General features: G+C 43.7%; 2 protein-coding genes across 3 annotated transcripts; one reads left to right on the top strand and one right to left on the bottom strand.

Annotated features, from left to right (window-relative positions):
- Positions 1-16,397: 16,397 nt before the first annotated feature.
- Positions 16,398-35,587, bottom strand: SUPT7L (SPT7 like, STAGA complex subunit gamma). 2 transcript variants are annotated; one of them, XM_051614074.1, is made up of 5 exons: positions 35,559-35,587; positions 34,591-35,244; positions 27,320-27,644; positions 25,223-25,460; positions 16,398-21,583 (listed from the first exon to the last, which is right to left on the bottom strand). In XM_051614074.1, the coding sequence occupies exons 2-5, from the start codon at positions 35,001-35,003 to the stop codon at positions 21,321-21,323; spliced, it is 1,239 nt and encodes a 412-aa protein (XP_051470034.1). In that variant the 5' UTR covers positions 35,004-35,244; positions 35,559-35,587; the 3' UTR covers positions 16,398-21,320. The 2 variants fall into 2 exon arrangements, with proteins under 2 accessions (XP_051470034.1, XP_051470033.1); XM_051614073.1 differs by lacking the exon at positions 35,559-35,587 and having other exon boundaries at positions 34,591-35,353.
- A 231-nt stretch (positions 35,588-35,818) lies between these two features.
- On the top strand, positions 35,819-51,714 carry SLC4A1AP (solute carrier family 4 member 1 adaptor protein). Its single transcript, XM_051614072.1, has 14 exons — positions 35,819-36,360; positions 37,144-37,330; positions 37,855-37,977; positions 38,816-38,876; positions 39,755-39,894; positions 40,031-40,191; positions 41,596-41,665; positions 44,154-44,343; positions 45,170-45,275; positions 45,598-45,838; positions 46,622-46,696; positions 47,746-47,816; positions 50,037-50,109; positions 51,298-51,714. Exons 1-14 carry the CDS (start codon positions 35,851-35,853, stop codon positions 51,345-51,347), a joined length of 2,058 nt encoding a protein of 685 aa, XP_051470032.1. The 5' UTR covers positions 35,819-35,850; the 3' UTR covers positions 51,348-51,714.
- The last annotated feature ends 19,673 nt before the right edge of the window (positions 51,715-71,387 follow it).

The raw sequence follows: 71,387 nt of genomic DNA, 5'->3' as shown, positions 1-71,387 counted from the left end.
TATTATTTTTCTTCTACATCTTCTGTTTCAACCTATCTGCATTACAGACAGATATTGCTTTTGGTTCTGTGGAGATCAATACATTTGCAATTGGAAACCTTAAGAAATTTTTCTTTGCTTAGCCTTCCTGAGGAACAGCTGACAATAGAAAATTTGATATCTAATTGTCATTCAGATTATGGGAAAGGAGATCCAGCTATGAAAACAACCTAGAATGTTCTCCCCTTCTCTCTCTTCCTTCAAGTACAGTTAACAGATAAAGATGTTGTATTAAAAAGCCCTGAGTAACTGGGACCAGGGTGAGCACATGGTAAGTATGGACAGATGTTCTCATTGTGTCTGATGCAATTTTAAATCCAGATTACTCTTATATGCAGCTGTTTTTCTCTTCCAGTCCATTACAGGTCAATTCTGCTCCAGGTTACAGCTCAGAAGGAGAAATGTCCTTCCATAGGGGAGCCTCTCCTTTCTGCCACCCCGAAACCACACCTGCCATATCTGCTTTATCATGCCACCCCTCTGAGTCATACCACATAGTATAATATGAGATTGTCTTTGCATCTGGGAGCAATACCTGCCATTTTATCCTGTGTGTCTGCAAAGCTTGGCCAAAGTGACCTTGGCCACAGTGAGGGTCTCCTGGTTGCTCATGCTTTGCCAACTGCTGTATTTCATCATCCTGAGAAATAGCAGCAACCATTAATAATAGCAATAGATACTTGATATTCCTTGTTTTATTGGTTTTGTCACCTTGTGCTAAAAGCCTCTGAGGCTGTGAGCAGAAAAACAGGGCAAGAGCAGAGCCTGGAATGGATTCTAATAGAAAGGTCGGCCCAAAGGGAGGGATGGCATAGAAATTTTCCTTAAAAAAAAGAAGGAAAAGACAAAATGGAAACAAAAGTACAGGAAAGGTTTCCACTTCTATGAAAAAAAATATTAAATTAGGGCTTAAACACCTTGTTGTATGCAAACACTGTCAAAAACTGAGGAAAAAAGAGCTTTCTATCTAGCTGTGGTGGAAATACTTAGACCTTTTTTTCTGGTTAGCTGAAATATAGCATATGGACTGCAAATGTGAAGAATTTTCTAATGGGGAAAAAAAAAAAAAAAAACACAACAAAACAAAAACCAAAACCAAACCAAACAAAAAGCCCAACAGCAACAAAAACCCAACATCAAATAGACAAACAAAGAACCAAAACAAAACAAAATACAAGAGTTCCTTCAGGAAACAAGAGAGGAGAAGTGAGGAAATCTCCCTGCATCACCAGCCAGCTTAGAAAACTTATGCAGTACCTTCTGAAGAAGGATGGAGCCAGATTTCAAGATCTCATACTTGGACAGAAGGTGACAGAGGCTAAGAGAAGAACAACATTTTCCTATTTAGGTTTAAGGCTCATTTTACACTCAGGCCAATTCTCATTGCTTTGGCAAAGTAAAGAGCACTTCACATAGTAAAAAATGTAATTTGTTAGTATTTTATGGCTCCCTTACATTTTCAAGATAGCAAAAAGAACCTTTCTATAACTAAAAATCAATCTCCAATGTACAGATCTGTTCAGAGTAAACAACTCTGCAGAAATGTGTCCCCAGAAGGATGCTAAAAGCGGAAAGGGAAATGCTACCATACATCCAATGTTCCCACACGCCTCTGGCTTTTTCTGCCTTCAGATGTGCCCGGGGCAGACTTTCTAGCTGTTTAGCTGGGGTTTCTGCTTTGTTGGCAAACCAGAGACATGCCCTCTCTTCTCAGTATCTATGCTGTATGTTATTCTCTCTGTGATCAGCTCAGGGAGAGCTCAAGCCACAGGCAGGGGAATGATCTGCGTTACGCAAGCAACCTGCTGTGGGTTATGACATCCCAGGTAGCCAATAAACTCACTATGAGGCCAAATGCACCCTAACATGAGCACACGTGATGAGGTCTACCTGTACACCCTGGAGACAAGCAGTCCGTCAGCTCTGGGCAGCACCTGGAGCCACCTGGAGGAGGCAGAGCCTCATCTCTGGCTTCTGGGAAGTCTACACAGAGCCTGTTCATTGTCCCATGAAAAAAATTGGGAGAACACTTCTCTGTCCAATTATCCATGCAGATCTGGTGATCAGGACTCAGCCTTTTCCACAGGTGACAACCTTGGACGTCACAGGCTGTTCTTTGTAACTCCAGTCTCTCCAGACTCCTTCCCCCAGACCTTGCTCTATCCATCCCAGACCCAGACACACCATGGCCATGTAGCCAAGCCAAGTTCTACCCCTGCAAATATGGCCCTTGCCTCATGGCTCAGCAAGCTGTGCAGGGCCAGGTTCATCACTGATTCATGAGGCTGTCATGCTGTGGCTCAGATTCCCATTATCCAGTTTGTAAATCTGTGTAAACCAGCCTTATCAGAGCATTTTTCCAGCATATTCTGCTGTAGAAGATGTGGTTGTCAGCACAGGATCCTTAACAAGAAGCAACAGATTTTGTACTGGGTTCTCTAATGCAGTGGTTAGTCTTCTTTTCAAATTTCATCTATTATTAATTGTTATTAGGATTTTTATAATTTTTAAGCGCTTGCAGCATATTTCTCCATGCGTGAAACTGAATTATGGTCCCGATCTCAGAAAGGCTGTATTCTAAGTAGACAGATTTTTCTCACAAACTGTTGTAAGCTCATCATAATTTCTACAATATTTGCAGTATATCTTAAAGGCCTGCCACTTAGATCTTCTCCTGTTTGCATGGAGATAAAAAAGATGTAGAAACTTAACAGTTCTTAAAAAAACAAAAACAACAACAACAAACTAACAAAAAAACACAACCCACCAAAAAAAACCTTTATTATTTTCTTATTAATAATATAATTTCCCAGTCAATCTCATGAATTTTCAACAACTAACTAGATTCATGAGAAAACCTAGTGAAAGCTGATGGTGGTAAAATTACATTCTTCAAGCACAGCAAAAAGAAATATACGGTGTTTTACACACATAATTGTGTTTCCTATACCATGGCTTGTGCTACATAAGGGTATGCAGAATAAATGCTCTTAGATCTCTTCTGGACTACATGCATGGTTCACATGTGTGCTGGGTAGTCTCTGATCTGGAAGTCTGGGCTTGGTGTGGTTCCTGCCCACCCTCACAATCTGACCACGGTATCTCAGGGCACAATGTAGTCCCTGGGCACTATGAAGCAAAAAATGACCCAAGGTATCACTTACTAGGAGACTTTTTTTACTTACACCAAGCACTGGAGTTTCTGGCTCAGAGCCTTCTTTTAGACATAATGACTAGAGGAAATAAATTTCCACAGCCATGGACTGGGGCAGTGGGCTCTGGGACCTGCTATGCTAAAATGGGGAGAGCAGGAAAAGCAGCTTGCGACAAGGAGTGATGATGGATGAGAAAGCTCAGGTCAAAGCTGCTCTGTGTGTCCCCTTTCAGAAGCAGGATCTCTTTCCAGTGCCTGGAGGCAGAAAAAGAGTTCAGAGAGAGCTGTAGTGCCTGATTCTGCTGGCGAAACAGCCCAGCACAGCAACTTTTGCCCTCCCATCCAAGAGCAATACTATAAATATGTAGTAACCTGGTTATTTATCGTTTTAAAATGAACTGGGCATATTGATTATTTTTCTCCTTTTCTTTCTGAAATGCAATTGAGTTGGCATAACAAACAGCACCACTAATGGACTGTGACAGTAACTGATGTCCATCCTGAGCTGCAACAAAGTGCATCCTTCTCTGCTTGGCTCACCCTGGTGTTCCCTGCTCTGGTAGAGGTCCACATTCTGACTTGTAACATCTTTCCAGACCCACCATACAGGGCTCTCTCTCCTCTCAAAGAAAGCACAATCATTTTTTTCCCCTAATGTGGTAAGTGCAATGAGCAGATGCAGCTCCTTCACCTCGCACTGACTCCTTATCCCGTTTGAATAGTGTGGGGCAGCCATCACCAGCCAGAGTCCCAGGAGTGTTTCACATCCATTGGGAGGCTTTCCCAGACTAGGGGAGAGGAGGAAGGTGACAGCCCTCTCTTGCTGCCTCTCCCACACCCACACAGAAAACGTTGGGAGTAGAAGAGGCCTCTCACAAAGGTATAACAGAAAGAGGACCTGGCAGTTTGAGAGAGGTGATTCTTCCCTCCTACTCTGCTCTTGTAACATCCTACCTGGAGTACTGTGTCCAGCTCTGGTACCCCAACCCAAGAAGGATATGGAGCTGTTGGAGCAAGTCCTGAGGAGGCCACAGAGATCATCTGAGGGCTGGAGCACCTATCCTATGAAGACACACTGGAAGAGCTGGGGTTGTTCAACCTGCAGAAGAGAAGGCTCTGGGTGAGACACTGGAGCAGGTTGCCCAGAGGAGGTGTGAATGCCCCCCCCGAAAGTGTTCAAGGCCATATTGGATGGGGCTTTGATCAGCCTGGTCTACTGGGAGGTGTCCCTGCCAATGTCAGGGGATTGAAACTAGATGATCTTTAAGGTGCCTTCCAACCCAAACAATTCTATGATTCTATGAATATAACTGAGGATATCCAGCCACACAGCCAATGCCACAGAAACTTTACATCCCAGAAAGCAGCCCTGTTTCTTGACACCAGAGATGGGACTAAATCAAGTAGAAATATCCAATAAAACTCCTGCAGCCAAGGAGGGGCACTCTCCTTTCCTCCCTGCTCTCAGAGCCTTCCAGGAGCACATCCCCAGGTTCTCAACACCAAAGCATCACGGTGCCACAATTTCAAGCCAACCTTGTGGGGCAGTGGCTCTCAGGGTCATGGCACAGCAACTTACAGCCAGAGGGTCTGAGCCGTGCTCACACAACATCAGCACCAGCAGGAACTGGCTCTGCTCTGGGTCACACACACTGGTTGCCCAAAGGTCTTCTGTCCTATGATGAGAGTTCTATGGGAACAGCCACATCCATAAACTAAACTGCAAACTGGTGGGGCTGCTCACACACCTAAAATTCAACACATGATTCAAAATGCCATTGAACCAAGGGCCTGTCAGGCATGGGGAGTGCCCCAGCTGAAAGCACTCCCACCCCACAAAGCTTTGGGGATCAGAAGTGCCCTGTGCAGAGAAACGAGCACCCAGCTGAGCTGGCAGGGCTGAGGAAGCCGGTCCTACCTCTCTCTGAAAGGATTACAGAGAGTGGCCTTGCATATAAATAACAGAAATGCACAGCTCAGGACTTTCTGTCTCTGTCAGACAACCCTCGATAAGCAGTTGTGAGAAATGAAGCAGGCAGACAATAATAAAAAACAGGCTTACATTTGTCATTTCATTGAATCCAAAACAGCAAGTATAACATATGATACATCTTTCTTCAGGAGACAATGTCTTTTGTATCACCCACAGGCCAGGTTCAGACCCACGGAGTCCCCTGAAGGAAGGTATAAATTACAGGCACATGTATGCACTGGGGTACTTCCACAATCACCAAACACGATGAATTCAACACCTGCCTGTAGGGAAACTCATGCACAAGGATTAAATAGCCTGTCCCACCCCATCTCTGCCTAGTTCTTTCTACTGCCTTTGGTGGGGGCTGTGAACATATACTCGAAGGAAGAGGTTGGTCTGTAAGCCTCAGCCCTGCCTGCCTAACTAAGCAAATACCTGTATGTCCAAACAAGCTGACTGTCACACACTAGCAGCTCAGATACTAGCAGAGCTACTGGTGTGAATAAAACTACACAGTGACTTGGCCAGAAAAGCCATTCAGTATTTCTACATGGACAAATTACTGCCAGGGAAGATGCACTTGTTGCTTTTCCAGGTATTTTTCTACCAAATTATATCAGCAAATGGGCAGTTCTTCCAGAACCGCAGTGAGGCTGCAGAGCTGTGAGAGCACAGCTCAATACCCCCACAACTCTGATCACTGTCTCCACACAAGCAAAACCCTACAAATGCAAACATTTGTCAGGGAAGGCACAGTTTAGGTCTCAAAAGCTCAGGACCCAGAAAGCCTGGATTCTTACTCCAGCTCACCAAAAGCACAATTCTCCTGGATATCCTCAGGTCTGGAAAAAATGAATGTTTGCAGTCATGCTTACTGGATTGAGTTACATGGCTAGTTGATCTTCTTCATATCAAGGCAGTATGTCTCCCTCAGGGGACTGATCATCTCTGAATTTATACTTCAGAACTTCCTGTGTATGTCTAAGGTTGGTTTCATACAAGCAGTGTTTCATGCTGTTATCTCAGTCCAATGCTACGGTTCCCCTCAAAGACACACCATGGAGATGTGAACATGGTTTGCAGGGGACTGGGTTGCACTGCCTCCTTTGTAGGTGGGTAACAGGGTTCCAAAATCTTGAGCTGCAGTCTTTGAATCCTGCCAAAACAACTGTTACAGTATGCAATTGGGGCTTTCCTCTTTTGTTACCCTTGTTTTCCTGTTTCAAAGGCAAAAAGAAGTTGGAAAGAAAAAGCTGAATGAAACCAAACCTTCTCACTTTCATCACATTTTTCATAGAAAGAGTTTGAATTTATCAACCATCTCTGTTAACTAGGTAGTTGCAAATGCAGTGAAATATATGAATTGGGTAGGGCTTAAAATTTTCTTTTGACAAAAATCCAAAGCTGCCCAAGAGCACCCTGAAACTGATAGACTGCTTCCATGGACACCTATTTCCCACACCACCAAGACCCTGAAAGTTCCCAGTGCTGACACACCCTATGATGGGGAGGCAAGCATCCTCTGAAGGGCCTGCTGGGGACCAAGAAAAAAGCAGTGCTCTCTAGAAGAGTGACATCAGTACAGGTCAACTCCAGGGAGGCAGGCAGTCCCAGGCAGCTATTCCTAGAAATTGTTCTGAAAGTCCAGCCTCTAGTTTGAGCAAACATTTGTGTTGGGACCTAATCACAGCTGCCTTTCCCAAGTGCTCCCTGGTAAGGCCTTCATTCATATTCCCCCACACTGTTCTGTGCTTGTGGTTAAGAGCATCCACAGGCTCCTCTGCACTTACCACGGAAATGGGGTTAGCTCATGCTCTGGCAGACAGAGGAGACTGTACTGTGTATATTTACATTTTTTAAAAATATATTGCTAATGCATTTCAGTAATGATGATTTAAAAAAAAATAAAAATCTTTCTAGCCATTACAATAATGGCTTTGAGCTAATTGCTTGCATTTGCACTCAAATATGGTTCTCTCCTCTCTGACTCATTTCCATTTTTATGGAAATCAGCTTTCTTGCTAGACTTTTAACTCAGAGCTCTTGAGGCCCAGCTGTTGCCTGACTTCCTCACTCAGGTAGCAACTTACTCAACCAACCACAGTAGGACCACTTACGGAGGAAGATACTACTTAGCACAGGTAAAACTGCCAGAACCGGGCTTACAGTCCATAGGCTGTGTGGGAGGATGCTGTGCACTTTCAGTGCCTGAGGAGGTACTCCTTGAGGGATGCAGGCAGCCAGAGCCATCTCCCCTGGGAACTGGCTTTCCTGCAGCTCTGCCTATTGCCCACTGGCATTAGAAAATAACTAGGGGAGCTTTTAGCAACTTTTTCATGTCATGGGCTGACCACACAGCTGCTACAGAAAGACATCCTAGTGTGGCAGTCCCTGTCCCCTTAGCCTCCTGACTGATCATGGGCACAAGATGCCTGGGCTATCTAATTTCCATATTAACAGGCCATAGTTCTCCACAAGGCTATGCTTGGCACAAGTCAAAACGTGGGACCGAGGTTGCTCAAAATTCCTTTTAGTCTCTCGTTTGACAAGTTATTGAAGCCTCAGGGAAAGACAAAGTATTTTGAACCTCAAAATTTGCTTTGGTCAACCTACAGATAAAGACAACCCATTCCGCAATGATTAAACTGAGGCCACAGTCAGGCAGGATTCACAGTCCTGCTGCAGTGAAATGGGATGATTTATTTTCTCTTGAGCACCACAGCAAGAAAAATATCACTAAGACATGCATTTTGGAGTCACCTTCAAGCATTTACCAGTGAACAGAGTGACTGACTCTGGTCAAGGATTGTTGCACTGTTTACAGGGAGCACAAAACCTATCACAAAGTGTCTGCTGCCTAAATGGTGCAAAGTTGCCTCTTCTCAGAGCACACCCTAACTAGCTCAGAAAAAAGAGAACCACAAGGAATAGACCCTGAGATTGTGGGAGAAGAACTCCAGCACTGAAACAAGTGTTGGACTCTAACCTGCAAAGAAGGGGAAGATATTCCACTGCCTCCCAATGCTTAGATGCTCTTTTTCCACATGCAATCTGATCACACAGAACCAAAAGGCAGAAAGGAAGAGCTGCCTGAAAGAGTGATGTATCTGTGCCAGTGTCTTTTCTTCTCCAGGGTGACTGAGAGATTTCTTCACTCCTGCTGAGCATCTATGTTGCATCTCTGCTTGACCAGTGTGAAGTCCTTGTAACTAGCATAGGGAGGGGAGCTGTTCCTGAATTACCTGTTTGTGTTGCTGTCAGACTGATGTTTGGGCTTGAGTTCTCAGAGCTAAATGACTATACTCAGGTGTAACTCAAGCATGACTTTGGTCATGTTGGGTGAATTTCCTTGGGTTCCTCTGCCAGAAGAACAGGGTCATTTCTAGTCATCTTCCCTTTCCATTCAGCAGCTCAGCTGGTTCGAGTTCCACCAATATATTTCCTACATCCCACTTTCCATAGATCCATGTACTCAACATTCTCTCCATCTCTTTGCATGTTATTTACCAGCTTTTCCTCTTTTTATTCATTCAAGATGTTAAAATAAGCCTTCCAGTCTCACTTCAGGCAAAGCACCTATAGGTGTCTCCAGGAACTTTGTCTAAAGGTTGCTGTGTTCACTTCAATGTTGGACATAAATTAAGTGAATGTATCCCTGAAAACAAAATTGTTACTTTATTACTGTGTCCTACTGCATAGATGTGACCCTTTTCTCCCACTTGTGAATGACCAGGGGGAGAAACTAAATTAGTATCTCATAGATCTACATTCCCAATACAGAGTTTGTAGCTCTTTGTACCTAAATATGTCTGTCAGCTTCTATCACACATCAGGGCCCTTGTTGGAACAACGGCCACACCATTCTTAAATTAGATTCTCTTGCTGGTGCTTAAATGAAAAGAGACATCTAATTTGTGAGTGAAAACGTTTGTCATTTCTTAGGGGGATCCAGCACACAAGATACAATTAACATCTTTAAAGAATGTTTCACAGAGGTTCAGCAGCAGCTGACAAGGAAAATTAAATGAAAACAAATAAAATCAGTTGTTCTAATACCATAACTCGAATGGCAAGTGTAATCTTCTCCTTTTATCTGAGGTCGAAATTGCTTTCCTGCAACAGCTTTCATTATGAAAATGCGGCACTTCTCAGCACCAGAATATTAAGACAACACATGCCCACAGGGGCCCTGATCATTTTAACGAGGAACAAACAATCCAGAATGCAGCTTTTAAGTTTTTTCTGAGCTAACACCTGCTTTGCTGCAAATGAACAATGGTAATGATAAGCGTGACAGCTCACACATATCTAGGCTGAGATGTGCATCACTGGAATCTTTTTCTTCCTACCAGCTAAAGAAGGGCCCAGTGGCCAGTGTTGCTTTTAAGATTGCCAAAACCCTTGGCCACAGGCTGGGGACAAGGTCTGTGTCTCGTGGAGCTGTCGAGTTTGCACAATGATGCTGAAATCCTCAGAAAATTCTAAAAGCAACCAGGCTAGTGAAGGTTCCCCATTCTCACAAGTAGTTTATTGAGGGCTGGACGGATCTTTACTGCTATTTCACTACTGCGGCTCAAGACTCAAAAGAGATTTGCTTATAGTCTGAGTGAATTAATGACCCAGGCAGAGGAGAAAACAAAAGGTGTGACCCCTGCTTTGTGGCATCTCCCCGCGTGATCCCAGCTGCATATTTTTCACCCTCAAGTTGGGAGCATGAAGAGAGGGATAAAGGAGGATGCCACATGTCTACCTGTAGTTTTCTACAAGCATTTATTTCAGATACCTTTCTTAAGGCACAAGTGAATGACTTCAGCACCAAGGGGAAAAACAAACAAATAAACAAACAAAAATAATCCAAACAGTTCCTTGGGAATATACTAATTCTTAAATCCAGCTTTATTTATTCTCTGAGGAGGTATCAGCAATGGCTGCAAAACTTACGTGCCAGAGATCCTCAAAGTGGACTCTCCTGTCCAGATCAGATTTGAGATCTTGGGGCTGAACTCTGCCAAGGTTTCCACCATGGCATGTTTCCCACCTTCCTGGGAAGACATTGTGCCACTGTCTCGATCTCTCAAAGAGCTTCCGTCTGCTGTTCTAGTTCTGCCTGGTGAAGGCAGAAGGACACCTGGCTGGTGCAGCTGACCTGGAGCCAGTGCAGTGCCTGCCACGGGGGCACACTTCAGGGAGAGATAAGCCACCTAGATGGAAGTGACTCAAGGGTTGATCCAGGCTATGAGTGGAGCCATGCTGTCCCACACCATAATTTAAGAATAGTGAAATGTAATCCAGGGATTGAGATGCAAATGACACGACAGCGAGTACTGTTAATAAAAAAATATCTTTAATTCAAACAAGGATTTCACAGATAAAGACATCCTGGTAGTTACTGAAAAAATATAAAAAGTATTAGCTTTGAGAATCATATTACCTGCCTTGAGTTATTTGCCACTGTCGTTTTTCAAAAACTGTTTGGTATGTCTTGTCCTTGGTTTGCCTCTATCCATTTTTTTCAATAAAGATTGGATGATGGAAGATAGATAGATTATGCTTTTTAATTTTTTCGAGCACTAAGCTGCAAGGGACTGTATGTATAATGGAGGATAGGGTCAGGATTCAGAATGACCCCAACAGGCATAGAAATGGTCTGGGGAAGGAAGAGGTTAGAGAAGGGTTATGTGTGAGATTTTACACTGTTGAATAACCAGCAGCACAAAAACAGGATGGAAAGGTATGGGTTGGATAGGAGTTTTCCAGAAAATCAGCAACAGACCCTACAGTACCTTAACTTGCAGTAAGAAACATACAGGCTACTTATTAGAAAACACTTTCTTAAAAAGTAAGGAAAGCAGCTTGATCACACAGATTGCCTGGGAAGCTGTGGACTCATCCATCACTCAAGAGCTTCAAAGAGAGACCTGGAAAAATGTCAGTCATAAATTATTTGTGTATCAGTGTTCCTGGATGACACAAGGCACAGGACTCTACAGCTCTTCCAGCTCTATATTTTTATGAACTTATGAGCAAGACCTGTTGCAGAATGGCTCCACTGATGCACAGGGGATTCCAGCCAGGGCACTGGAGAAGGACTACCCAGTTCATCCAAGGCCTGGAAATGGCCAAGAGGCTTGAGATCTAGGACAGCTGATAAGCATGATAGAATCATTACTGTAGAACAAGCCCAGTGAATTTGCCAGTAGTATCTACAGAGAATCTAGGAGTAACTTGACCTAAGGGTTATTTTTCCTCTAGTTTAGGACTGAATCACAATTTCTGGTATGGCCAATAAATGGCTGTCATCTTGTAGGTAGTGACTTGCACAGGATTTGCAAAGCTTTGAAGCCCAGACATTTGGAAAAAGTTCATTTTCAGAGGAAACTCATGTAAGTGAGCAGCCAGTCTGTCAGCTAGCTCTTCTCTGCATGGCCAGTCCCTAGAGCTTAACAGCCAACATCCATCTGTGTTCTTGCTCCACTAGCATTCTCATTTTTCACCTCTTGTTTACCAGGGCCTGGAGCCTGCCCAGAACACCAGATTGCACACACAGGTATCCACTAGCAGAAAAATATGGCTGAAAGCAAACAATGACTTGCAGCTAGTATGCTTTGTATTAACTTCTGTGTGAGCAAATTCAGTCCTGATGGAAAACGGTGAGAGTAACAGCCTTGGTTTTTGAAAGCCTCTCTGTAGTGAGACCAGAGAGCACAATGTGAAAGCAGAATTTGTTATACATTCACAGGTTGTCCCCATGCTGTTGAGTGGGGAGACAGGCCTTCAGCTTCCATTCAGATTTGTCATGCACTTCTGAAGGTCCGGCAAGGGAGCCAATTAGCACTAATGATGGCAGAGGTGATTTAGTGATATGGACACGTGTGTGTAAGAAAATGATGGGTGCTGTCAGATCAGTGGAATAAAAAATCATTGCAGGAGTAGGCCAGGCATGCTGCTTAGCTAGAGGCATCAGGTGTTCCAAGAGATGAACTGCAGACCCTGACCTAAATTTAGCCTGATGAGCTTTTTTTTTTTTTTTAATATTCTGCTCATTACTCTGCTGTACTGCTCTTACCCAGCAAATCATTGAGGTATAACCACAATTCAAAGCACATCCACACCCTGTTGTTCTTAAAATTACAGACATTTTTATCTGAATTGCTAGATGAGAAACTAGGAGCATTACACGGTTATTGCAAGCACCTGAAGCTCTTCTGGTCACACAACTCATGAAGCCAAGATGCTGACAGAAGCAGCATGGGAACCACTCACAATCCTTCGGGAACTGTAAGTTATATGATGGTAACTACATACCCATGTATATAACTGTCCTGTACTTCTCTGCATATAGAAATGCAAATGCAATTACTAACTACATCAGTATTTCTCAAATATGTACCTACCTAGATTGCCCTCTCCCTCTCTTCAGCCTTTTCTAGGTCACTTTGAACAACTGAAATCTCACAGATGCAGCAGGATTCAGGGGAGGGGGAGAGAGAGGGATCCAGACTTTAGTTTTTAACTTTTGCAGTTCCTAGAAGAATCTGTCTCATCTTTCTCTTTTCTCTGCTGTTCCTTTCACTTTTAGATCCTTCACTCCTATTTGAATTTTCAGTAGGTGCTCCAAGAGCACACACTTTCCCTCTGAGTGAGGCTGCTCACAGAGTTTCTGTGCAGGTTGTCTTTCTCCCTGCCTTCTCCCTTTCCAAAAAGAAATTTCAGTTCTTTCACAGTTCCATACTGACACTCATGGTTAAGCATCTACTTGCAGCATGACTCTGTAAAATTACCTCTGTGCCTCATTAAAGCACCCTAGAAACACCCACAAACAGCACCAGGGTCTGCATTTGTAGATTCTGAAACTGCTTTAGACTCTGGAAGACACCAGACTGATGAAGAATTTATGAAATAGACTAAACAGAGTCTCTGCATAAGGGTCTGTTCCAGGCCAACAAGCAGTCTCCTTTCTGGCCCACAACTGCCAGACTACGCATCTTGAATTTCCACTTGCATCAGGATTACTCAGTAGGACCAGACCATTAGTTACTACCTTTTCAAGGGGTGATTCTGTCTAATTAGATGCTTTGTAAGATCAGTGTCTTGGAGGGTATCTTATCAGATGCTCTATAAGGAAAAGTACGTTCATTCACTATGGAAATACATTTTGTGCCCAACCCAAGAAGAATGCAGCTTATCAAAACTGAGCATACAAACAGAATTGCAAGATAGAGAGAAGAGGAACAGAAGTCACTGCTGAGCTCCCCATGATCAGTTGTGCAAAGCTGATTTTTTTTAGACTGGAAATGAGTGCAGGAAGGCCTCTGAGCTTTAGCCTAGAGGATCTGAATAAATGAAGGAGTGTCCTTTTATTAATTTAATTGCTCTGGTTTCTTTGAAGTTGTGGTAGAAGATTCGGATATACTGAGATGCAACTCAGTGGTTTGCTCAATCTTTTCCACAGAAAAATCCATTCAGGAGACAATTAAGTTTTATTCTACTTCCCTGTTTAAAAATACACTATACTACAGGACACCTGTAGTTAATAGGGCTGTGACATCTCAACCATATCAGACAAGTTTAATTCAGACACCACTATGTATAAATGAAATTTTTGGCTTTCAATGTGACCATCAAAGCAGCTGTGAAGTGGAGGTGTGCCTTTGTTTCTTTAGTGGGTATGAGGAAGTCTGAGAAGATGGGTTTAGATACCACAGCTTTTTTGATTAAAATTATTTCATGCCATTTTTTTTTAATGCCTTGTTACCAGCAACTAGCTTCCTTGCTTCTTTTCTTTACTACAAGAATCCAGCACTGCTGTACAATAGAAGAGTTTGTATCGACTTGAATAATGGGAAAATTATGGTATTACGAGAGTCAAGAGAATTACAATGGGGGAAGATGGAGAATGTTAAGCAGGTCTGGTTACATTCATTTAAGTCCGTTCACGACTGGGCATTGCAGATGAAAAAGAGTGTTTCTGCTAAACGTTCAGCACTGCTGTCTTCAAAGGAGCTGCAGCAGCAGCAACCACATCACATTTACCAAGCACATTAAATTCCCCCCAGCAAGATCAAGAACACCAAAACTAACATTGTGGCTGCTCCATGCTTGGAAAATGTAATTAAAAGAAAAATATAATAAATAAAAATTCTGCTTTTCTTGTTTGTTTGTGTTAATATTGGCAAAAACTCTAATTTTTACAGACTTTCTCAAAATACTCTGAAATTGATACCCAGAAAGGGCGAGATTCTGTAATTCACAACAAATGCCAGTTCTGGCAAAGCAGGGTAACACAGACTTCAGAGCATGCTCTATGCCCAGCCCAAGCTGCCAGTGACCCCCCCCAAACCTAATCACCAAGGCCTGCCTCTCCCCTTCCTTCAGTCCAGAGGCATCAGGGTTGGAGGAGCTTTATGCTACAGCTGGCATTCAGCACTCCTTCCATGCTGGGCCACCAGTTTCTCCAGCAGCAACAAGATGGAGCAGCTGAGAAGAGCCCTCATCAGTCACATCAGAGACAAAAGGTTCATTTCTCACTAACCTCCACAACTTCTCAGAGGAACATTAAAGTCATTAGCACTCACTCTATATTAATAACAGCCCAGATTATCTCAGCACATGATCTGAAAATCCGTAGTTTCCCTACAGTCCAATATCCAACCTCTTCCTTGTCTCTCAGGCAGGTGGACTCCATAGATTAGTTTGGGGGACTGTATAAGAACAAGAACAAGAGGATAGATGGTCACCTCCCTGAAGTCCCATCACAACCAAATTTGGCCTTTTTAGAGATCATCCTTCCTTCAAAGCATAGCCACGTTCCAGCTTCCTTTCCTCCACCAAAAAAAACCCAAACCCCAAACAAGAAAGAACCCCTTTAGCTAAAACTAAGATAAATAATCATATTAGATTTTTTTTTTTTTTTTTTTTTGCAGAAAAAAGTGTTTCCAAAGTCTGCTTTGTAATTCAAGACAAGCAAACATTGTGTCTAAATAAACTGGGTAGTGGGGCATGGAAATGCCAGGAGGAGGACAATGAGCGGGGAGGGGTGGAGGCAAACGTAAGGCGAAGAGCCAGGGGTGGCACCAGGTGAGCGGAGCAGCAGGACACTTGGATGGAGCATGAAACTCAGAGCAAGGCAAAGCTACATGGGCTCACATTGGGTCCAGAGGCAACAGCTGGGATTTGAGAAAAAAGCACGGAGTGGAAGCCAGAGCCCTGACAGAGACCAGAAGCAAAGAAGACCCCTCAAGACACCCAAACCAAGACACCTCAAGACATCACATAGCTCCAGTTGCCCCCCACCCCATGGACCAGCCCCAGGCTCATCTGCAGCAGGGCAGGGGGAAGAGTCTCAGGCAGAAGAGAGGCCAGGAGGCAGCACAGGGACGTGCAGTGGCCCACGGCGATGGTCTCAGAGATCAAGACCCCCAGCAGCCTGTGCAGTCAAGGCTGCCACAGGACAGAACTTCAGGTTGCTGGAGCAGAGGAGGTAAAACTGGAACACAAGAGGGCTTGTGCCTGGTGGGGTCCAATCCAAACTGGTGATTGCTGTCCTCCTCCTGTAGGCCTTGCTATGGAAGTGGAAAGCACAGCCCAGACTCATCCATAGACTGGTAAATTAATTCAGTAGTATAGGCTTCAGAGGACAGCAGTTGTGAGGACAGACTGCTCTCATATACAGAGGCTGTAGAAAGCACTGATTATGAGTCCCTCTCTCCTGGCAAGAAACACAGGCCTCTGTTCATTATGTGCTATTTGCAATTGCTTACCAGGGCTCTCAAGCATCAAACATCCTCCCTCAGTTCTACTGTGACAGAGCAAAGGGGATAATACTGTGCTTCATTCACTGCAGTCTAAAGCAGTCCCTGAGGAAAAACCAGCATGCAGAACAAGCAAAACAGCACATAAGAGAGCAAAGCACGAGGCTTGCAGTTGGGTTCCTAGGTAGTCTGGTAATTTAAGCAGAAGAAGTATATATAAGTCGTTGCTTCAGACATAGCAACTTGCTTATGTTAGATGAATAGCACTGGAAGCCATGGAAGGTAAGACGTCCATTTTCTTTGGCCTGATCTTGGAATAACACCTCTTGTCTCCCTAGTCGTGACATAAATACTGGTATAATCTAAGCACCTTATTTGGGCCTGGGAAAGGTCTACTCCAGATCCCACATAAGGGTAGAAAGAACCTCAAGACCAGCCTTCACGTTCACAGAACCATTCTTCAAAACAAACAAAAAAATCCTCACAACATCTTTAGGATTTTTATTTCTGAATAATTATTTCATATTATTGTATTAGAAATTACAAAGAAACTCTCTCCAGGAGAGCAAGGGGGGATGGGGGGAACCAAACACAAAACAACAATTCTGAAATATTTCCAAGCAATTTTGTTCCATATAAACACACGCAAAATTACATATTTCCACTCACATGCATGTACAAAAACATTTTAAGTAAAACATTCTTCAGAATAACATGTGCATTAGTCTCAGAATTGAGCACATAATCAGATTGGCCTCACCTACCTTACCTAATCTTATTTTCCTGTTTTCTTTTTAAATTGTAAATTTCTATGCAGGGAACATCTCTCTTTCTGCACAGCATTATGCATATTAGCATGGATGGTCTTGGAATTAAATCACTAAGTAGCAGAATCATCTGACACACAGCTGTACACTGAAGTTGTTACACTGTCATTTATATGGGGACCTTTGTTGGATGCCAGGCAAAACTCTTCAAAAGGAATAAAAACTTCTTGCTAGAGGGAAAAAGGAATATGATACTGAGTGCTCTCTTAACTACAATCCTGTAATGATTCCCATGCAAAACACTTCAAAAGCCAAGTCATTCACAGATCTTGCTCTCTAAATTGATATCAAAGGTCCCACCAATTTCAATCATACCAAAACAAATCACTAAAGACATGAGTGCTACTGGATATGGATGTGCTCAATACTCAACATTCCAATTTGCCACCCACTCACCTTTGGAAAGAGAAGGGAGAAAGAAGAAAGAACCAACAAAACTGCAGATTACTGAAGCAGGTGGGTCTGCAGGGCTTTTCACCAGCCAGCAGCAAAAAAATGACAAATGTGAGAGCTGAGCTTCATTCCAACCCACTGCATCATCTACCCATGGCTTTGGGGATTACATGGTCAATGAACTCCTCACTAGTTGCTCACAGATGCATTAACACCTAGCAAAATCTTACATGATTCATCAAAAAGGCATAAGGTCTGTATCTCTCTTTGTGAGCTACATCTGAAATTTCACTATTTCATGCATGATGACCACCACTGTAAATCCAAGGACAGCAAACATTCAGAGGGGAAGGGCTCACCCAGAGGGTCTAGCTTGCACAGGCATAAAAGGCAACATCAAGCACACAAACGTCAAGAAGCTACACTTAGCATAATGGGGGGAATGGGAGGTGCAGATTTTACTCTACTATCATTTTGAAATGTACAAGTAATATTGATGCATTTCTCATTTCTGCATAAACGTGCATCCTAAAGAGAGTCAGTAACCTCTCTTTCTTACACTGCAACAATATAGCTGAGTCAACGGAGGGTGAATTTCTACTGTATTTAAATACACTTGAAGCATTCATGCTCGACTTCTTGCAAAGTGTGTGTTACGGTGTGAAATGGGTATGGGAAAAGGATATGAAATACAAAAACACAGTTAAAAGCAAGACAGGACACCTCTACACGAGCAATATAAAGAAAGCACTTAAGATTGATGCTTAAAAGGTTTAACCAAAGCCCCAGGGAACGGCAGCTCACTTGAAATCTTGCAGATGAGCAAGCAACGCTGGCAGCAGCCACTGAAAATAGTGCAAAGGAATTTATTTAGGTGCTCCAGCTTCAAGAATACTCTGGTACAACAGTCTGGCAAAGCATCTATGGAGAAAAGCATGATGACAGGTCTTCTCACATAGTATTAAAGACACAAGGGCCAAATCAAGCTGAGTCTTGAGGCCCCAGCCTAGCACATTCTGTGCTGTGGAGAGCAGCAGACCTGCTGTTATAGGCAAGATGGGCAGTCTGCTTTTAGCCCTGTACTACCATTTCAACAGCTCTACAAGATGTGTGAAAGAGAAAAAGCATCAGCCCAGCAGGAGTAAGTCTCCTCTGATTCCCAGAGAGGAAGAGCTAAATTCAGGTCTCTTAACTCAGACACTGATGGTGTGGATGTCTTCAGCTGAGGTAGGCAAGTTGAAGTCACTTTATGGGGACACAAAGGAAAAAATAGACATTTCTGAAAACGTCATTCATTTAACCTGCTTTATACTAATTCAGATGCAGACATCTAAGGCTGAGTGAGAAGATACTACCCCAATTGCCTTCCTTATACCTGGGCAGTTGAACAGCACAACTATCATGTATTTCTTCATGATAAACAGTTTTGCTCAAAATGTTTATCATATAGGTCAGTAGCATTTCAGTGACCATCTCAGTATTCTCCAGCCAGCAGCAGCCCTACACAAAGGGAGGAGATCAAAACTCTCACAAAACTCTCTGAAGGATCCCAGTGCCTTTTTTGAATAGTAACTAAATCTCAACAACATTTCTAAGGCAAATAGTACTGCTTCGTTATTTACAGCTGAGAAAACAGGGACATTGCAGCATGCCTAATGGTGACTCAGAGGGAATCAAAATAAAGATTTCCAGATACACTGGTCCACTGTTCTACTGCTGACTAGGCTTCAAATAGCTAGAATTTACCCCCTGGGATAAACCTTTAAAACTGCAGTGGACAATTTTAACTCTAATGTCCATAAAAGCCTGTGGTCACACATTCTTATTAGACATTGGGGAATTTTATGTTTGGCTTCCACCTCTATAAAGCAGAAAAGAAATACAGTTAAGAAAAAAGAATTAAGGCTAGGCATGTTATACAGAAACAAAAATACTATGCCTGGAGCTCATTCTTTCAAAAGATAAACTTGCAATTTTAAGGACAAATGGGAAGTTTGGTAAATCTCCCTCAAACATCCCAGTGGATTACAGGTATAAAGCCAGTTTAAGTGGCTGTTCATTCTTGATTCATGTTCATTCTAGTTTTTTTGAGAGAGATACTCACTGAATCAAGTTTAAGACTGAGCTGATCAACTGAAGATTGTGCAGAACAAAAAAAAAGGCCATCAGTCAAGTTAAGCCATAAAAGCAACCAGCAAAATAGATTCTGTTTCAGACTAAGTTGTCAAGATAACAACTTTGAATAAAACCTCTGCTGGCCTGAAGTTTCTGCACTCAATCCAATGAGAGCAAAGGAAAAGTTTGCATTGCCAGTACTGGCTCACACCATCAGTAGAAGCTGCTTCCTTTTCTCCTGAAAACGACATCAGCTTCCCTGACCAGATGATTAAGAAATCAACTAAAGAAGAAGCTCTGCTGAACTTGTTACTAAAAAGGAAAAATTGTTGGAGAATGTGAAGGCCTTGGCTGCAGCTGACATGGAATTGTAGCTTTTAAAATCCTGAGAAATAAGTACAAGACAGAGTCCTGGACCTTAAGAACAACATTTTTTGTTTATTTGAGGAATGCCTTGGCAGGATCTCCCAAAGGGGCCCAAGAATGCTGCCCTACCTTCAAAGCCAGCTTTCTCAAAGCAGAAAAAGTCCTTTCTGATGAGCAGAAAGTAAAGCAAGCATGACAGAAGGCCAGCACAGATGACCACGGAACTCCTGACTGAGCTCAAACACAACAGTAAAAAGTACACAGAGGTGGAAGTGAGGACGGGCTGGCCAGCAGGGATCTAGAAACACAGCCCAAGCATGCAGGGACAGTTAGGAAGGACAAAGCTCAGCTGGAGCTGAAACTGGTAAGAAATGTGAAGGGCTTTTTTAAGCACACTAGAAGCGACAGAAAAAGAATTAGGAGAACATGAGTTTACTGTTCAACAATGAAGGCAACCTGGTGACAAAGGATGCACTTTGTACTTTGAGGCTGATGTAGTATATATCTTTTTTTGTGTGTTTTTTCACTGATAAGGTCTGCCTTCAGGCCTGCTATGTCCCAGGGTCTACTAACAGAATCTACAGCAGAGGAAGAGTTAGCAAGAACTTAAGTCAACTGCACATATCTAAGACCATAGAACCAGACAGGATGCATCTGAAGGCACTGAAGGAGCTGGCTGAGGGAACTGTGAGGCCACTCTACAGCATCTTTGGGAGGTCAGCTGCAGTAGCAGCAACCACTACCAACCACTGATGTCCTGGTTTGAGCGCCCAAACCAGGACTAGTGAAATAATCTGACTTAAGACCTGTCTTGTTGCCTGCAACAGTTAGCAAAAATGTAGTCAGTTCCTTGAGGAAAACTGTTATTTCTCTGTATTCAGTGCTTGCAAAACCATACCTCAAGGATTGCATCCACTTTTGTGCTCCCCCCCTTACAAGAAAGGCACTACGGCAATTTCAGTGGAAGGCCACAAAGCTGATGAGGGGGACAGAGCACAGCACGTACAAGGAGAGAGGCTCAGGGAGCTTGGTTTCTTCAGACTTAAGAAGCTAAAGAGAGATCTCATTGTATAAAACCACATCATGGGAGGAGTAGAGAAGACAGTCAGACTCTTCTTGGAGATGAACAATGACAGAACAGAGGCAATAAACACAAGTTGGAACATGGGAAATTCCAACAGGATGCAAGAATATATTTGTTCTTACTATGAGGGTAGTCAAATATGAGAATATACCCAAAGAGGTCTGGCATCACCATCCTTGGAGATATTCAAAACTCAACTGGACAAGGCCTTAAGCAACTGGGTCTAATTGGCTGCGTTTCAAGCAGGTTGGTGGACTAGAGACTAGAAACCTCAAGACATCCCTTCAACTCAAATTACTCAATGATTCTATGACTTAGCAAATCACCCCACAACTCCTTTCCACTGGTAACTTCTTCATTAATCTGTCCAAGCAAGCCATGACGCCATCAAACATATAGGGTGATCTTCCATCTCATGAGTCAGCATGGAGTACAGAAGACAGCAAAGAGGGGAGCTGAAGTGCAGTATACATCTAATGTCTCATACTAATTGTATGCAAGGTCCCTCACACAGCAGAACCAGCCTTGTTTAGGAATCATAGCCATCACAGTGCACCCTTAGTTTGTTTCAAGAGTATTATATACCATCAGGCCTAAATAAAAATACTGTCCCTTTTCACATCTTCTTCATCTTTTTCTTGCAACGTTGGTTGAAGACAGGAGAGGATCCCATCAGACTGTCAGCAGAATGAGAACCATAGCTGCTCTCCGAGCCATTGGGGCTCTGTGGCATCCCAGCTTCGCTCATGCCTGACATTGGTTCCTCAAAGACATCGCTGCCCAAGACCCCATGGCCATGTACATTGGACTCCTCATTTTCCTGTGGCTCCATTTTTACCTGTGCCAAGTTCCAGAGTGGGGAAGCATTCACCTCAGCCCCTAGAGAAAGAAAAAGCACACAGTTGTAACTGAGTAAAAAGACAAATTACAAACGGCATGCAGATACAAAGGGGCAGCAGCACTGCTAGAGAAGGGGTAAAAGCAAAGACACAGGTGAACTAGGCTGGAATGAAAAAAAAACAACAACCCAAACAAAAAACAACAAAACAAAAACCAAAACATGAAAAAACCCACCCCAAAATAACAAACAAAACACACCAACCAGTGTGAAACAAACAAATAAATAAATCTATCGGTTTTTTTACCATTTAATAGCCCGGTAGCTGCAGCTCTAAAACATACGATGCTATCCTTTCACAACAACGCTCCACGCGGTTTTCTCCATGAGAAACACCAACTTAAGAGCCCACATCACTCTCCAGGAGTGTCTTCACAGCAATGAGTACATCCACAGCACATGGACTAGACCCTGCATAAGAAGGACTTAATGGCAGTCCAGAAGTCATTGATGCTAATGAGGTCCTTGCAACATCAACAAACTCCTTTTAGCTGTCAAATACACTGGACTTCTGGTAGTTCTGCATGAGAGGAGAAGTGAGAGAGCAGAGGACTAGGTAGATGAACAGACTCCAGCTCTCACTTCCAGCACTGAAATGCAGGGACATCAGACCTGCAGTCAGACACCCAACTGCCTGCCTCCCTACACTAAATGCTTGCGAGCCTCAACCCACTCTTCAGTAGAACAGAAAGAATCTCTTGGCTCAACCTTGCAGCCACCCTGCTAGGAAACAGCCCCTCCCTCCTATTTTTTTTTAACTTTTTTTTCCCAGACTTTTGGACTAGTGTGAAAACTGAGCAAACCCAGAATTTTCTGAACAAGATTACAAAACCACATTTCTTTATAACAGTAAATGTTTTTCTCCCCAAGAGCAGTTATTATAGATTGCATTATTTCTGCTTATTTACACTTTTAAGAGAGACAAAAATCCTATTAAAAATACATTAATTGGCCCCCTTGCTGAGATCAGCATAACAGCCCAGAAATGAACAAAGCCTGAAATCTTCTAATTTTTAAATCTGGTCCCTCTTGTGAGTGGATGTACATGTAAAATAAAAAAAAAAACTAGGAAACCAGCTTTAGTAGGTTTTCCAAATCTTGCTTTTCAAGGAGATTGGCTACAGTTTGAAAGCACATTCAATCCTCTTGTACTGAGCCAAACATACTACTATTCCCTATTACTAATATCATTATGAGCAATTACACAGAGAACAAACCTTTCACTGCATGTTTGTATGGTGAATTCTCCCTTAAAAAGGACTGAGGAAAGAAGTCTGGGAAATCCAGAGCAGTTTAGCCCAAACTAGGGGCTATATTAGCTCAGCACTTAAGTCAGAATGAAAGTGCTTGCTGGTGTCCAGTTGCCTTAATGAAAAGCCCTTTTAATGTTAATTTTAAGTAAACGAATTCCTCTCAACAACAATGAACACATCAGTAAATTGCTATCAGTTCCACAGAGTTGCAGCTCCATTCTACACAATAATCACAGATTCTCACTAAACTTACTGTGTCTTTGATCAGTTGCTCTTCATTGCTCAGCCTTATTCCTTTCAACCCTATCACCTGTGATTGAAAGTGTCACTAGTGACTAAAAGTACTTAAGAATCAACACATGATGTCTCATCTTCCAAGTACTTTAACTTCAAAGTACACTATAAATGAGCTAATCCTCATGTTATCCTGCTGGGTGGAGGAACAAAGCCCCCAATTTTGCCTCCATTTCCCCAGCTGCAACGAAGTTAAGCAGCTGGCCCACAAACTCAACATCAGGCATAAGCAGAAACGTAAGCAGAAGACAGAAGGCCCTAAGGAGAGTTTTGCTCTCAGACACTGAAGCCTTTCTGCCCCCTCTGTGAGCCTCACACTTGTATTTCTGAGGTGGTGGTGTCCTAACCGGAGAGGCTTTTTCTCTCTTCTTACAGCATGCCCAGCTCTAGACTGGAACTTCACAAAGTGATGAGATTTCCAAAGGCCCTTGTGAAGAGGGATTTTCAGGGAGGAACAGAGCACTTGTATTCTTAATTATAAAACATCAATTTGGTATCAGAAAGGTAAGAGGCATTTAATATACAGCTAGCATTCTAACCTCGGGGTCTCAAGAGGTAGAGGCTAATACAAAGCTTTCCAGATGAATCACTTGTAACCCCACATGGGCTAGAAGAGTCTGCTGTTCCCTCTCGCACAAAAAATGTGAGCACTTCACATTTCAGAGGAAATACAAAAAACAGCATGGGCTTCCAGAAAAGCATCAGATGGATTTGTGCTTTTTTAAAACTCAGACTAAAAAACCCCACAAACAAAACCAACACAGAACAAAATAATAATTTAATTTACCACTAATCAAATGCACACAGGATACAGACAACACACAGAGCAGGGCTTACATATGTTACCCCACCCCTCCCTTCTTCCCGGGCCCAAATTACTTTGTTCCTTATTTCTCTCCCTCCTTCCCCCCAGCGGCACAGGGGGGCAGGGGAGTGGGTTTAGAGTCAGTTCACAGTCTGGTGGTTCCTGCTGCTCCTTCCTCCTCAGAGAGTAGGATTCCTCACAATCCTCCCCAGTTTCCCCATAAGGTCCCTCCCATGGGAGAGTCCTTCATGGTCCTCTCCTCCATGAGTCCTTCCCACGAGCAAGTTGCTCCAGCGTGGGCTGCCCAGAGTCAGGCTGCTTTGGGAACAGCCACCTCCCCAGGTATGGGGTCCTCCATGGCTGCAGCTCCAAGTCCATGGACTGCAGGTCCACATTCACCCCTCCAGGGGCCTTCAGGGGATGCTCCACCATGCTCCTCCATAAGTGCAGGGGGCAGCCTGTCATCTTACCATGGGCTACAGGGGAACTTCTGCTTGGGCACTTCCTTCCCCTTCTTCCTCACCAACCTCAGGATCTCCACTCCAGCACTGCTCTCACCCCTCCAGTTCAGCTCTTCCTCTCCTGTCTCTGCTTTCAGGTCTTATATAAGTTTTTTCTTATGTTAATTGCAGAGGCACATCTATTGTCTTTCTAATGGTCCGGTCTTGTCCACCTGAGCTGCGGGTGCTTTTAGTAGCTTCTTACAGAAGACACCTCTGGGGCTCCTCCCCTGCTACCGAAACCATGCCAGAACCAAACCAGCACATCTCCTTTCTAGAAATAAGGATAAAACTCTTGTATCTTTTGAACCAAAATATACACATATATAAAACCTCAAAGGTTATTTTTGTCTTTGCTACATCACTCTGGAAAAAAAACCTAACAGTACTCACATCTGCAGGAAATACCCTAGTTCATAAAACAACAATTAAGCCCTTGGGTCACCAGTCTAGAAAAACAATCTACCTCACACCAATAACAAAGCCAAGAACTGAAACAATACCCTAAAAATAAACACCATATACAGCATTTTGTGTTCTACAGGGTTCACAAATAGCATAAATATTAAACAAACCCTCATAATTGATACTTTTTGATTCTTCAGTTCTGTATTTAGAAAGCAAGCCAGGGTTTCTCTCACATCCAAATATTTTTATTAAAACCTAAACATTTTTTCTCCTTCTCCTTCCTCACTTTGGGATCAGCTATTAAAAATAGAAACAAGAACAGCTGATAGACTGTTTCCAGGAGCAGCAAGAAACCCCTACCTGAAGTCTGTGGGGAAGCTTCTACTTCCAAGTTGGCAGAAAAGCGCTCGCTTTGAGCTCCAAGGACTCCAACAGGCAAAGACTGGTCACCAGAAGCCAGATCTCCTTCCAGTTCCTCACTGATTGGGAAAGTAATATCACTAACAGGTTCCTCCTTAATCTTCACAGGCTTTGTGTCCTCTGCTGCCTTTTCAGGGTTGACAATCTTCTCATACTCTTCAGAAAGCTGCTTGCTAACCTGTCAAAGATCAGTAGAGGTGAAAAAGAGGCAAGAAAGGTCACAGTGACTTCAGAGACACTGGCAGCAATTACATTGCAGTGCACCCTGTTTCCAGAATATTATTAACATCTGACCTGAGTGAAAAAGTAAACAAATTATCAGCTACACAGGAAAGGTTTTTTCCCCTTTAAGAACATCTTCTGTCTTCTAACAAGGGATTTTAATAAGAGGTTTAATCCATTAGAACATCTGCTTGATAAATATGAGCACCTTTATTTCACAGACAATGATTATGAGGCTCAGAAATTTAAACAGAGCATGAAACAAAAGCAAAGTGTATCCATCCTACTTTTTGGTTTTACCTGTGAGACTACCCCACATCTGCCAGTAACAAATTCACTCCAGCATTAAAAACCAAGCAGATCAGATACTCAGCAGCTCAGTAATCACCACTGGGTAAAGCTTGGATACCTTCTGTGAGTATTATCACAAAAAACACCTAAGTTTTCTCCAGTCAGAGAAGTGAAATAAACACAGGAATGAGATCTAGAACTACCCTGCACTTCTAGAAACATAAAAACAGTAAGCAATTAAATTAACAATTTCAGATTTAATCTGCTTCTAACAAATGCTTGTTTATATCACTGAATCCCAACAGTCAGTGAACTGTGCTCAGGAAAAGTCCAAGGCTTTTTAACAGCAGAAGCAAGAAGGAGAAAGAACAGCAAAGCCTGTTTCCTCCTTCTATACTTCCAAATACAGAGGGTACTGTGGACCTCAGCCCTGCATGAAGAACAGTACAAATAAGATAATGACCAGCTGCAGGATGAGAATGATGCAGAAAACCCAAATTCTAAAAGGAGACATCTGAACAAAAACATTGGAACAAAAATGAACTGCTGGCTTTGGGTTTTTTAACAAAAATGTTTTTAATGAAGATAGATCTTGATCATGTTATTTTTATGTACAAACCTCTGAACCTATCACAATTTACATACCACATACACTTACAGGTGATTTATACTGGCTATGTAAGCCGCGAGGTGCCAAACCTGGGAGGAGAGGCCTCTGCTTCAAGATGAGTTAACTGGCACTTCGATAATGGAACAAGGAGGAAGGGATGGCAGGTTTTGCCTTTGGTCTACCTACTTGCTTCAAGTCTTGTTTTTTGAAGAGAAGGAGTCAAATTCCCACCTCAATTCCTTGCATTTCTGTAAGTCCACAACAGGCAGACAGTCTTAAATAACTCAAATAAAATGCGTATGTTTAATTTCACAGAATATCTAGATCAAGAGAAATCATACCCTTATTCTTACAACCTAGGTTGATATGACACCTCTTATCCACGGAATTTAACAATTCCTCTTCTTCCTCCACAGAAGCACAGTCCCCTCTACAGTAGAAGGTAGCACCTGTGTTGACAACTCAGATCAGCACAATACTACCCTATACTCTTAAAGCTTAAGCAAGTCACCCCTTGCTTAAGCAAACACAAGCCACTGTACAGCCAAGTAACTTTTGTTCACCTGCTTGCTTGCTTTCTGGAATGACAAGCTGCTAAATATATCTCATTAAAGCAGAAAATTCCATTAGTCAGTACTGACATTTTTGTCTAGGCCATTCAAGAGGTACAGGCCTCCTCTTAAACCCAGACAAACCTTCAGCAGCACATTCTTATCCTCAGCAGGGACACAAATGAGGCACTCTGTCTTCCAGTCAAAAAATCCTGTTTCTCTTTTCCTTGATGACTCCCCTCCAGATCCAAGAGGCTTTATAATTGGATTTTACTTCAGTAAGACACAGGACTTGCTATAGGAATCAGCAACTGTACTGAAGGTACATTATTGGTGCCATCAGGTCCCTACTGCTCTTCTCACCTGAAGCATGTAGCTGTGATAATCCTTAATGCGGTGTTGCCAGAACTTCTGCAGCGAGAGCACGCTGCCAATGCCCACTTCATGGAAGACCTGCTCCATGACATCAGGGAAAGGGGTGTGCCCAAGTCGAGCTTCTCGATCCACAGCAAAGCGCAGCAGTTTGGTGAACTTCAAGCAGTACTCGTGGGCAATGTCTGTCAGGGTCTCCAGGACACTTTCATTGGCACACTCGAAGCCTGTGTGTGCCAGGATGGTGGCCATTGACTGGTAGAGAAGCTGCCGGCAGGAGGACCAACTCAGTTCAGTCACTGGCTCCCCTTTTCCTCTAAAAACCAGAAAAGACAAAAAAATTGCACCTTCAAAAACTGAAAGGAATGTATCAGTTGAAGAGATACTGTCAACAATAAGGTAATGTACAGAGGGAAAGCAGATTGACTCGGGCTCTCCACAGCTTCTCCATTGCATATGAACGCTATCTAATATGGGTTTATCTGCTTTCCCTTGTTTCCCCTCCTCCCAACCAGCACTGCCAATTCTCATTTTCCTTTCTAATGCTGGAAGACTCCTTGAGTGATGCATGAATATGGGATGCAAATCTTCTGAACCCTTAAGCAACGCCCTTCCCACTCAAGATCTTTTCTCCTGGAGATGTGAATTAAATGGGTCCTTGACACAAACAAAAAAGGCATTTGAAATAGCATTAATGCAAATAATTTCCCCGCTCAGTTAATTACATTTCTCTTCCTTACTATCTCTGATGTCACAGGCCTAATAGGTGGACACAAAGGCTTCTGGGATAGACAAGATCTGAATTTATAATAATTATAATGAAAATATAATGCAAGAGGCACACATCCAAGCAAGAAATGGGATACATGTACATTTCAGAAAGGTACACTGTAGCCAAAAGGACTACTTCCCTGCCCTCATTTCCAGTAGTCACTAAGCACCACACTGAAATAAGTATCTCCATATGGCACCCAAGAAGTGAACACCAAGTATAGAGAGGTTCTGCCATACAGCAGCATTCCCAAACCATGGCTTTGAGACCTTTGTCTTGGTATGGCTACAAGGGGAGGAGTGACCACACAGGTTGAAGAAGATGGAGAACAATGTTTAAAACATAATTCATTTACAGTCAGGAAATTTCATTTTTCATCAAGATAAGTTAACAAATAGAAATTCCACATAGGAAAAAGAGAAGATGAGAGAAGGCAAGGCCTCTGAAAGGAAAACATATTTCTACCAGGTAGCTCAACTCACAAATAAATGCATGTGATGTATTTGCCCGAATCAGTAACGGGGTCTTCAAATGCTGATGTAAAAAAATCTAATTTCCTTTCTGCTATTCTCTTTCATTCAGCACCAATGGTAGAATTAAGCTACCAATTTCACCCTTCATTTGTTTCTGATCAATTTCTCCCAACAGCTTCCGCAGCCCACCCTGAGATTCGCCTCGCTCTCACCCCACATTACTAGTGCATCGCCACACGCTCTTTCCAGCAACAAGATCTGATTAAACAGCACACAAACAGCATTGATGCCATGATAAAATCCTCACTACTCCTGTTTCTCCAACGAGTGCATTAGGTATCCTTCAGTCTCACTGAGAAGTTTGGCCACAGAGCTTCAGTTCCCCTGATCCTCAGGACTGACCCATAGAAAACCACTGAAACACAGCAGTAAAAAAAGGTAACATTTCAGGGAACTGAAAATGGAAGGTTAAATGCAGCTCTTGAGACCAAAATAAGTCATTTTCAAGAACACCAGCTCAGCACTTGTTGATAATTCAAATGAAGGGGGGGATCCCACTGTATTAAGAGCTGCAGATTATGATATTTCTAAGTGAACATTAAGAACAGCATGTGAATCTCAGGTCATGGAATCATGCCAGTTATTAATTGTTGAAAAAATTACTCCCATCCCAATTCCTACTCAATTATGTAACTGCTTTTTAAAGAAGACAGCCGGCGTTCTGACAAGATGAATTGTAAGATTATTAGTTCCCTTATAAACCAAGTGTCACCCATACTGCTTTTACATCCCACTCACTCCCCCCTCCACCTCCCCAGTGAGAGATTTCTGAAGTTCACAAACATATGTCTCATGTAACACTGGGACCAGGAAGTTACAATTGAAAAAAAAAATCAACATCAAACATAAAACAACCAGCAATATTTATGCCTATCAAAAAAAAAAAAAAGTATCTTCTTTTCTAACACATATAAAGGATGTATGTAGCTGTCCAGCAGCCATCAGCTGAGATCATCTTATGCTACCAAAACCACCAAACATTAGATTACTATTAATACTGAGACACCCCAAGAACCATTATTGACACTCTGCCATTCAATCAAATCACTATGAACAAACTTAAACTAGACAAATAATTTGACACGCCCAAGAATGTTACTCAGCCACCTGTACAGTAGAGCACAACAACCATTTAGCAATACATATCAATGCTCTGCAGCAGCAGAGAATGTTACATATATGTCTCTTTTAAACTCCTAGAGGAAAATAAACTAATTGCCAGCATAAAAATGCAGCTAGATTACTATGCTGAAAGGAATACAATCAACTTGAAATCTAATCAATTAAAGACACAGAGAAAAGACATTTCAGGTACTGTACTCAAATCCAAATCTCCACCTCTTGTACTTGCTAAGGTCAGTCAATCACCTTTTGTTTTTCTTATGTTTTCTTCTCTTGTTTTCCTGTTTCCCACAATAAACAATAGAGGAAAATGATTAAAAGCCTGGTTAGACAGCAAAAATTGAAATGCTGCAGATGTTAATAGAAAAGAACAAATGAGAAAATATCTTTTTTTCTTCATGTCCTTTAACCCTCAGATACTGTCTGGTAAGAATGCACATAAACAAAACTAGCCATATAGATACATTTAAGTTGAAAGTAGCTATATGATGTCAAGCCTTCCCAAAAAGGAACAGCAAACTTCTTTTCCCTGATGATCACAGGTAAAAAACCTTGGTCTTCCACCTCATCCAGATACCTAACACCTACAAAAGCATCCTTCCAGATACTATTGTTACGCAGAATGCTACCCTCTGCAGCACTTACTGCTTTCCTGAAATGCTCCCCATCCAGCTACCATCCGGAGCCAAGCCTATTTAAGATATTATCAGGGTCATACAGCTACAAGTAAACAACAGTGCTTTAACCCCTAAAATTCTGTCACCAGAGATTAACAAGACTGGCAATTAGGCCTGTGACTTGGAGGTGAACATCTCTACAGAACATATAGTATGAAATTTACCACAAATATTGGCCAACTTGTCATCCAACAGGAAAATAGGAAAATCCATATTTTTATATGCAGGTCACCAACACTAGACTATGTTCTAGACAGAAGTCTACCTGCCAAGCCACAAATTCATCAGTCTAAAAGCCCAGCCTTCTCCCATTGTTGCCAGCAAACCTGCAACATGTAGAACTTCAAAACAGAAACAAGTATCTGTCTATACAAACCAGGCTTATTTTCAGGAGTAATAAGGTTTCTGAACTCACAAGAGGCCCATCTTCTGTCTCAACAAGACATTCCCCAAAGGCACAATAATCCATTCCTCTGTAAGGCTGTTTTTTTTAGAGGGATAGAGATCTTGTGGCTCATTTCCCATGCAGTTACAATCAGGGGAAATTGTTTGGGCTAAGTCAGTACAAAGATCAACAGTCGAGGTTCACTCAACTGTAGTAATGGATTGAAGCGCTCTGCTCCCTCTTAGGTGAGCATAAACTACCAGCAGATGGAGGGAGGGATTGTTTTTCCTATGAACACATCAATTTTATGAAATTTTACATTGTGGAGTTGAACTTCTACCAAATGAGGTGCCACAAGGTTCCTTCACAGCCATTTCCCCCAAAACAGTAAAATAAAGGAGGACATTGGGAAAACAAGATAATACTAGCCAGTGCATCAAAGAACACAACACACTAACTCAAAACAGAAACTTGTTTCCTTTTGGAAAAGGGTATCTTTCCACCTCATCCTGAGCAAGCTTATTTTTCAATAGCTCTGCTATGTCTACAGAAGGCTGCAGAAGTATAATAAGAAGCTGCTCAACAGATAATGGCAAGAGGTAATAGATAACATTTGGAAAATAAATTGGAAAAAAACCCACAACAGAAGACGAGATAGTTCAGAGACTAAACTGAAGTGCTTAATCCAGCAGGGGAAAGTACATTCTGCCTGATCTAATTTCCACTGGTCCAAATCCTTCCCAACATTATACCTGCTATCCCACCAACACGTGCTTCCCTACCTCTGTACAGGCATTTCCTAACTACATTCCTTCTGCCATGAACAGTCTTCCCAGTGCAAACTCACAATTCAGTTTATAGATTAACTTTCAATGCAAAACACTCATTCCATGTGGTCAGGAACACAAACGAGAGAATGGCAAAGAGATATGTTAAGAAACCAACCATGCACACGCAAGAAAAAAGCATCTTAAGAAGCACATAATGAGTAGGTTAGGTTTCTTTTGAAGATAGATCCATGCCAAATGGGGGAAGCTGAAAAGAGAAGGAAAAGCTAGCAGCTGCACTATGGTAAGAGCCTCCTGTTTAAATGTTAGTTTCAAGTCTACAGTTCCTTACTCATTCTTAATCCGTTATGCTTTAAGCTTACCTTCTGTCTCTATACCCACAAAAACCAAGTGCTAATCCCTTATTGTGTATCCCAATAGCTGTAACATGAATAGTTGCAAATCACCAGGACCAGATGGCAATTCATCCAGGAATACTAAAAGAATTCAAGGATGAACTAGCTGAATAGCTGTAGTGAGTCACCTCTTGCTTTAAACTGACTTGGTCCATGAGGACCGAATACAGAAAAAGTGAAAACATTTTACTCTAATAGCTTTAGAAAAAATGTTAAGAACTACAGGCTGCAAAGCCTGATAATCTGGTGCATCAGGGAAACTGAAAGAAATTTTAAGAACAGTATTAGAGGACACATAGGTAAATACAATACACTCAGAAAGAGTCCAGACAGCTTCTGTAAATGGAAGAGCTGCTTCACAAACCTACTAGAGCACTCTAAACCCGTTAACAATCAAGTATGTAAGACATACATATTACATGTAAGACTGTGCCTCGAGGATCTGTGCCAGAATCAAGGTTTGTTTCAACATATTTACAAAAGTCTGGGAAAATGGAGGAGAGGAATAGTGTCATGATTAAAACTGTTGGTGGTACAGATTGTGGGGGGTTGAAAAGATCAAAACAACTGAAAAATAGCAGTAAATTAGGTTCTGCCTCTTTCTTGACTCATAAGGGATGAGGAGGTAGAGGTTAATGAGATAGGGGGTGGGACAGAGGGGAGGAAAACCAAAATTAATCCAGGGAGTAATACAAGACAAGACAAGGGTGTGGGGTCATAGGATGAAAATTAATAACAAGGAAACAGAAGATGACATGAGTATAATAATTAAACTTATGGTCTGATTCAGGCTGACCACTCTTCTCCCCCTTTCCTCCTATGTCTAAATGTCCCTATACACTGCTTCTCAGACCCAGGTTACTGCCAAAGAAAATGGAATTAAAATACGGATTTAGTTGAATACTGCAACTCTGACACTGGCATTTCAGAAGGCAGCATAACATTAAACACTACCATGTTTTATCATAGGGAAGATGATCTTCCTTAAATTGTTTTTACACACTAGGAACAATCATCGACAAATCACATAACATTACTACTATAACAGCAGCTGCTATTCTTATTTCATGTAAGTGCCTTAAAACATTTAAGGATAAACATGCAACAACAAACTCAAAGCTTTCCTCCTGGAAAAGCATAAATGTGCTTAGTTTAGCAAGCACACAATTAACTTCAAGTCTACACTGCAGCTTATTATAATTTCACTCTTCTATCAAACAAAAAACATTTAATTTCGAAATTGTCTATCCAGTTTCTACAATCTAGTCCTTAAACTCCCCCATGTGGTCGATTGCTAAATAACATTTCTTTAGTCGGACGCCCGAAACTCTCAAGGGACAACAAAATTACCAAGCAACCCCCAAAACATGGACAGAGCCACAGAAAACTGAACTGAAAGCTGAAGCCACCGGGAAGGACATAGCAGAACACTGCTCAGTTCTACAAGCCCCCAGGGCAGAAAGAGCAGGAGTCGGATGGCTCAGACTTTGTCCTTAAGGATTGGACTTCCCTTCACCCCTCCAGCCTAATTACTTTATTCCAAGAAGGATGCTGGTGTTCCTCCACAAACAGCGCTAAAGAATCACTCTACTGCTTAGAGAGACTACGCTACCAAATGCAACATCTTTCAATAAAATGAATTTTATAAAACCTCAGGCCGTTAAAGATCTCAGTGGCATTTACCCGCTACATTACATTTTATCAGTGCACATTTTCCCCGTTTTAAAAACGAAAATATAATATTCTCTCCCACATCAAGTTCATCGGTGCACAGTCTTTAATCTAAGAACAGAAAGTTACACACTAGTGAGGATTTATCCCTGAACTTAAATGCACATAAGCTACAAAGTATCATGAGATCCTGCAAGAAATGCAACATCTCCTGAATGTAGTGCTTGCCAGAGTCTGTAAAAGGAGGCTGTGGCAATACTTCTTAACGAAAGATTGACTGCAGAGGTAGAAGCAATGCAACCTTCCTTTACATTTTCCCCAGTCCTTGGCTGGTGGAACCAGTATAGGAGAAAATAATTCCCTTCACCCATACTCCTCACCACCTCTGACCATGTTAACACCAACAGCGTGAAATGTGATAGTTACTACATCACAGGTCCTTGGCCACTGAAATCTTTCAAATATATTGTTAAATTATCTTTTCAGAACCTACAACTAGGCATTCAAAACATAATCATATGTCTCCCAGACTTTCAGTTACACTAAGGCAAGTTTAGTTCTAAGTGACATAAACAGAAGAGACTTCACGTTCTAGAAAAACTTTTCAAAATACCACTGAGGATAGAGAAACCATGCACAGACATTTAGCGCAGCACTAGCAAGTCAGAAACCAGCACTACACATCCACGTTTTACAGACAGGAAACAAAAGCACATTTATTTTAAACAACCTGCATGTCCCCCACGTGGGAGAAATCCAGATCTTTCCTTTTTGAAGCCTGTTTTGTAATGTGTATACCACCAGTTAAACCTTCAGCCCAGGGGAACTGACACAACTACATATATATTTATGTATATAGGTATGTACTTCCTTCAGCTTTCCTTCAGCCAAGAACTAACCCAAAGAAATGCCAACACACCTGTAGAAATCACTCTCTGGGTCACTGTGCCTCAGCTGAAATGGCATTTTGGGGGTTTTGCTATCCAGAGGAAGCAGGTCATCAGGGAGAGGCGGAGAGGCCGGACAAGCTGGCAGAGGTTCGTTGTCTTCAGTTTTAATGCCCTCTGCTTGCTGCTGGTTCTGAGCCTGGGCCGCGGCGATCAGGCTGCGCAGCCGCCGGTTGTGCTGGATGAGCTGGATGGTGTGGATGGTGAGGCTGCAGGGCTCCGAGGGGATGTCCAGCATGGTGGTGGGCCGGGGCTTGTTGGCGGACGGCTGGTGCAAGGGAGGATCTTGGACTTCCACGGTGCGAAACTCACGCTGCAGCAGGTCGAAGGAGCTGCGGTTGGCCTGGCTGGAGGAGACTGGAATCTCACCCCAATAACGCAGCATTTTCAGAGGGGGCAGCTTTTGGCCTCAGAGCCCAGAAGAAGGCTCCCAAAGGCTGCAGGACAAAGGACTCTTGTCACGGGGAAAAGGGCTTAGGCTTTGGGTAGCGACACAGGCTGGAGCTGGGACGAGGGTCTGCACCAAGCAGAGTGGGGATGTCAGGAGCGCTCGGGCCCCGCGCAGCGCCGTCCCCACGCAGGCACCAGGAGGCAGCTTGGGCGCGGAACAGACATCGCTGCCTCTCCTAGGGCGGGGAGGGGAAAACAACAGTGACGCCGGGGTGAGGCGGCAGCTATTTCTGTGTGTCACAGGGGCTGCGGGACCCCGCGGCTGCCCCGACTTGCGCGGAGGAACTGCGGGCAGCAGCCGCACCCCGGCCCGCCGCCCCGCACGGCCCTGCCCACCCGCCCGCCCGCTCTGCCCGGCCCCAGCTCCGGGCCTGCGGCCACGCTCCCCGCCGGCCCCTCCGCCCGGCCCGCGGCTCCGAACGGAGGCGCCAAGCCCGCCCGCCCGCCCGTCCGGCCCGGCCCGGCCCGGCCCGCAGCCCCCCCGCCATACCCCGCTGTTCCGCGCCCGGCCGCCCAGCCGGAAGCCGGCCCTGGTCCGCCACCAGAAGCGGCTCCCCAGCCGCCGGAGCTCCTTGGCAGCCGGGAGGGAAAAGGGGCAGCAGCCGCCGCCGCCGCTCCCACCTCCCCTGCCACGGCCTCCCCCTCCGCCCTACCCCTCCAGACGCCCGGGGTGGCCGCTGAGGCGACGCCGCCTCTACCAGCAGCTGCGCTTTAACGCCGGTACCGCAGCCCCGACGGGGGCTCGTCCCCGGAGGACTCCATTTGGGCACGGACCCGTGGAGATGGCGGAGGCCGTGCAGACGGAGGCGGCTGCCGATCCCGCCGGCTTCAAGCGCCCGAGCTGCCCGCTGCCCGCCGCGCCCCGCCTGGCGGAGGGCGCGGAGCCGGGGCCCAGCCCGCCCGCTCCCCGCCCGGCCCCGGCGCCGGCGCCGCGCTACGAGGAGCCGCCGTGGGGCAGCCGCCCGCCGGGCAGCGCCGGCTACGGGCTGGAGGTGCTGAAGGGCGGCGTGGCGCTGGGCTCGGTGCGGCTGGAAGGCAGCAGCTGGTTCCTGGTGGGGCGGCTGCCCGGCTGCGCCCTGGCGCTGGAGCACCCCTCGGTGTCGCGGCACCACGCCGTGCTGCAGTACCGCGGCCCCGACGGCCCCGACGCCGCCGGCTTCTACGTGTACGACCTGGGCAGCACCCACGGCACCTTCCTCAACAAGGCGCGGGTGCCGCCCCGCACCTACTGCCGGGTGCGGGTGGGCCACGGGCTCCGCTTCGGCGGCAGCTCCCGCCTGTTCCTCCTGCAGGTGGGTCGGGACACCCGGGCGGGGCTGGTGTGGCGACGGGCTCCCCCGGCCCAGCTCGCGGGTTCACTCGTCTCCCCCCGTCTCCGGGGCGTCCTGTGGGGCGGTGGCCTCCGGGCTGCCAGGCGCTGTAGGCGCTTTGGAAGCGGCCCGGCGCTGTGGGGTCGTTGCGCTGGGCAGAAGCAAGCGGGTGCGAGTGTCTGCTGCTGGCTGCGCGGGGCAGGTTGGAGCGGAAGGGCAGAGCGGGGCTGTGAGCTTCCCCTGCCCCCGTGCTCCGGGTTCAGGGCAGCTCTGCCGAGGCCTCGGCCTGAGAACTGGCCTGGCAGCTTCTGCTGACGTGCAGAGGGTGAAAAGGCAGTTCTCTTCACCCGTGTGATGTGTCAGGAAGGAAAAGCACAGTATTTCTGTGTGATCGAGAGGAGCTTTTGTTAGTAGGAACGTAGAAAGCACTTGGGAATCACCTACATGCACTTGAGAGGTTTTAGTTGCTCATTCCTCAAATTTTCCCACGTGGCACTACTGAACAAAATTGTTTTGCATTCTGCCTTTATAATACAGTTATCTTTGAGATTCATCTCCCTACAAGGAGACAGTCATGCTCACTTCTCTTCCCCCCCTGCCCTCATTGGGAAGGATATTAAGTCGATAACAAATGGCCTACTAATCCTACTTTTTGAACAGCACTATAATTATTTGTTTCTGTTACTGTACATAATCTGCGTGTGTGTTGGAAATACTTTTCCTTTCACAAAAAACATTTCTCTGAAGTGACTGTTTGTGATGTAGGGACCTGAAGAGGACCAGGAGTCTGAGTCGGAACTAACTGTGACAGAGCTGAAGGCACTGCGTAAGCAGCAGCAAGCAAAGTTAGAAAAGAGAATGTTGGGAGAGGACTCGGATGAGGAAGATGAGAAGGAGGAGAAAAGAAGCGAGAGGGGTCAGAACAGTGACATGAGCTGCTCGTGGGGAATGGGTAAGTGATGGTGCGTAGCTCAGCTGATAGACCTGGGAAGGTGTTTAAGCCAGTTGTGAGTGAACATTAGAGTTGAAATTCCAGCTGAATGCCAAGTGTCCCAATCCAGTGGAAGCTGTTGAGTACTGATTAATCCTTTTCCTTTTAAAATGAAGAGTGCTGTGACAAAGCAAGCTTGCATCTGGTGAGAAGTATGCTGGAGCTCCTTTTAAAACCAGGGAGAATATAACTGGCCCACGCCTGTAAAAGGCCAGAACCCAGGAGATTAGGTTAATGCTGTGGTTTTTCTTCCTGTGATGCGGTGACATTTATCTGCCAAACTGCATCTTGTAATGGAATAACTAATTGCAAAAAAGAAGCAGGGTGGGTTTTTCAATTGGGTGCAGAAATAATATTCAAGGTAAGGGAAGTTTTAGGATGATGTAGCTGATCTTTCTTTCAAACTAATGAAAGGTGAAGTATACTGGTGTTCTCTTTATTTTATTGCTTCACTGTATTTTTTTTGCACTTTGTATGTTTTCTAGGAGAGGATGCTGAGGAGGATGAGGTTGAAGAAAATCCTATCGCTGTTGATTTTCAGGATATACAAGATGCTTTTTATATGAAAGATCCTAGGAAGGCCTTGCAGGGCTTTTTTGACAGAGAAGGTACTTTTTTTTTTTCTTAATGAAATTTGTTTTTTTCTATTTAGCAAAGTATGATGTTTGTGCTCGTGTTTTCTTTTGGGAATTAAGGTGTGGGAGATAAAACTTTTCTGTTACGTTGTGGCTAAGGTTTTTTGTTTCATCAAGTTTGAGGGGGGTGTTTAGTTTTTGTTTTAATAAAACTTAGCTTACCTTTGTAGATCTGAGACTTGATTGGTAACTTCTAAACTGGGAGCTGCAGAGAGCAACTTGTATTTTTCTGCAGTGATAATAATCCATACTCATGTTTTGAAGCTGTGCTGAAAAATTCAAACCCATCGCATTTCAGAGTGTTCTGTTTGGATGTTGCTATGGTTGTGAGATAGAATGGGAAAGTATAAAAAGAGGAAAGACAAGAATGAATTGATTTAAACTTCTAATGGTTGCTAGTGAAAGGTAGATTACTTACTTATCTGCTAAAGTGAAAAGTTAATCTTCAAGATAAATAAAATCTGTGAATCCAGATTGCAAACTGTCATGACTTCTGTGTCATTTACTTTAATGCACACAGATGCAAGATTGCTTTTTATTTTAACTACATAGGCCTGAACAGGCCACTTTCACATTTTTTTGTCTGAAAAAGCCTTGATTGTGGAAAACAACCAAATGAGCATAGTACCAACTGAAAAACCCATAGCTTTTCCTTATTTTTTTTTTTTAAAAAAAAGAGGGTAGTTCAGTCCTTTGATGTATGACATGGGCATTTAATCTCTTTTGCTTATGACTTTCCTCTGTGTTGTAAAGATTATTCCTGCTTATTTCAGTTTTGATAACTGTCAACTTTATTTGATTTCCTCTCTAGGAGAAGAGTTAGTGTATGAATATGATGATCGTGGGCACAATAGCTGGCTGTGCAGGATCAAGTATGTATATCTCCAGTCATTTTTGTACAGAGAAGCTGGCTTCATTGAATTCACAAACGAAAGTTGAAAGAACTGTCTTTCACACTTGTCAGGGAGGCAGGCCAGCTGGAATGAGACCGAAGCCCTGATACTGAGACAGAAGTTCAAGGATCAGTACTTAGTTCAGTGTCTGCACTCCTATCTGGCCTGGCAGCATTTGGTGTTCCTTAGAGTTGAAAATCAGAAAAGCGAGAGTCTGGATTTTTTCAGTTCCCTTTGTTTTGTGAAACACATGAAATTAAAATACAAAAAAAAAACCCAAAAAAGTTGGAGACAGTATATTTTAATTCCTAAAGAGAGAAAGAAAAATAATTCTACAGTGTGCCCAGTTTCAGTTCTTCTATGGTATAAGGCAGATGGGTTCCTGCAAGAGGCCACTAACATCATTCTTTTCTTAGACAGGAGAAGGTGGGGTAGAAATTAAGTCAACAGGATAGATATCAACATTTCAGTGATTGTACTGCTTCAGAAATCTTTGCTTCAGTATGGTGTAAAATATTTGTTACTGGTGTTACATGGATGCAAGGTACTGGTGCTTAAAATTATTCAGATATTGACGTTCAACCTTTTAATTTCTTGTACTCCTAGTGGAGTGGATGTAGGAAGAATTACTGTTCAGGCTAGTGAAATTAAAAAAAAAAATCTTACATGCTTTAGGAAGTCCCTGTGTATGTTTTGATTAGTACTGGATGGAATGAAATGTGAAAATACTTCACCCACAGAAAAAGATAAGAGTGAAATGGAAAGAATGATGTCAACGTGATAAATGCAGTATCCGAGTAGCACCTGTGCAAAGCTGTTTGTATTGGAGCTGTCCTCTGATCCTTCAAACTGAACAGGTTGCCTGTGGATGATGCATCAGGGAAGCAGCTGGTGGCAGAGGTTCTCCATTCAGGAAAGAAGAAGGAAGCAATGATACAGTGTGCAGTAGAAGCTTGCAGGCTACTCGATGCTCGGGGAGTGCTGAGGCAAGAAGCAGGTGAGTAACCAGTGAAATGCTGCAGTGGTTCTAAAAGCCCTAAACTAGGGATTTGAGATTGTTATCTTGAATGTGTTTCATTGCTCAGTGGTATGCAAATAATTTTGTTTCTTTCCCTCTCCCTTACCTTTTCCAGTATCCCGAAAAAGGAAATCAAAGAACTGGGAAGATGAGGATTTTTATGACAGTGATGATGACACCTTCCTTGATCGAACTGGTGCTGTAGAAAAGAAACGTCTGAACAGAATGAAAAAAGCTGGTAAAATAGAAGAAAAACCAGAGACTTACGACTCCCTGGTAAGAACAATTATTCTGACATGCCAGGCTTATTGTCTCATGCATGAATTATTACTAAGAAGGAAAAAAAAATTTCCTGATGTTTTTGTTAGCCTGAACTCTCAGTACCATTTTGAACCTTTATATATCAATTGGCCAAGACAGAATAAAATCAGAGTAGATTTGATGATTGTAGAATGAGAGTCTTTCTCAGCTTTTGAGAGGGGGGAAAAAATGGGATATAAAAGAAACGTTAGACTTTTTTAACAACAAAAACAGGCTATTTTTTATGCCAATTTACTACTCAGTATCTACATCGCAGAAGCCATCACAGTGACTGCTGCCTTAAGGAAAGAGGATGACTGGCCAAAGAGAACAAGCTACCCTGTTACCAGGAAGTGTCCTGGCTTAAGACCAAGGCAGTCTGCAAAAAAATGTAGTCTGTTTTTCTTGTGTTTTCCATTCTCTGGAGAGCTGGGTTCAATCCTTGAGTTCTGCCATTGTGTTCAAGACTTAATTTGTCATAAAATAGGGGAGGTGAGTGGACTTTGTAACTCAAAAAAGTGGGGTGTTGTTTTTTTGCTTTGTGGACAGTGTCTATAAATACCTGAAAAAATTGCCTACTTTAGTGTAGTGGAAGCATACTGCCTTGCTTTTGCCTGTGTAGTATTGCTTTCTGCTTAATGGATCACAGACACGGATGAATGAAGCACCAGAGCATGTTCCTTTAAAAACAGTTGTAAACCATCAGAAAATAATTGCAAGCTTTGAGGTGCAGAGAGCACAGCCCAAAGAAAGTTCATGTTCTGCTTCAAAGAATAAGCAGCCTGGACTGGGAGGAGTATACCAACTAGAAGTTCTAGGCAGACAAGAGGATGTGGAGGAGCAGGTGTAGGGAGGGTTGGAGGATGACAGTGGTGGTATAACATAGTTGCTGAGGCATTATATACGTATTTTTGTGTTTCAGAAAGAGCAATAGGACAAGAGGAAATGGGGTCAAGCTGCACCAGGGCAGGTTCAGATTGGTTATTAGGAAAAATGTTTCTCACAGAGTGGTGGGGCTTTGGAACAGGCTGCCCAGGGAGGTGGTGGAGGCACCGTCCCTGGAGTTCTTCAAAAAAGGGGTAGATGTTGTGTTTCATAAGATGGTTTAGTGTTTTAGGGGTTGCAGGGCAGACAGTTGGACTTGATGATCTTGAAGGTCTTTTCCAACCCTGATGATTCTATGATTCTGTGATTATTTGAATGGCATGTAAAAGCACTGATAAGTTTAGGAACAATCTACGCTATATTATTTTCAGCTCAGAAGCTCCTGGTCAAAGATCAGAAGTTGAAAAAAGGGTGTAATTTGGTAGGATCTTTGCGTAACTCTTAAAAGAGGATTGTAAGAAGATAAGATCTTCTACACGTGTTATTCTCTCATAGGTGGCAAAGCTAAACGAAGCTGAAAATGAGCTTTCTGAGATAACAGAGAAGCTGAAGACTTCAGGGAAAGGTAAGGCATGAAGTTTATTTGATCAAAGTGCTTTCCATAAAGAACGGTAATGTCATGCATATCTGCAACATCTAGGCTAAGGGAAGGAGGTGAGTCTACAAAGCTCCTGGAGCTTAAGAGGGGTGAGCAGTATTACTGTTTATTTGCCCATATTAGTGAAATTGTCCCAATTTGAGGAACACTTTTTTTCTTCTCCCTTCAAAACTATTTGTAAGGGAAGAGCAAACAACTGATAGAAGAGACAGTGTCTTTTTTATTTTGCTTCTCTCACTGCAAATGCACCTTAGAAAGGAAAAGTGGGAAAAGAGAAATGTGGAGTCAAAGCAGTTAATGCTTAGCCTAAGCCTTTTAACTTATGAGGGTGCCATTCAGGTTCTAGGATTATGTCTTTGCATACAAAGGCAGAGCCCCCAGAGTGAGAACTGTGTCTGGTGATGAGTTAGATTTAAAGGTTACATACATTTACTACACAAATAGCTGCGTTTTGCTTTCTGTTACTGCTAATGTCTTGTGGAATCAAAGGGAAGGGATGAAGGGAATGTGTTTAGGCAGGTTCTTCACACCAAAAGCTTTTCAACAGAGTTGGCATTAATAAAAGTTGCAATGTCAGTTTGTCAGAAGAATTTGTCTCCAGGAAGCCTTGCAGCAATCTGACAGCTGAGATATCTTTTGTGCATTATACGGGTATGTTTCTCTCTAGTAATTCAGCCCCACACCAAAACTCATTTGTATCAACAGTTTGGTTGGTGATTGATTATACCAGATCACTGTTCAGAAAACCTGGCTGTTCCACTGAGCGTTCTAACTGATGGGTCAGTTCCGTGTGTTTGAAGGAATTGTTTTCAGCATGACTGTACTGATAAGTAGTTAAAGATTGACTAGCAGGTGGAAACACGTTTTACATTGTCCGAGACTTGTAGTTTCAAGCTTTCATGTGTTATGATGCCTTTTGTTTCAGCTAGTACTGTTTCTCAAAAAGACTGTCAAATCGTATTGTAATAGGGGCTGGGAGAAGGAAGAATCCCTTCATTTATAGACTTCTACTAACAGCATATATTTTGATACATGTTATCATGGTATGGTAAACTATAAGTGGTTACACAGCTAGTTTAGAGCCTTGGAAGAATTGTGGTTTCAGCACTTACTGCAGTACAGTGTAATTCAGTATTGGAGGCGAGTCTCGTAGAAGCAGAGCAGGATAAAACAGTGAATATTGCATCATCAGTTACTTTGTGTGTGTGTGTGTGTGTTCAAGATATTTGTGTTTTCTCTTGCTTTCTTTGGATACTTTAGGTTAATCACAGCTGCTGAGCACAAGTGTAAGCCAGGAGCATGTGTACTCATCATAGGTGATTCTTAGCACTGTCACGAGCCATCTGGCAAAGCTGCTGCATTACATACATACCTTAACACACATTTGCTTGCTCTAAATGATTATTTGTAGCCTAAGGGCAAGAGTGTAGAGAGATCAATGACAGAATGACAGGCTAAATTGCAGCACCTCTTGGAGGAATTATGTAGTTGCCTAAGATCACAGTAGAAGTTCATAAATTGTTCTCTGGAGTTCTTTAGAACTAACTACTGATGGACTGACTTGGCATTTCTCATTCACTGGTGCAGTTGAATGAAAATCAAGTAATAAAGCTCTTCAGTCTCATCTTTGGTTGCCAGTTCAGAAGAAAATTATCAATAACTTGATGGTGCAGGAAATAGCCCTATAGCTTTTCCCCCTGGAATCTAGAGTGGAATAGCTGTGATTGATTCACCTCCTAACAGCATCAAGTGGTACTTCAATAGTATGGAAAACTGCTGCAACAGATACTGAATACTAACAGTAACCGTGTAAGCTGATTTACCTAATTTTACCACTGTTGGTGGAATCAAGAAGAGAATCCTGTTTGCAAGAAGGATAATCTGACTTGCTGAAGATCACTCACTGACTGAAGCACCCTTACACTGTTCTGAAGCTAAAATTTTGTGTCACTTGCCTAACATATGAAACTCTTCTTATATGCACTCCAGGGGTAGGAGGCAGCATCATGTGTTGATTCATTTTGAGTTTTGTAAATGTTACTACCTAAACATTCCATGAAAGCCAAAATGGGATTCTCCATGCAGTGCTGTGGGATTCTTTGAAGCTGTGTCTATTTTAGTTTGTGACTACAAAAATAATCTATATGACACTTTTTTAGGGACAGCAGATACTGAAGTGAGATGACCAACGTAGGATAGAGATACTCATAAAGAAACATTCAACTTTAAGAGAGGTTTTGTAATATGAATGGATTAAGGTTTCCTGTGTGGCTTTTGTTAAGAGAAATGCTCTCATCTTTCCAGGACTAACAAACTTCGTTATTTCACTATTCAGAAGTAACTTGCAGAGAGGATAGTTTTTCATACATACCTTATTCTCTAAGGGGTAGGACTTGATGAGTACAACTTTCATCTCCCCACCAGTAACAATGCCTTTTCCCTTTATCTTGCCTAGTCCAGTCCCAGCCAGCAGCCCAAGATTCCTTGGATGAATTCATGACTGAAATAAAATCAGGATGTGCTTTAGACAGTGTGGCACGGAAGAAGCTTCACTTGCGGTCGTTTGAACTGAAGAAAGAGCAACAGAGACTGAAAGGGTTAATAAAGCTTGTCAAGCCTGCTGAACTGCCTGCACTGAAGCCCCAGTAAGTTTTGGCTGAAGTGTGAAATGATTGCTTTTACCATTGCTATTGTCCACGGGCAGTTGTGCAAGCCCAGTAAGCCAACAGCTTTCCAAACACAAAAACAGGACAGCCTTCCAGACTACCTGGCTCATCTCTTTACAGAGCCGATGTGCCTTTTGGCCACTGCTGCATCTATGGTTGAGGCAGATGCCCCACAACACTGCAGTCAGATAAGCCCACGTGGGGGGTATGAAGGGGAAGGGATTGCAAGCATGATGTCAGCTTTGTTCATTTTATTATTTTTTTCCCCAACTTACACCCAAAAGGAACTGGAAAATTTTACAGTTATTACGTACAACATGAAAACCACTTTCACTCTGTGAAGTGTACCTGGGAGTCAACTGTAGTGGCTGTTCAACTACTGCCTAGCAATGCTGCTGCAATTCAAGTGCATGTGGGCTGGGTTCATCATTTCCTGGTGGCAGCTTGATTAGAGATTTAATTACTTGTTTGCTTGAATTGAGGCTTGGCCTCCCAGTGGGTTTTTATATATACAAATGTAAGTATGTGTGTGCAATTAAATTTGAGGGAGTCTGTGTGATACAGATATTTCTTTCTGTATTTATTTATTTTTCTTCCTGTTATGGCAAGTGTCTGAATCCTACACCATGGATGTAGGATGGAGGAGTCATCTCCTGCAGCTTTCTCCTTGGGTGCTCCAAGTGAGAGAGAAATAAAAGGGGGTTTATATATATCTACTTCTAATCTGCAGATTTATTGCATTTGTTAATATAAGACTTGTTTGATACTTTGAACACTGTTTTCTTTCATATCTAATTTTTATTAGGAGTTACAGTCTGGAAGCAGAGAGCAAGCCTAAAAAGATTGCCCTGCCTCTCTTTGGTGCAATGAAAGGAGGGAGCAAATTCAAGCTGAAAACTGGAAGCCTTGGAGTAAGTTGGACTCGTAAATGCTGGTCCATTAATTTATTTTGTTTTTCTTGATCTTTTAGCTGAGATCATATCCACAATTGATTCAGTTTCACTGTCTCTCTTACGAAAAGACTGCAGTCCTTGTCTGTGGGCTGTGGACCTATTTTTCCATCTTCCATCTCTACTAATAACTTTTCCTTAAAACTAATTATTCTTCATCCTGAGAGTGTTTCCTTGCCAGCTGCTGTATGACAGTAGTATGTGCACTTTCTCCTGTAATGAATAGCTGTGACATCTACCTCCATATTATCTTAGCACTCATGCACAAGTCTTTCTCCCACAGAAAATGCCTGTTAAGCGTCCAGACATCCCTGAAAGCTTGTTAAAAATGAAAGATGATGGACCAGAGGAGGAGGAAGAGGAAGAGGAGGAAGAAATGGAGGAGGAGCAAAAAGTAGATACAATCAACAGCAGAACGTCAAATTTGGAAATTAAAATTACAACAGAGGAAGAAATAGGAACAGAAACTAACGCTGCCGAGGATTCTTCTTGCAGTAACAAGAATCTAGAATCCTTTCAGGATGGTAAACCATTGGTTTTGATTTTTCCAGTAATGAAGTTAAGTGTTACTGCTGGATTTTTCAGAGCTATGTGAATCTCCTGCAGTGGAGTCACGAGTTCTCCAGCAGATTTGTTTTCCATAGTTTTTTGCTATGAGCCCAGAGTCTGTGTGCCAACAGATGAGTTTCACATGGTTCCAGTTCAAACTCTGCCTGGCAGTCAGTTTTTCTTGCTTTTGGTGAAAATGTCCTGCACTCAAGAAAAGTCCTATTTTGATAAGCTTTGCTCTCATTCGATTGAGTGTCCATATGATAACAAATACAATATATTGTTGGCAGGGAGAGTGACTTAGTGAGAAGACAAATGTCTGTGTAAAATGTCAGATCAGTTTGTAAAGAGGAAAAATAACTTTAAAAGTGGTAGTGAGGGACTGTCTTCTTTGTATCTATGTGGTTTATCTCCAGTCCATCCTTTTCTGTATCACCTTGATGCATTTGAAAACTCAGTAATGATATTTCTCAGTTAATGTGTTTGATGAGAGAAACCCAATACTGACTTCTTAGTGCTGGACAGGTTGCTCTTCAAAAGTATACTTTAACTGGTCACAAGTTTTCCTTTAATATTATATTGTGATGGACTTGGTGGATGAAATAGTTTGGAGAACTTCTAAGAGAAGACTTCTTCCTGAGACAAATGTAGCTAAGAGTTCAATTTTGAACTGTGTCTCAGAGATGGCAGTGCTCTACTCATCAGAGTTACTGCAGAGTGCTCCCCTAGTTCTCCTGTTTTATTTTTTTCTTTTACAGGGGTTCATTTTCTGCCTGAGCCAAAGATACTAAGGAATAAATCCCAGATGGGACCCTTGCAAGAGAAATATCAAGGTGAGCAGTACAATTTAGACTCTAATGTACAACATCATGTGTCATAAGGAGCTGTTGTCATCTTCTGTCAGGAGCAGGAAACAGTCTAATGTAGAGCCTAAAGTAAGAATCTAGAATCCAATGAAGGACTGTGTTTTACTTTGAAAGTGGTAAGTGTAGGTTGACAACAGGTCACTTCAGCTGTTTCAGTTCTTGCTTTTCATGGGCATTAACTGCTTTAAGATCCTTTGTTTTAAACAAAAATAGCATGTGAAGAGAAGAAAAATTAATTTAGGGCCATAAACATAATGCTTTTTCCCCCCTTATTTTGTTGCAGTAGCCCTTAACACTACAGAAGGACAGACCTTTCCTTTTATAAAGTGACAAAATGTACATAATGTTAGCTAGCATTCTCTTAATGACCCACATGACCCCCCTCTACATGTACACTAAAAAAAAAAATCCTCACAATTAAGACTGTGTTTGGTGTACTGAATATCTGGGGGACATCTGTATTAATTTTCCATTTTTTCATAACTCAGACCCTTAATAACACGTTGTCCTGTCCATATCATTTTGTCTGTAAACTTAAGCCACAAGAGCCTCAATATTTCACAGTTTAAGTGGCAGAAAAACCAGACATACCTGTATCTTTCTGTCTTCCTATATTACTGTGAAATCACTTTCTCCTTAAAAAAAGATAATCCTGATCCTGCACCTTTCCTTCCTACTGTTTCCTTCCAAATCCATCACTGCCGTAATTACAGGTGGAGAATATCTTCTTAGAAAGTAAACATCTACCATTCACGAAAAGTTTGTTACAGAAGCCCAAACATAGGGTCTTATTAAACTGCATTCAGGTAGGTGACTGACAGTGTTTTAAACATAAGCTAATCTATGAAAAAAAAAAAAATGTTCAGCAGTCTTAAGTATGAATTTTGTTGCAGCGAGTGTCTTGGGTTACCTTTTAGATGTATCCATTTTTATGTGAGCTCTCTAGAAGGTGATTTCTGACAGAATCAGGCATTCATGATGTGTCACTGAAAAAAATCAATCTTCTTTCTTGTCAGCATCTGAGGAAGTGTGTAAGGAACCTGAAGAGACATCTGAGAAAGTTAAGAAAATCAATAGCTCAAACAAGGTCAGTTATGATACCGTGACTCCTATAGCTTAAGAGTTTCAAGGAATTGTGTAGCAGGCTCATTATTAGTGAAACTGTACAAATTTGATGAGCATGTCTGTAATAGTTGTGCTTTTCTGCTGACTGAGACCCAAATGTAGAATCACACACTGCCATTGGGTACAGCACTGGAGTCTCCCATGAGAAGGTAAAGCACAGCATTTCACGCATCACAGAGGCTCTCAATTCAATCACACATTTATTTTTTCACCTTTTCACTTGGCATTTAGCCTCTACTAATTGTTTCTTCTCCTGTATCATAAGTGTTGTAGAACATAGATGCTCTCTGGGCTTTAGGAATAGCATTGCAAAACTTTCCTTGGAGAGTAGCTTGAGAAGCGTGTATTGGCTGACACAGAACATGCTGGACTAAAATTGTAGCTAGTTTGTATTACCATTACCAAACCTCTTTCTTCCCTGTAGAAGTGGAAAGAGGGGAGTCAGCTAAGAGATGATTGTCTTTTGCAAACCAGTTTTTACTGAGTTTGAGTAGATGTACCAGGCAAAGTTCCTCTTGTGTATAAGATTTGTATTAAACTGTAAAGTATATGAGCCTTGCACATTTTGGGATACAAGGTTGTTGACTTCCTGGAGCTGGGAAGGAACTTCTATGACAGCATCCTCTTAGCCAAATGGTTATTGTGAGGTTCTTCCCTTTAGAGTGCATCCCACCCTTCTGCTGACTCCCATCAAAGAAGTTTACTGTGACTGGTGGGCCATGAATTCTGATAATTATTAAAATTTCTTGGTGGTGGCCATCTAATTTTAGCCCTGTACCACCTACTTAAAGAAGCTGAACTACCTATAGCCTGTGTGTGCTAACAGCTGCCTCATTAGTCCTGGCAAAGGACCCAAGGATTGAGTAGGCAAAGCCTTTAGAATTGTCCTTTGTTGCTGGCCTATAAAACTTGTTGATAAAGAAAGCAAAAGTAAATTTATACTGTTAAGGCCCAGGTTATACCATTCCTCATACTAATGTGGGAGAACAAGGCAGCCTCTCATGCTTAGGCAGTCAAGTCAGCACCTCTTGTCAGCACAGAGTTAACTCTAACACTGAGCATTCTCCAAATACCAGATGGCTTAGCTGTAGTCTCTCTCCCATCACAAATCACTTTTTCCACGTGCTGTCTCTGCCTTTGGGCTGAGACCTTGCATGGAAAATATCAACCAGAAGTCAGTTTTCATCTTCTTTTTTTTTTTTTTTTCCCTCTTTTAATATTTGAGGAATAACTGAATCATGTAAAACTGGAAAAACAATTTTAAAGAGACTGTTCACAAGCCATATTTAAAAACTTAAACTCTGCAGCCTAATGTTTTGGAAAACATTAATCTTCTGAAAGAAGTATTTTAGAGGTTAATTTGGTTTTTGAGGGAATGAAAAATTACTTCAAATGCATAACTTAAGACTGTGTTATGATGCTACAGAGTAATGCAAATCAGTGCTGAATAGCTTAGCTACATTTTGAACTCTCAAGTCTTGCACTCTGCAGTGGTATGATTTTATTTTTTGATAGTTGCCTGCAGTTGTTGAAAGCAAAAGCTGTTGAGAAAATGATGCTGATGTGGCAAAACTTAAAAATCTAGGAACAAAAAAATAGTGTCAAGATTTGAATGGCAAGTGACCTGTTTCAGTTTGCTTTAAACATTTCAGTGATGCCAGTGAGACATGAAAAAATTTGGCAATCCTTTCTTTTGAAAAATGAAGTTACCCTTATATAACAGCTGAAGTGCTAGAGACTCCAGTTTGAAAGTCACCTTAAACCCAAATTTCTCAGTGGGATTGTGTGTCAAAATCCATCAAACACTTATTGAAAATCTTACTCTAAAGGCTTTCCCTGCATAAAGAAATTCTTAGTTAAATGACACTACCAAACATTCGGATGACAAGATTAAACTGTGCAGAAGTGGACAGTTGGTAATAGTCCTGTTTTGAGGGGGAGATTGAACTGGATGGCCTCCAGAGGTCCCATCTGACCAGCCATTTCTGTTGTTCTGTAACTCTACTGGGGAGAAACTGGATTTATTTGTGGATTTGAGATTTTTTCTTTCCTTTGTATTTTTTTTTCCTTCTTAGAAATAACCTTCACCTTTCAGTATTTGTGTCTGAATTAGTGAGAGATGCAGTAGCTGTGACACATTGCTGGAGGGTGCAGCACCTTAAAAATCTTCTTCCTTTTGCAGGTCCAACAACCTTATTTTTCCTCACAGTACCCAGATGATGACCCAGACTATTGCGTATGGATTCCTCCTGCAGGTATCAGACATTTACTTACCATTTTTTGTCTTGCAAGTTGAGAATCTACCTAATAAGTAGTCAGCATGTCCATGCAACTTGCTGAGAAGAAAGCAATTCAGGCATACTTTACCCAGAACCTGATGTCTTCTGTCATGTTATGCTCCTTATCAGTTGTGCCACCATGAGAGTCTTGCAGTAAAATACAGAACATATCTGTAGTAGCTTAATCTCAGTGGACAGATAAACCTGAAATGTTTTTCAGTTTTGTAGCACCTGAGAGAGCTCACACCTTTCACACACAGTCATAGGATGATCTAGTTGAAAGACAAGATCAAATCTTCACTTGGGATAAATGCTCCAGCAATCCTAGTATTTTCAGTTTTCGTAGAAGTCTGTGAAATCTTAGAATTTTCTTTGCAGATTTTTGCAAAAGTGATGAGAATACAAACTTTAGCTCATGTTTTGGAGAGAAGTCTTGTTAATGCTTTGGTGAAGGCACTGAATAATTCATGCATTCATCAAATATGTGTTAGTGTGGAAGAAAGTTTTTGCCTTGACTCCAGAGTTTGTTCTTAAACAGCATAATGAATTTGTAGTTTCTCTAAAATGCAAAATTCATTTTCATGCATTGAGGTTTTCATAGTAAGTTCAAAGCTTAACTTTCATTTGATAGATTCATTACTCTAATTTTGATAAGGCTGTTGCAGGCTTATAATATAGATAGGCTCCAAAGGCAATAAGAAAAATGAGAATAAATTTCACTGAAGAAAACTATAAGCTACTAAATCATCTGCACTTTTCTGGCATATTAATCCACTGGAACAAAATACCTGATTTGTTGAGGTCTGGTCTGGGATAGCCAAGCGAGCTGTGTCCATAAGAGGGAGCTCTTTTTTCTGTTTCTGCCTGCTAATAACCAGACTCATCTTCTGTCTTAAGCTGGCATAATAAGGACACCAGTAAACAAAAGAAAAAAGAAAAGAACCACACCAAAAAAACAGGTCTATATGATGTAATCTTGACACTTTTAGTAAGGTTAAGAGGAATTACTAGTATAAAACAAAGTACTGTTAGTAGTATTCAATCTGACTTGCCCTTTCTGCACTTGTCTGAAAGGTGCTGCCTAGTGTACATTTCATGCTTGGATACAGATCTATCCTGAAAGGGGGGGGGAACATAATGCAACTCTTCCTCTTTGTCCCTTAGGTCAAAGTGGTGATGGCAAGACTCATCTTAATGAAAAATACGGCTACTAAGCTTCAAGCACTCCAGAGTACGTCTGAGGTTTGAAGGACTGCTCTGTTTTGGACTCTTTCACCACACATGAAATGACGCATAAAAGAGTTGTTGTTTTTCAGATGCTGTTCTAAGTGCAAGGGCATCAGCAGCCACTCTGGCTGTTAACTTTCCCTGTGTGTCCTCTGTTTGTCTTCCAGATCCCCACATTCTTCTGTCTCTTCTTCTTTTAGCCTTGTCCTTTTTATTTGACTTATACACCATAGGTTCATTTTTCCTTTTGTAAATAAAGATATGCAAAAAGTATTAAAAAAAGGTACATCTCTCTATACTTACAGGCTTGATAAAATGTGTGTTGGTTTTATGAAATTAAAATGAGAAACACTACCATGTTGCTTCTGTGGCTTCTGTTTGAATATACTTCCATGGTAAACACAACCTAAAACTTGAGGCATTGTTTTCTTTTCTGTGGAAAAAAATGTCTATTTTGGAAAGAAGACTGTTTTCACTCCTCCCTTGTGCAATTGCTGGAGTACTTGGTGCGGAGTGAACTGGTAATGGTGAGCATACACTGCTATAAAGGTGTAGAAACACCTAAGAACTGAAGAGGCTCACACTGCTTATCCTGAATCAGAGGGTAACGGAAGAAATGATGGCAGGGTATCCTGGAAAAGCTTATAATGGAGCCTGTTCTTCTCCTGTTACAACATAAGAGTAGAGCACTGTCTTAATGCAATTTGAGGCACACCAGCTCTTGGACTTCTCAAGAAGATAGTTTTGAATGTCTATATAACTAGGCTATGACATTCTTCACCACCAAAGGTGGTTAGAGTGATGAATAACAAAAGGTTCAAAGAGCAAACAGGCGTCTTTTTAAAGAGGTGACAGTTACTGCTGCAAACTTTTCTTGGAAGGACCTAATCCTTTCCCCTGGACCCCATGGTGCATCAGTGCAGGAAGCCCCTTCCTTCTACAGCAATGGAAGCCTCATGGTGCAAGGCCAGGCCCTATGTCCTTTCATACTGCTCTGTGATTGGCTGCTTGCTATTTTATTTCCTAGACTGTCCTACTCATGTGATCTTGGAACAGCCTCTAATTGACTGCTCATTGCTTTTTTTTTTTACCAGGAAGGTGTTCAAGTGTAAAAATAGAGGCTTTTCTGTCTCATATATGAATATATATCTGAAGAAGGAGACAAATATGTATAAATATTTGTGTTATTTATTCATGGATCCACTTCGTCTATATGTGACTGTTTAGTGTGTATATCCTAAATATATTAAAACATTTATAATTTAAATATACATCCATAAAAGTGCAGGTGCAAATTGGATAAACAGTCTTTATATCAGAGGTAATGAAATTAATAAAGGAAGTTTAAATGTGAATGGAAGTAATTAAGCAAAAGCAAAGGGCAGGTTGATGTCCCACATGTCTGAGGCCGTGGCTCAAGACCTGTTGGGGTGTGGAAGGTGTCAAAGAGGGCAGGGAGGTGTGACTGTCGGGGCCCTGGGGGAACTGCCAGGCCTATCCCTGCGCAGCAGCCCTTGTCTCTCAAAGAAAAATGGATATTTTTTGTTTGTTGCACTGAAAGTCAAAACGAAGAGAGCCCTGCCTGGTCTCTGGAGTTTTGATCACAGGCATGGAGCATTGGTGCTGGCTCACCTTAGAGGTCTGTTCATGTCACAGACCATGCTTCCAGCCTCTGCATTTGACATGCTTTTCTACACACATCTTGCACTTTTTCATGTAAAATCAGAGTCTAACAATCTAGGTTCCCCAGACCCACACAGCTGGGACACCTACTTTTCATGGCAGTGTTAAGTGCACAGTCATGCAGCAAGTACAGCTGCCAATGTGTAGAGCTATGAGTCTCGTTACAGCCTCCATAGCAAAGCTCACTGAGATTTCTCACCCTAAATACTTTTCCTGACCTCCCTAACTCCATAATGATGTTCACTGAATCAGAGGAGGAAAGGCATCTTGAGCTATCTAGGAGTTTTTCTTGCCTTAAGAGTCTCCCAGGGTTTTTTCCTGTCAGACAAGAGGATGGTGAGTGTGGTAACAAGCATCAGGTCCTCGAACAAGGAATCCTGCTCAGCATGACCTGGTGCACAGATGGCTCCTTTTTATTCAAGGAGTTCTTTTGCTCTGCTTAGCAGTTCTGCATCAGTCATACCCCTCACTGCTGCAAACTCTGTGATGACTCCAGCAAAATGGAGATCACTGCTGGTGGTTTGGGACGCAAGCATACAGCACCACTTTCTGCCTGTAACATCAGAAGGGCGAGTGAGAGTAGCTGTGTTGAAAGTCTGATCACATCTTGGCTTTCTCTTATTTTGTACAAATGTACTGAACCAGTCAGAAACTTTTTTTTCTGAATTCATAGGCTTAAATTAACAGTAGAAGTTTCTAGTTGAAGCTGTGCATGCTGACAGCTTCAAGACAGAGTGGAGCAAAATCACCAGGATCGAACATCTGGCATAAGTCGTCAGAAACTTGCCCTACACTCTGAACAAGAGCTTTGAGGGCTCCATGCAGCAATATCGCATACAAATTAACAAACCTGCAGTCTTCTATGTATTACCTAGCCCCAAACCTCTGGATGGGTCATTCCCACTGCAACACATACTCTGTGAAAGCCATGGGCCAGACTGACATCCCCTCCACCACCCCTCTTGCATTTGAAGGTGGGGCTGAATTTCAAATACACACCGTGGGAGGGCAGCTGCTTCCTCCCTAAGCATGGTCTAACAGGACAACCTTGACTGCACGCTGGGTTTTCTGCCTCTTCTTTGCTGCATTGGCCAATGGATAAGAAAACGTACAGCAAAGGCTGCCTCTCAGGTGTAGCTGTAAGGTCCACCATCACCATGGGCAAATGGATCTCATCCCACCACCTGCCGTTCTCTGCATGACACCTCCACATCAGCCAGCTGTTCTGGCTTGCAAGGTCATTTTGTGATCCAACACTTGTATTTTTCTCTTCACTTCTTTGAAAAGCACAGGTTAGAGCAAACAACCTCCAGATGGAGCTCATGATGCACAGCCCTCACCGTACCTTAGGTCTCCTGGCATCACAAGGAGGAAATCCCGGCTGTATCACTGGGCACGGTCCCTATAAACATGCTTCCTCTTGCATACCTGAGGAAAACTGAAACTACACCCATGCATGTAACCCTCCATTTCCTGGAATGGAAAGGTGTATTCATAAAGTCCTTCAAAGTATTCAAGACCTACTTGGTAACCTGCTTGTCGAACTGGGATTATAGTACTGTAAAAAGCTACAGGATGCAGAAAGATGTCATTAACAAGGAGACCATCCTGTACCCAGCTCACAGGCCTTGCTCTAACATTCAAGAAGTGATTGTTTAAAGCTGCTGTTTCCTGCAGAGAACCCACAATTAGTTGGCATTTTCTTTGCAACATGTGTTTACCTCATTATCATACTTATTTCCACTGCTACAAAACTTCCAGTTATGTATTCACCTAATAAATACTCTTAAATTTATGGGGCATCAATGCCCCAAGGCCCATGAGAACCTAATATTTGGGCAGCTGCCTGCAAGGTATTTTGTTTTGTAGTGCTATGCGTAAAGCAATATATATTTTGATACCTGTGTAGCAACATATTCTGCTGTTCTGGGGCACTGAATTATATGTGCACACTCAGCATAGTTGTAGCCATGATAGGGGGAGAGGGGTAGGTTTATTTTTTACAGTCTGAAAATGAGATGTTGTCTTAGGAGCTCTCAGTTTCATTTTCAAAGTGAATGTGAGGTAAGATGTGAAAAATGTTATTTAAGTTAGAGGAAATATCTACACGTCAGCCTGATTTGCTTAATTATGGTTTTAAATTGTGGCAGTGTTTTGTTGATTGTGCAGCTGTGTGGATGTATATGCAGGTGTATGCACACTTTTGACCATGAATATATTGCTTTGTTTCTCTGCTTTGACATGCTAAATCACTTGAAACCCATTTGTGCTTTTGCTGGACCGAGTCTGCTGAAACTTTGGTCTTACAACATTTTTGATGGAGGCGCCTGTTTATGCTGAGTACCTGTTTCAAATCCAGTTTCTTGTAACACCTAGAAATGAGATATGCAAGCTAAGAATAGCACATGATATGAATCCACCTGCAGGTGATTGCTCAAGGGAAGTCTAACTGAGTTTAGGCTCATGGAACAGCAGATCCAAACTCACTGTGCTGGCCCACACAGAGTGGAAAGCTCACCTGCTCCCCTAGACTCAAGGCAAAGAGTCTGAGCCTCCCTTTTTGTAGGGATCATGTTTATACCTCTGTATATATAGATACACTTGCTGAAGTCTGGACAATATGATCAGCATGAAATGTATGTAGCACTCCAGTTTAAATGCGACACAGGGGCTCTGACAAAAATTGATGCCCATGTGAACTGCAAAATACTAATATGTAAGGATGTCTGTAGGAGGTGGTGTATGTAATACAGAGTGACCAGAGTCTGCTCCAAAAGAGCAGTTCCAAATGGAAAGATTTACCCAGCAGATCCTTACAGTTTCTTCTGTTTGGCAATTGAATATTTTCATGCAGAAGCCAGGGACTGGTGCTGGTGCTCCTTTGTTCAGTCATTGCTTTTCCAGTGCTTTGGGTCCAGTTCAAGCTTCATTGTTCACCATGGCGTAGAACCACATTGTGCTGAGCTGCTTCCTTTGTTCATCTTCATCCCCAAACCCTGCTCCTCCACCTTAACCATACTCCAAAAACGTCCCCTCCAAATTTTTGTCCTGCTCCTGAGCTGCACAAGTGTTTTTTCTGGGAGTTGAACTTAACCAGAAGCCAGTCTGAACCATGATTTTCTCCCTCCCTCTTGCCTCCTCAAAGAAAAAAGTGAACCTGAATCTGTATTTCAAAGTTTTGACCAGGATCCTCAGTCGCAGGAGAACTTGAAATAATTTTTTATTAAGTTTTTTTTCAAGGTGCCTGTCTCCCAGCAGCCTCTTTTCTTCGGGAGCTTTTTTCTGGGGATCCCTCCGGTATCTATGGCTCAACTCAGTGTGGCCTGGTTTAGCTCCAGCTTCAGCCCTAGCCTGGGTCTGTAAGCCTGTGTGCTCACCACTGCCAGGAGGTGACCAGAAAGGCTGGCTCCCAAACTGACAGCTGTCGTGGCCAGGAGGTCTATTTGCCCTTCGAGCAGAGCAGAGCAGACTGCTGGGTTATGAGCTGGCAGTAGGAAGCTCAACACGAGGCAGCTGGGTAGCTAAATCTCTCCCTTTTTGTCCTCCCTAGTCAGAGCAGAGTTGGGGAAGGCCTGAGATTTGCTTTTATAAAGACAGGGCAAATAGCAGAGCCATCAGCTCATGATAGGGTGGAATGATGTTTCAGAGCCAGCGGAGTATTGATGTGAAATCGCATCACTTACTCATTCATCTCCTTATTCCCCAACCATAAATAACCACATTCCCATTACACCTCTTCAAGAAACAGCAATCCAGACTGCTCCGTAACAGCAAGGCAGTAACATCCTAATTACTTTTACATCCTAGGGTAATTATAATGGGCTCTGTGGTGGAAATATGATTTATTTTCCAGTGTTGAAAGCACAGCTGTAAGTACACAGACCTTCTCTGTGCTTCCTCCTGAAACAGCTCTCTTGGCTTCTCAGGTGTCTCACCGCAAAAGAGATGAAACCGTTTTCTCCCTCCAAATTAGCAGATTTGCCTGAGAACTGTCATCTGCTCTTGCGAAGCAGTCAGACAAGGAGACATGCCGTGAAGAGCTGATGCTCTGCAGATTCTCTGCTGCTGCTGCTCAAAGCACATCAACAAGTATTAAACTGTTCAGGCTCAGGCCCAAGCGGAATCAACTACTGAGATTTCACCCTGATGCATTCCTAACCTCTGGCTTTCCTGCAACATTTACTTCTTGCTGCCCCACTTGCCCAGCAGTAAAATGTGGCCAGTTTCACAGAAATGCAGCTGTACTTGATGAGCAACACCTTGATCTCTCTGAAAGATGCTGGCATTGAGCCTAGGGCTTTGCTGTGTTTGTGAAGAGCTTTGTTAGCCAGGATTGAAAGGTGCCATCAAGTGTCTCCCCTGCCTGAAGATGTGGGGGTGGTGTTTGGGGCGGGAGGCAGAAGGGAGGATGACAGGATCACTCTTGTGTAGGAAAAGTCAGAATTCAGCTATGCTTGAAATTACGACAGAAAAGCTCTCTAGATATATGGATGGGCCGCTGAGGGATACCAAATGCAGGAGATGCAATGTTATTATGCCAAAAGAATTACCCAGGTTAGCTGTTGTGGCACCTGGGTAATTAAAATCCTGTCTCAGATCAGGCCCAGGAAGTTCTGCAAAGGAAAATGTGAAGATCTGCTCTAATTTAGAGTATGGAGGAAAGGTTGGAGGTTACAGCTCTGACTGTGCAACTGCTTTCATCTTCTACAATGAGAAAAGCACAAATGACAAAAACTCAAACATCCATTAGGGAGAGAATTGGCTATGTGGTCCACAGGTACAGATAGTTTAATCTCTTTTATGCCCTATCAGAAATAGATTCCGTGCCTGTGAACACTGGCCATATATTTCTCTCTAATAATCCATTCACAGGCTCAATCATACCAGCTGTGTTCTGCTTGGGGACAAAGTAGCTATGAAATCCAGAGTATCTTTCCCAGCAAGAGTTTCATCTCACTATCAAGCAGCTTCCTCAGTTTTGCTTCTGTGCTGGGACATAAATGGGCTTCATTCTTCTTATGACTGTAAGCCCAAGGTGTATGCAGCTGTGCCCAACTTCCAAGGTCTAGTATCCAGCAGCATTTTATGACAGTTTTTCTCCCATCCTGTAGAGCTGATCTGTGGTGGCTATATACAGAGAGAGAAATGCAAGGTCTCTACAAACAATGTGGTATCTTGTTTCAAAACGATATATATAATATAAAGCAAATCAGATTACATTGTTATATCCTGCTTCCCCTCTACCTGGAATTTGCTGCAATATGTCATGGCTGTAGGGTTAACTCAAACCAGTTAAACTCTTTTAATAATGACTTATCTTTGTCTCTACTAGCTGCAAGGACTTATTTACTGTTCTGTTGTGTTTTTTAACAAGCATCCAACATTAACAGGACTTCATTAGAAGAGGGTTGTGGGGTTTTTTTACTATAGTTCTTGCTCCAGTTTGCATTTTATAATAATCATGTTGAAAGAGGAAAGAAATGTCATATCCCAAGCCAGGAGGCAGGCATACATCTAAATAATAAAAAAAAAAAACTGGAGCTATGCAACAGCAGGAATAGGAAGGAAATGCCAGATCATCTCTGCAGCCACTCAGATTTTACTGGAAATAAGAATAGCTGGATTGGGCCAGACCAGGGCTCTGCTTAGCTTTTTATCTCTTGGGTGTATAGAGGAAGAACCATGAGAAACCATGTGTGTCTGTATGCATATATGCATATATGTATATACACATCCATAGACATCTGTGTCAGACTATCCTCAGAACTGCACAGTGGTAGAAGAAAGACAACAGTCACAACCTGCAAGAAGAGAAATTCCCATTAGATATTAAGAAAAGTTCTTCTCAGTGAGGGTGAGGTAGCATCAAAACAGGTGCCCAGGTAGGATGTGGCATCTCCATACCTGGAGGGATTAAACACTCAACTGGAAAGGGCCCAAGCAATCTGACTTTCTGGAGACATGATCACCTCCAGAGGTAATTTCCAGCCTGAGTTATTCTAATAAATCCATATGGATATACATAAACATGCACAAACACATAGACTTTTTAAACTACTAAGAGGATATATGTCTGTGTGGGGCACACACCCTCTTCATATTCTGTGTGGAAAAGGGTGACTTTACTTGTGACACTGTTGGCTCATCTTTGCAATGAAAAGAGAGAAGACCTTTTGGGCATGATCCTCCAGGCACACTTGTTCAGCCATGCTGCTCATACAAATTTCAGTGAAGAGATCATTCCTCCTGAACTGAGTAGGGTTCCTGGCACAGGCCATTGTCATGAAAGGGTTTGGAAAATCTGTCTTAGAACTATAATTTAAAGTCAAGCAGGAGAAAGCATGCTACAAAACAGATTTCCATGACAAGCTAAACTGCTGGATCTTTCTTTTGTCTGAGCCTGAGTAAGCGTTTGGCCAATGGATGAGGATGGTTGTTGTGGAACTGGGAGGTTAGATATTGGGGAAAATTATTACCTTTCTTCTGCAAGGAATGATAGTGTAAGTGCAGTGTGTGAGGGAGTAAACAGGCTGTTGTCTCTTAAGCTCTGGTTTTAGTTCTTGCTTTGAATCCTATTACCTTTTGCACAGAAACTTAGTTTATTTCTACATCCCTTCAGCCTGCAGCAATTTATAGCTCTTGTTCTTCCCCTTGTGAGTGGGTGGGAAGCTCTTATTTCAGAATCCTTTAAATAACCGGACTCAATTTCACCCTCATAAATTTGATCTCCAACATGCATCCCCTTACTAAATAAGCAAATATTTTTCCCAAAACCAGTTTGGCTTATTCCTAAGTTGACCTTTTGTCAACAAAACATGAAGATATTATCATGATTGGAAACACTTCTCTCAGGCCCAAAAACCAGGCAAACAAAAAGGGGAGAGGACAGGAGGGAAAGGCTGGGGCTTAAAAGCCTCATTTTAGAAATGTCAGCTGGGCAACCAAACAGCATGAATCATAAAAAAACAGCGAAAGAGGCAGAGAAACAATGTGTGAACAGTTATTGTGGTGAAAGAGCTGGTAATTCATTGTCTACATAACAAATCTGTCCATTTAGCTGGGAAACGGTATTTCACTTTGTCCCTGGGCACAGCCAGGGGTTTTCCAGGCAGCAGGCTGGGTTCAGATGGCACTGCCTCCTGCCATAAGGATACCTTGCAGAGGTCCTCAGCTCCTCCACCGCTGCAAACAGCTGGCACCAGCTTTGCCAGAAGGGGTGCCAGGGATGCACAGGGTCCCTACTCCAACCCAGCTGTGGTTGCCAGCCTGGCAGGCAATCTTTGTGTGCCACAGGCTTTGCCAAGGCACCCATCCTTTGCCAGTGAAATTAAAAGTAATGGGTGTTTACTCTTCATTCCCCTAAAAAGGAATCCTGGCCAGGGATGCCAGTCCTGCTGCCTTGTCCAAAGGCCTTCCAGAGGTTCTCCAGACCTCTCCAGCCTCTGCCAGTGCCAGAGCATGCAGGTTTGACCCATGAAGTGGCAGGATGCCACAAAGCAGCCATATGTAACTGGCTAGCACAAGATGCTCCCTGTTTTTCCTCTCCCAGTCCAAGTCCAGGGAGGTGTCAAGTGAGGAGAGGGGTTAGGCACAGCCTGTTCAAACAAGCTGCTTCATAAACCTAAGTAAAATTATTTCCAGAGACGGAGAAATGCTGTCCCCATAACTTTGACAGTTTTAGTGTCATTGAGAGGAAAGGCCTGGGGTAAGCACAGGAGAAACAGTTCAGTAAACTCCAGAGTAGCATAATTCCTGCTAGGGAAAGCTTGCTACTTGTCATAGAGGTCTTCAGCAGAACCAGGAAGGGATCACCTGTTTCAGTGACCAGAGACCAGCTGGGCAGCCACAGGGGGCAGGCAGAGACTGGTGGCTGTTTGAGCTGACCACTCACAAAGCTACACCATCCTGCTCCTGTCTTTTCATCCTTGCTTTAGATAAGCTGTGTCCTGGTCTAGCCCTGTGCATTGCCACCAGTGCTGTCATCAACTCCAAAACTACATAGGAGAGTTGGTGGAAGAACCAAATGGTGAGTGTACAGTGCTGCACTAGAGGGTCAAGATATCATAAAAAGTATACCCAGGCTGAGGCACAGGGCAGGTTATGCCCATTACCTGCCATGGTCAGTGGAATAAACAGGGGTCTGTCTCTGGTTTTGTGCCCATGTTACCACTTGCTATGCTTTTGCTGGATGTCTCCCTGCCATGACAGAGGGCAGAGAGGAGGGAGAGATGAGAACACAGTTCTTAATAGATTTAGGGACAGGCTGAAGCTGTAAATCAAGATCTTCAATGCATTTCATCTCCTTCTCTTAGTATTTAGCAAGAAAACAAATGCATACACAGGAAATAAGGAACAGATGCGCAAGCACATCTTGGGACAACAAATAAATGAACATGCAAGTAAGCAAGCAGGCAAGAGTAGCAATAAAGGGTAATTAGACCACACAGGCACCACCAACATGGGGCTGTATCTCCAAATATTGCCAGTATCCAAGAGGGCCACAGCAAAGTGAACTCTTCCACTTTTGGTGGTGATGGTCCCAGGGCCAGGATTTTTGCTGTGAGACAGCCTCACAGAATCACAGACTTGTTTGGCTTAGAAGGGACCTTAGACATCATCTAGTTCCAAAACCCCAGCCATGGGCAAGGACACCTCCCACTAGACCAGATTGCTTCAACCCCCACCCAGCCTGGCCTTGAACACTTCCAGGGATGGGGCATGCCAGCTTCCCTGGACAAGCTGTGCCAGTGACTTACCACCAGAATTTTAAAATATTTTTTCTTTGCATCCAACCTAAATCTCCCCTCTTTTTTCTTAAAATTGTTCCCTCCCTCATCCTATTGCTACATGCCCTCGTAAAAAGTCCTTTTCCATGGACTTTTCCAGGGGAACAGCTCTCTAACATCTTTGCTCAATCTGTTGCTGTTCCTTTTGTGTGGCCATGGGGGGGGTTTGTCTTAATCTTCAACCACCTTGGTCCTCAGCGTGCTGGAACACCACCTTCATGCCTGAGGGATTTTGGTGATCCTCTGAGGTAGGAATCCTGTTACCTTAGCACAACAGCCTGATGGAAACCATGTTGTCTGGGCCCCTTTTCTTGGGGCTCCAAGCAGCAGAGATGGCACCACTTCAGGAGGGGTGAGGGTTGGGCTAGGGGAACAAGAGAGAAGGGCTCACACTGCCTGCAGCCATCAACAGCAAAACTGCTACTTGCTGGGAGGTGGAATGGGCGAGCCTGCAGGGTGGCTGGGCCTCAATGACACCAGGTGCAGAGGCCAGGCCAGTGGTGCAGCTCTGGCCAGGCTCTTCTGTGCTGGGTCTGTAGAGCCCGAGATGGCAGGGCAGGGTCTGGCTCTGAGCACCTGGATCACCTCCTGACCATATGCTTACCATGCTACCATCTTGTACCCCTCATTTCTGCCTGCTGTGCAGGAGATCAGCATCTCTGCTGATGTGTTTTACTCAAAGGTCTAGCCAGCCTTTGCTGAATAAATGGAAGGCGTCACACGGCACGGCCACCACAGCGGTTTGTACTTAGGTCCAAGTGAAAATTAAGCTCAGCTTTGAGTGTCTATCTATTCCTTTGCATTTTCCCCAGTTTTTATTGCATGCACGGCACTGCTGATGCAGGAAGGTTATGGTTTGTATGGTATTTTGCACCATTCACTGAGTTCTTTTGTGTGCTTTGAGAACCGAGTGTACTGCAGGCTGGCAAATACTGTTCTGCATGAGAGCAGAAAGGACTGCCCTGCCATAAGGACACCTAAGGTGTTACTGCTGTCAGAAAAAGGGAAATGCAGCAACACAAATACAGCAGTGCCTGTGTGGCACTCCTGTGCCCAGCTATAGAAGGACAGCTCTGCTTATTGAGCACTGTGGGACAGTTGACTCTCTTGGGTCAGCAGAGCCCACCACAGCTCCCAAAATGTCCCCACTACTCCACCATTAGGCCATGCCCATCCCTCTGTGCACAGCCCTCCAGGCAGCTCCTTTCCAGCTGTGCTGGAGGACTGAGATGGCATCTCCTTATCCAGGTCTACTTGCAAAGTTACCCCAAGGTGGTGTTTGACTGGGGCTTTTGCCCAAGGCCTGGGAGGTCCCCGTTCCGGCTCCCCACTGCAGTGACTGAAGGGATTCAGGGAGGCCATAGAGCAACATGCCCTGAGCCTGCTGAACTAGAGAACTGGCAAAAAATACTAATGTCACCCCTGTGACAAGCCCACATCCCACTGCAGAAGGACAGGGCAGTCTGCTCCTTCTGCCTCACTTGCTCCAGATAACTGCACTCTGCTTTCCAGCTAGACCAAAGCATTTTGTTAATATCCAAATTAATTCCTCAGTTCGCCAGATAGGGCAAAGGTTGAGTACTTGTAATAAAGTATCTGTGCAAGGCCTCCCTCCACAAGTTACAAAAGACACAAGCATGCTCTTTCTTCCTTTTACCCCTTACCTCTAACCACAACACACATTGTTCCTTCTCTGCCTCCTTTATCTGCCAGCTACCTCCCCTGGACCTTGCTTTTCAAGTCCTCATGGAATTGTTTTTTTCTCCAGATCCTGCCTTCTCTCCTCTCTCACTGTGCACTGCACAGATCACTCAGCCATGCACTTGGCAGGAGCTGGCCTCCATTAGGTCTCTTTAGCTATCATGCTCTTTCGTTAGCTGTCCAGAGACACGCGGGAAACACATTGCAAGCTGTCCTCCAGTGGTCAAGTACTTTGGTGGGATGTTGGCACGAAGAGCCTCCCAAGACAACAGGAGAAGTCTGAAAAAAGAGTAGCACTGAATGCTGGGCATCCTAAGCATAAGCCTATCGTCAGGAGGGAGACGATACTTTCCGTTGTCAGAATGGCATTTTCCTCCATGTCCTCCAGCCTTTTGCCAGGGGAACTACTTAATTTTTCCTCCATTTCCCCAGATGAAAAGGACAATTGCCCCTTCCCACCAAACAGACCATCTTAATGCATATGTGTCTGGTCTCACAAGTCATTTTCCCACCGCAGCTGAAGTTTTTTGCTGCTGTGCAGAGGATTCTGCTCTGCAGAGCAGCCTGCTTTAGGGAGTCTTGCTCTTTAATCAAAGGATAACATGAATGGAAGCAACCTGCTGGATGGTATCTAATCCTTTGCTATCACAGACAACTTGGTCATAAAATCCTCTGCAGAGACCTATCCATAGCTCCACGGAGCTATTCTGATGAATTATTTATTAGCAAGAGTAATCTTTTCATTAAGCATGAACCTGAATCAAACATCAAGCACAGGTTTCAGTTCTGGTTTGGCGCTTCCTGAGCCAAATCCCAACAACCTATGATATCTCTGAACCTTCAGGTTTTCATTTCTCCCTATGTCTTACGTGAGTGTGTGCCTCCAACCAGGCTATCTTGGTATTCTGCAGTGTGAAATTAACAAGCTTGCATTTAGCTGAAAGACTCTACCCAGGACTCCTACATATTGCCAACTGAGTGGGTCCCAAAGTGCATGACAGGCTATGAAAACGTTTCTAGAAACCGCATGGGATCCTGCTGAGAAGCACCCTCCTCTGAACATATTGCAGCACTCACTGATTGTCTTCCAATAATGTGAGACCTTCATTTGTGAGACTCTTAAGGAAATTGCATCCAGTTGTCAATTGCAAAAGAGGGAATTTAAGGCATGCACAGTGTAATTATTCCCACTGGAAACTGCCAAAAACAACAAGGGTGGCATCCCGTTGCTGTGAAGAAAAAGAAGAAAAACTGTAGAATATCTGCTGTTGTGTGTTGCCAGGACTTTGATGTCCCATCTCCTCTGAGCATAGCCCTTCCTTGTGGCTCCCCCTCTGCCAGCCTCCCAGCCCCTCCAAGTGTCACACAGGAGGGTACCCACCAGGCTAGGAGGCACAGGGGAGTCCTGCCAGGCAGCCACAAGCAGGCTATCTGTTGTCGGTGCATGGACCTGTATTCTGGCAGAAAAAGATGCCTCAGGGATACATTACCAGCTAAAAGTCTGGAAGGTCAAAATTTCACTTACAACATGTTATCAGCAAATTGCTTAGATCCAGGCAGGCATTTAGGTACCGACTTCTCCTGGATTTGACAGGGAGTTTGATGTGTAAATACTCTTGAGGATCTGTATCTAAAAGGAAGATAACAGTACCTCAAACTTTCACAGAGGTTTGTGAAGAGACAGAAGGTCCACCTGATGAGGCGAGCAGCACTGGCAGACACAGGAAGGTATGCCTCAGGGGCATTGCCCTTCTACAGCAGGAGCTCCCAAGCAAGGACCAGAGCAGGAGGCTCAGTTCCACTGCTCTGCTGCTGCTCCGCAGTTCAGAGAACTTCCCATACATGTCCACAAGCCACAAGGCTTCCTACTCGGGTAGGTCACTGCGTTTGCAGAAGCCCTGCTGCAATTAGCTGAAGACAGCCCTCCCTCGATTGTCAAGCTGGACAGTCCAGGGAAATTGCTGATCCATAAGCTATCCCAGGTTTCCTCACCACCCTCTGGGCTCTGCAAAATATCTTCTTCAAACCAGAGTTTGAGAAGATGTGGGAAGCAACACTTGGATCAGATCTAGGGTTCATTAATCTGTAAAATGTCCTGCTCTTTCTTCTCGAACCAAGCTCTTCTCCTCCCAGCGTAAAAAGCAAAACATAGAAAAGAGCTCTGGGGGAGGCTGGGCCTGGAAGAGGCTCAAAAGAACCAAGTCTGGTTCTTCTGTGTATGTTTTTGCTTCATACAGCATTTTGTATGTGTTTTTGCTCCAGATGTCAGCAGCAGAACTGAGCAGCCAAGCTGCGGGCAACAGAGCAGCCAGGAAGGCAGTCACGGGCGTGCTGGCCAGGTGAGGTGGCCATGCCATGTGAAGGCATCATTGCCTTTGCCCTCCCCCATGGCAGCACCCTGCCTTCACTGACAGTTGCAAGGCTGTTCCCAGTCTGACTCTACCAGTTGTTAAGGGGAGCTACATTTCATCTGATCTCCAATGAGGAGGACAGGTCAAGTGAAACCCCTGGCTGGGTTTCTGAGGCCAGAACTGATGGCTGGACACAAACATCACAGGCATGGCACAGTCCTGCCTGCTGCCAAAATGCAGGGAGCATCCCACTGATCATCAGTTGTACAGTGAGACGGCCAAGGATCACATTGATTAATCTCCCGCATCGGCTCTAGATTTCAGTAGTTTTGATCTGTGTGTTAAATAATACCAGTGCCTTGCTGAAAGTGCATTTGCAGAGGTTTCACAGCAATTAAACTCATATGTGTAGCTCTCGCATGGGAGCTCAGCTTCAGTGAATATGGTTTCAATAATCAAGTGGCATTTTGTTTACATGTCATAATTATGATATTAAAATCTATACACAAACCTCACTGGAGACAGGGATCTTTCAATGTATGGTGGTCTTTGCAGCTGACAGCAGGATGCAGAGGTAAAGGGTGACAAGATGGATGTGGTGCGAGCACTTGTAGGATTAACCAACATCGCAAACACAGCTGAATACGGTCCCCAGCATCCAACACAGCTTCTAGCTCTTCAGCTGAAGGCTACTTCAGCTAGATGGCTGGCTGAAATTCCTGAAAGATGAGCACCAGCGGGAGACCAATTCAGGATGCTCTCTCACCCAACAGTCACAGCATGGATGAATTATATATCCTCATATAATGTTGTTGTAGGCTAGAGCTCACATTTAGCATGAAAACGATGCTCCCTTCAAATGGCAGGATGCAGAACCCTGAATCTTAGCCCTTTAAAATTGCCTAGGGCTGCCAGAACGGGCTCAGAGATGCACAGGGGAAATTTGGAGCTTTTTGGGAAACCAGAATGAATTTGAGAGGACTGACAAAGACAGTATCATTCAGCATCAACTGCCATAAATCAAGCACAGGTGGCTCAGTACCAGTTCTGGTTCAAAAGCCTTCAGCACCTCACTTTCTCTCTTTGGACCTGCACCTCACACCTCATGGCTGTCTTCTCCACCAGCAGTGTGAGCTTTTGAAGAAAGAAGCTCTATTGGTACTGAATGCTTGACCCAGAGATTTTGCCTAGCAAGAGATAGTGCCACAGTGGGGACACAGCCATCACAATTAGCCTAGGAAGTAATCAGTAAGAGGTGGTGAGAAATATCTTGAGATCTTATGTTCTCCCTCAGTTCTGAATGTGGACAACCCTGCCCCATTCCTGGGCAAAGTCAGGTCATGATGGTGTGAACAAACCTCTAACCTTACACTGGAACTCGAGGAAAGAACTCAATGCAGGCAAGTGAAGGTAATAAGCTGTATTTTCATGTTTTTCATCTCTCCACATCACAGCTCATGTTTTTCCATGCTACCCCATCATCATCACCCCAGCCATGCTGCAGACAAAAGTGACTGGAGACTGCCTGGTTGGGGTGTTCTCCTCCAGCCCCAGCCCAGGGGTTTGGTGGGAAAGGTCAGTACAAAGCCTAAGTCTGGTGTGAAGCTCTGGCAAACCCCCTGCATGGACTCAGGCAAAGGATCTCCCTGACAGTGTGGGTGCATCCTTTGCCTGCTGCGGGTACCATCACCACTGACTCCTGGCACATCCAACCAGGGACATGTCAACCTCACCGTGCTGGTCAGCTGGACACCACTGCTCAGGCTCTTCGGGTTGCGCTGCATGACCAGCTGAGCAGGATCCAAGTGACTGCGCCTCTATCTAAAATCTTTGTCCACAAAGGAGAGCTCATTTCTTGTGTGTTGAGTCAATGACTTTCCTCTGAGAAGAAGAGTTGTGGGGAGAGGAACAGTCAGGGGCTGAGATTAAACGGTACCTCTAGTAATAAAAGTGAAGCAGATTTGCCTGTAGTAAGTTTTCCTTTCTGAGAGCAATGCCTGCATAAGCTCATTTTCCACCTAAAAGATAGCAGAGCTGTCAGGACATAGTCCATGTGACCACACAAGAAAACACAGACGTGACCCCTTGGTTCCTAGGAACAAATGTAAGGGGAGGGGGAAAAAGAACTAGCAGGGAAAGAGGAAACAACAAAACCCAAATTCATATAGTAAACAAATGTAAGAGCTCCTATTTTTACTCACGCCTGGCCCCCTTCCTATTTCTTCCGTTTTTAATCTACAACAAATATCTCTGAACTGTGCTGAGACAATAAATCTGGGCCCCTTTGAAGACCTTGGGCAGCAGTGCAAAAACAATACACTTTATAAACCAAACATTTCAGAGATTTATTTTCCCTTTGATCTGCAGCATGGTACCCCCACTGCATACGTATGCACACACCGACGCACAGACACATCCTGCTGAACCCACCACCCTGCCATCTGTTGTTCCCTGGCCACTGGTGATGGACATCAGAGAGGTCATAGCTGGATGCAATACGCAATACACACCCTCGCAGAGACGCACATGTGAGCAAAGCCTTTTTGGTAAAAGCACATCATAAAAGATGCAACCACTCCAAAACCAGTAAACAGTAGAATACAAGGTCACAGTGGAATAATTAATTGTTCAATGGTGGGAGCAGGAAGTGGTTGTAAGCAATTTTAGAGTTTATTTTTAAAGCACAGTGAGAGGAAAGGAAAGAAACTTTATTGCACGATCTCCTTCTTGTATCCCCAGGGACCATCAGTGGGGTCTCGTCCATGAGATGTACTATGCAGATTTCAGCCCCTGAACTAGCAGGGTAAGCAAGGGCAACAGCTATTCGTCATCCTTTGTGTAAGCCCACTCTGGACACTTTGCCTGTGGGTTTCACAGGCAGTTGTTGACAGTGACAAAATAAAGAGGCACCGATCGCTTCACCGCTCTAGTAGCTGTACATCTGAGTCCATGTGCCTCCCACAGCCATCGAGCTGAAGGGATGCAAAGCATTTATGAACCACATGTGACTCACAGGTGCATCATACTTCCCAATACTGCTCCCCTGGGCCAGCAAGATGGCTACAGATAAGCAAGAGCAAGCAAGCGTGATCTCTAAACACAGCAATTAGGGGCAAGAAATAATAATTTTAAAAAATCCACAGCTCAAAGAGAGTGAAACTTGGTGTCAGACGAATGCGTGCTCTGTGTTCATATTTCCTTGTCCTAGTGATGTGCAGACCCCACTTCATCAGATCAGCCTCCAGGAGTCAATATTCATAGAGCCCTGTAGCAACAGGCTAGGGTGATTGATCCTATTGAGCCAGAACAGAGGATGCCACATCTGGTGACACCCTGGCCTCTCCTCCGAGGACTGTGAACCAAGACCTGCCCTGGATGGCACCTCTCTGACTTACATGAACTGACAGGATCCCAGTGGGAGCTGTCGCCAGCCGATGCCGGGGGGGGGGCTACCGGCTGTCAGGTGCTTTTGCGACTTCCCAACCCAATCTGGAGGGGTTGCTGAACAAGACCGAGGGTCACACGTGGCGCTGCCTCTCACAGAGGAGGGGCTGCTGCGGGGCCACTTCTTCGAGTGGCAGTCAGAGTGCACCCCACCGCGCCCACAGATTGCTACTGAGACCAGCGTTTAGTTTACGAGTTAACCGGTTTATTAAGGACTAACACAAACTGTGGGATGAGGTTTAGGAAAAAGGTTAAAATGGCAAACGGCTGCCAGGGATGCATCAGGGAAGTAACGTGTCCTTTAGGGAGGTCATGCAAAAAAGCGCTGTGTTCTTAAGGCGTTCTCTCCGAGAGAGGGATGCGGATCAAAGGAGAGGGAGGAGTTGAGCCCGGCAGGTCAGTTAGAGAGAGTGTGTCTGTGTGTCTGTGTCTGTGTGTCTGTGTGTCTGTGTCTGTGTGTGTTTACCCTTCCGTAGCGTGTGGCTCCTGGGATGCGGCTGCTTTTCCAGCCGGCAGGGCTCGGCAGCAGGTCCGTAGGGGCATCCCGGTAACGGGGAAGGATGAACCCCCAGCAGCAGCAGCAGGCGGGCCGGGCAGGCAGCTCCGGCAGGATCTCGAAACCTGTGGCTCTGGGGGGCAGCCCCTCAGGGCTCGGCAGCGGCGGCAGCGGGAAGGCCCCGGCGCTCCAGGGGTCAGAACCCCGGCAGGCAGGCATCAGAACCCGGCAGGCAGGGGCCAGAACCCGGCAGGCAGGGGCCAGAACCCGGCAGGCTCACCGCTCAGGCCCAGGCTGATCCCCGGGCAGGCAGGCGGCCCCGGCAGAGCCCCAGGGCCAGGCTCCGCAGCAGGGACCTGTCCCACGCAGGAACGTCTGAGCAGGCCTCGGTCCCACCTGCTGAACTCGCCGCCTTTTTACACCCCCGTAAACCCCCTGTCCCGCCAGTGTCACTGTCCCGAGCCAACTGGCCTCCATCAGTCCCAAGTTAGGGCGGTAGCTAGCAGGGGCAATGCATTACCTGTTGCCCATCCTTCCTGCCTTGTACCACACCTGCTGTTTTGCTTTTGTTTGTCCTTGGGCAACAGGCCTGTTTTTGGTCCTTTAGCTGGGTATCATCAGCAGAAGGCCTTCGCTGGGTTAAAAGGCATTTTGTTTAGACTTACGTGGGGAAGAAGAAGAACTGTTTCCCACAGGAGTGAGGAGGTCTGTGAGCATATCACCTAAGCTGCAGAGATCAGCTACAGCACTTGCTCTGTGACAGGTAAGCTGGAAATTGAAGCATGGTGTTAAATCCTGGGAAAAAGACAGAAGGTCAGTGCCTCTCATTCTTAGTCATTTTCTTGATCATTCAGCTTCTTGCTATCACACACAAGTGCACATAGGCAGAGCCCAGCCTCTGAAACCTGACCCATCACAAGCTGCTGTGAGCAAGCCTGACCTGGGGGAATCTGGAAAGCTCTCTGCCCCTGCGGGAGGTGGATGCAAACCGCGCCGCCTCTTTTGGTTGAGTCGGCAAGCAGAGGGAATCACCAGTGTTTGGACAGATGCAGGTCTGTGTTACAGGCAGAAGGGCTGAGCAAAATGCTGCATTCCTGGCCACCCATTATGGGTCCCCCCATAATAATTTTCCAGGCTCCTTTTAGCCATCTCAAAGGGGCTTGCTCTCCAGCTGCTTCTCAGGTCCCCCTCACACTAACCCTGGTGTAACACAGCACATATCAGTAAGGACAACCCTGATTTGCCAGGGCATTAGCAAAGATGTGATTCAGGCCCTGGATTGCCCTCTGATCCTTTGAAGAGGAAATACAGACAGGAAAGTCTTAAAGAAATACATTTCAGGATTTTCCATCTTGCTTCCAGGGTCCAGAGAGGTGACAGTCTTCAGGGCCCAAACTCTGCATTTTGCGCCCAGGTATACCCCAGTAGTGAACAACCCTGAGGAACTGCAGTCCACACTGCAATTAAGGCATTTTAGCCATCAAGATTATCAAAGCCAAAATTCAGGCAACTCCTCCCAACCAAAATCTGAAGATCCTTTTTAAAATGTGGTATTTTCTTGTTTAA

The sequence above is a fragment of the Apus apus genome, chromosome 3 (assembly GCF_020740795.1).
Source record: "Apus apus isolate bApuApu2 chromosome 3, bApuApu2.pri.cur, whole genome shotgun sequence".
NCBI lineage: Eukaryota > Metazoa > Chordata > Aves > Apodiformes > Apodidae > Apus > Apus apus.
The sequence above is the reverse complement of the archived record's forward strand: the minus strand, read 5'-3'. Positions and strand labels throughout refer to the sequence as shown.

What these genes read in the sequence shown, in the direction of transcription:
- SLC4A1AP (XM_051614072.1), top strand. Translation starts at nt 35,851, where the DNA reads ATGGCGGAGGCCGTGCAGACGGAGGCGGCTGCCGATCCCGCCGGCTTC. An exon ending in GAGCTGCTCGTGGGGAATGG is followed by an intron (nt 37,331 to 37,854) that starts GTAAGTGATGGT and finishes TATGTTTTCTAG; the next exon opens with GAGAGGATGCTGAGGAGGAT. An exon ending in AGCTGGCTGTGCAGGATCAA is followed by an intron (nt 38,877 to 39,754) that starts GTATGTATATCT and finishes CAAACTGAACAG; the next exon opens with GTTGCCTGTGGATGATGCAT.
- SUPT7L (XM_051614074.1), bottom strand. Translation starts at nt 35,003, where the DNA reads ATGCTGCGTTATTGGGGTGAGATTCCAGTCTCCTCCAGCCAGGCCAAC. An exon ending in CCAGAGAGTGATTTCTACAG is followed by an intron (nt 27,645 to 34,590) that starts GTGTGTTGGCAT and finishes TCTGGTTTTTAG; the next exon opens with AGGAAAAGGGGAGCCAGTGA. An exon ending in ATCACAGCTACATGCTTCAG is followed by an intron (nt 25,461 to 27,319) that starts GTGAGAAGAGCA and finishes GATCTTTGACAG; the next exon opens with GTTAGCAAGCAGCTTTCTGA.